The 62,047-nt window shown below is 42.7% G+C and overlaps 1 long non-coding RNA gene across 2 annotated transcripts; it reads left to right on the top strand.

Annotated features, from left to right (window-relative positions):
- The first annotated feature begins 24,773 nt into the window (after positions 1 to 24,773).
- On the top strand, positions 24,774 to 47,394 carry Gm35426. 2 transcript variants are annotated; one of them, XR_373805.1, is made up of 3 exons: positions 24,774 to 24,999; positions 43,813 to 43,898; positions 47,091 to 47,394. It is a non-coding gene; the product is annotated as a predicted gene, 35426 (long non-coding RNA). The 2 variants fall into 2 exon arrangements; XR_373806.2 differs by lacking the exon at positions 24,774 to 24,999 and adding an exon at positions 29,276 to 30,623.
- The last annotated feature ends 14,653 nt before the right edge of the window (positions 47,395 to 62,047 follow it).

Raw genomic sequence — 62,047 nt, 5'->3', positions numbered from 1 at the left:
GCCCTTAGGGCTGCAAAGTTATCCTTGAGACCACCATAAAGCCAAGTATTTAAGCTATTCCCTTAAACAGCACACATTCATATGACAGAGCCATAAAGCTTTCTAGTGTGTAACATGGACCCAATGTTAACAATAGGAGGATATTGTCTAAAAGCACATCAATATTAAATGAAACATCTCAGTTTTCCCATCTGGAGCGGCCCAAGCCCATCACCACTGTGTCAGACTAACCTCAGGGGAAAAGAGCTCTTTTCTCTACAGCACTGGGTGTTTAAGGTAGATGTGCTTGGTCCTTGGAGACAGTGGGCATCCTTTCCAGTTAGTCTGTTCTAATTATGTTTGACTAGGGCAAGTAATGAATTGGTTCTAGACAAGCACATGCAAATGGATGTCAGTCAGAAGGAAGAACTCATGAAGGTCGGTTCAACCTTCATTTTCATTCTTCTAATGCCTGCACAAAGTGGACTAGGAATACCAAAGCTCTTGAAGATTTGCATGAAAATGATCTCCAGCTGCCCTGGCCATTTGTGTGAAGGAAGTGCCCTTGAAGGCCTTGCTATGCGGCTGTGTCTATGTCTATGCAGGAAGCTGCATTGCTGGGGGCTGCATATGCATTCCATCACCCACACAGTTCAGATGGGGGAATCACATGACAGTTCTTTGGCTATTTAAAGTAAGTGTGAGTCTTAATTATCTTCAGAACACTCCAGTGCTATGCAGAGCACTAATCAATAAGACAATAATTGGGTGCTTTCTCACTGCAGATGATGAAGCATGGAGCCTGGGAGACAACTTGACTTCACATGCTACCACTCCAAGAGAATTAATTAAAAAAAAAAAACCAAACCTATTAGGTTCCTAAGAGCTCATCAGAGATACATGATAGTTATAAATATTGATGGTTTCATGTATGGTCAACAGCCATGCACTATACTGGAAAATATCATTTATATAAAAATAAAAACCAAAAAACAACAACGAAAAAATAAACCAAACCAGGGCTAGAGAGATGTTTCATTGGTAACGGTGAATGCTGCCAATCCAGGGAGAGAGAGGGAGGGGGAGAGAGAGAGAGAGAAAGAGAGAGAGAGAGAGAGAGAGAGAGAGAGAGAGAGAGAGAGAGAGAGAGAGAGAGTAAATCAACTTAAGGGGAAAAAAGAATAAATCAAACCAATAAAACAAAGTAATATCAATCTGTATGAGTAGTTATATCAATAAATAAACCAGACTCCTAGGAAGAAAATTCTCAATTTTCAGAGCTTTATAAAGGTTGATCTGAAACAACACCAAGGTATATTATATTTCTCTGTGGGATGGTGACTATCACAAAGAATTGTGTTTTCTAAATTAATTTTTTTGTTGGTGATATCATTCTTATCAAAGTTATATTACAATTTTATGAATAAAATAACTCCAAGGCACAACTACTAGAAGAACCCGAATGACGTAGTCCTGAGTTTGGAATCACACTCAGTGGTTGAGGGCTTGCTGGGAGTGCATGGGCTTTGATATTGTTGTCATAGGAACAGTAGGTGTGAGGGGTGAGGGGTGGAGCAGAGTGGGGGGTTTCGGGAGGGAGGGTGGCGGTTAGGAAACTAGACAGTCCCAGGAGGCGTTTAAAAATATATATTATGTTTAATTTATGTATGTGGGTGTTGTTTTGTTTGTATGTCTGTCTGTGTACTGCATGCATACCTGATGTCCATAGAGGCCAGAAGGGCCAGAAGAGGGCACCAGATCCCTTGGAACTGGAGTTACAGGTGGTCGTGAGCCACCATATGGATGCTGGAAATTAAACCCGGATCCTCTGGAAGACCAGCAGCAGATGCTCTTAACCTGTGAGCCAGCTCTCCAGCCCTGAGGAGAGCTTTGCTTTCATGGCCCTGAATGACTTAAGCCATGAGTTTAGCATCAAACATCTCTGTGTGTTTGTTTTTGTGTCTGAGTGCCTCTGTGCTATGGCTGCATGTGGTGTCTGTATGTGTGATTACCTCTGTGCTGGGGCCGGTATGTGGAATCAAAAGACAACCTGAGAGTCAGTTTTCTGCTTCTACCATGTGAGAGACTTGGGGTTGAGTTCAAGTCATCAGGTTTCACAGCAAGCACCTTTACCTGCTGAGCTATCATGCTGACCTAGAGAACTTTTATTATTTTTAAATTATTATTTACTTTTACTTTATATGTGTGTATCTATAAGTGCTTTGCCTGCATGCATGTATATGGACCACATCCATGCCTGGTGTCTGAGGAAGTTAGGTCACCTCAAACTGCAGTTACAGACAGATGTGAGCTGGGTCCTGGGGATTGAACCTGGGTCCTCTTAAAAAGCAGTAAGTGCTCTGAACCATTGAGCTATCCCTCCAGCTCCCACTATCACCCCAACACACTTGGTAGTAATCTGGTCAGGCCTCTGACAAATGCCACTGCACAGTCTCCATACACTTCTTTCGTAGGCTTCAGTGGATTTCCCAAAACAAAGTTTCCAAGAGACTAGGCATCTTCTGGTCCTTAGTGACAGAGTACATCTGTCGACAGGGTCCCTGCTTCCAAATGTTGCTCTTTTCTGAAAGAAAACAGAAGTGAGTGCAGGAGTAGCAGCCTCAGGCCTGAAGCAGAGAAGTCAAACAATGAGTCTTTTCTATGAGGAAATAGGAAAGTGTTAGGAAAGTTCCCGAGAGTAACGGAAAGTGAGGCCCCACGAGAACGTCCACAGTGAGCCCTGCACAATCAGGAAGTACTGTGAATAAGTCTTTGCTGAGCCGGAGAGACCCTAAAGGGGGAAGAAAAGCTGGAGGGAAGCCTCGTCTGTTTTGCTGTCTGTCTGTTTATATTCTGGTAACTTTCAGATAAAAACTGGTATTTACAGAATGAAGCATGACCCGAGAAAGCCCTCGTGTGCCACCTGGATCAAAACCAACCGCATGGATCGAAACCAGTTGCATTCAAAATCTGTTGGGTAGCAGATACTTAGCCTCAAGTCATCTTCTCACAGACTGCATATTAACAGTTATAAAAGGACCCCGAACCAGAGACCTTTGGCCAGCAGCAACTTATTCAAGTATGCATCCCCAAAATGGGACCAGCTCCATTGCTGTGCCTTTTGATGAAAGACACATGCTGCTCCAGATGTATCCCTGAGAGAGAGTCCATTGCCTGCAACCCACCAGGGAGCAACGACCAGACAGAGTGACTGGAAGGGCAGCAGTGGTGGAGGTAGCAGGAGTAGGGACAGCAGCAGCGGCTGGTCCGCAGCACAATCAGTCTGTGTTCTCCCAGGAACTGTGTTTCCTTCACATCTTTCCCATTCAATAAATCTTCTGGTTCTGCTAATTTCACCTCTTAAATATTACTAAAATCCATCCACTGCCCCTGACTCTGTTACGTCATCTCACCTAATTGCTAAAACACTTGCTGGCCGAGGTCCCTTGAATCCATGCTTCTTTGCAGGTTAGCCTGAGTGATCTGTCTATAACATAAATCCGGTCAGGTCATGCCGCTTTCCCGCGGTAAGGGTCTCTACGGTACTCAGAGTGAGTGCATCTCTGTAGACACAAATCTGTCTGACGAAACCCACCCTGACCTGGCTTCTGCTTTGCTTTCTGTCACCTCCGCCTTGCCTTCTGTGTTCCTCTGCTTCTGTCACCAGTGTATGCTCTTGTGACTTGCTGTCTTTGCCGTCTCTGAGCTGAGGAAAGTTCTGGTTTTGTTGTTGTTTTGGGTTTGTTTTTCGTTTTATGTTCTTTTTTGTTTTAAATAAGATTTCTTGATTTTATTTTTTATTTATCTGCGCATGCATGTGTGCTTGCATGAATTTATGTGCACTATGTACCCGTGGAGGTGTAGCCAGCCCCTGGACTGTAACTGCCCCCTCTCTGTACATGTGTGTGTTTTATACATCTGTATGCATATGGTGTTCATGAAGGACAGAGGAAGAGATCAGATGTCTTCTTTATCACTCTGTACCTTATTCTCTCAAGATAGGGTCTCTTTTTGAATCTGGTCCTAAGATGGCAGCCTGTACGCCCCTGTAATCCCCCTGCCTCTGTGCCCTCACACCGGTTACAGGCACAAACATGCAGATTTTTACCTATATTTGTACATGTGTTTACTGAGGTTCTCAGGGACTCTCAGCCAGCTGAGGCATCACCCCAGCCCTCCATACCTCTTAAAGTTCCCACTGCCCTTCAATCACCCTGCACTCTGCACCAAGAGTAAGACATGGGTTCCTGAGGCAAAACCCAGATCCAAACCTGAGCAACTGGTCCGAAGACACTCAGACGCAAGCACAGCCTGTGTGGCATGCTTGTTAAGAGATACACAGCCTGGGCTCTAATCGTGAGGAGGTATCAGAGCAACCACAACTAACAGGCTGATGGAGACCTTTTGAAAGGGGTGCAGCTGAAAAGAGGGCAAGACAGCATCGTAGCCTACAGGGAAGTAAGAGGACATGACAGCTCTATGAGATTCTGGCCCTGCACTGTGCGCTGGCTCAAGGCATGAGTGGGAAAACTGGCAAACCGCAAACAAGCCTGCCCGCGAGGAGGTTAATTAGAGAGGGAAAAGGGGTCTCCTAGCAACCAGGTTGTTGTGGAAGAAAACAACTGTTTGCAAACACATCAAAGTGCCTTGTAAATGCAACAGATATGAAGTGGAACATGATACGCAAGTGGTTGAAATGCTAAATTTTACCCATAAGTTAAAGCAAGGCCTGCAACATGTCTGCCGTTTGCCAGTGTGTTGGGAGTCTAATAACACCCCTACCCCCCCCCCCCACATGCACACTGCTGTTTTTCTCCTTCTCCCTGGGATACTAGCAGAATCTATGGTGTGTGTGGTCCAGGTTGTCCACCAGCTATGTGCCTTTCTACTTCAGTGTGTTGCTTCCTCAGATTTGGTGAGACCTCACGGATGGGGTCTTACAGTCAGGATTGCATCTGAGGTTGGGCTAGGAGCTTCTGGGTGCATAAATCGTCCAATTCCATGTCTACAGGATTCATGAAGCCATTGTCATCTGAGGTTCTGCTAGGGTTGGGTCCTTGGATACAAATGAGGTTATAAATTATGTAATAAGCAGTGTTCCACCCTTCTCCCTGTTCTCTGGTGTGTCATCACCTCTTAGAAGAGTCCCTGAAGGGCAGGGCCACCACTGCCTCAGCATGGCTTGCAACTTCCCCTCTGTGCCAGGTCTCCTATATGACTGCTTCTTTGTGTGTGTGTGTGTTCACCAGTGTGTATTGTTATGTGTGTTTATGCATGTGTACCTATATGTTTATATATAATATAGAGAGAGATAGATATGTTTGTCCATATATTTATGCATGTATACCTATGTGTTTGGGTGGGTGTGCATTTGTGCATGTGTGTGCACGTGTGTGTGTGTGTGTGTGTGTGTGTGTGTGTGTATGTGTGCATGTGTGGAAGGGCTGTGTATAGGACGGGCTTCACACTAGGAACTCCAACTCCCCATCTCCACAGTCTCCACAGTGCTTCCTGAGCTGAATAATCCTAGATTGTATGTATATTGAGCTGACCTCTTCTGAGGAATATTGATTCCAATTTAACCTAATTTAACATTATGAAGTAGAATCTAATATGGACGTAGGAGAGAAAATAACATAACAGTCACCCATTTAAAACGTTAGTATTCGCTTTAGTAGAAAACTGCCTCATGGTCTCTTTACTAAGGAGCAAGTCACACCGACAAAGTGCAGAGTAATTAAATTACAACGCATCGCTTGGCCAGAGCAGCCTTTCTCTCTGTACACATGATTTCACTTTATTTTGAAGTACTTTCTCAAAACAAATAATACATGCACAAAAGAACTGGATTAAGAAAGACTTTGAAGTTCTTACACTTGTAAGAACTTCAAAGTCATAAATAGCATTTCTTAAAAAAATACTATTAGGTCAGGGTTTTCAAGTTTACCTTCCCACTAATTAATGAGGCTTCCCCCACCCCAAAATCTAGGGCCCCAAATTTTCCTTCTATGACTCACTTCCTGCATCCTAATGATCTGAAGAGGTTATTTGAATTTATAATATTTTACTCATAGAATAATTAGGAGGGCAATTTATTCAGGGGTGGGGTACTTGGCCCACACATCTCTTGCATTTTTGGAAATAGTGTGTCCCCTATGAAGAATTGTCTAAAGGAACCCTCTCCAGCTACCCATGACTAAGCCTGAGCACATTGCACACTTTTTTCCTAAGTGAATAAGCCAAGTGTCTTTACTGACCACCCAACACCTTGTCCTGCTGCCTGCAGTCGATGGCGCTGGTGTGACCAGGCCAGTTGTCCCCTTCTTTCAAATGATGCATGTGTGTGAGGCTGCCGTGTCAACTTCCCCTCAGACACTTGAGGAAATCCTTGCTTGAGGCACCACACTCCAGAAAATTCCCTTGACAGCATCGACGCTGGAAAGAGAACCTTTCTTGGAGGTTGATGAAAATCAGAAGAGCGAGTGCCTAAACTCATCTTGCTTGCATGAGAAATGTATGGAGCAAGCCCTGAGCATGAATTCAGAGCTGCTTCCCATCCATGCCCATACCAGGATGACTGGAAAGCTGACCTCACTGACGGCCATCTTCTCAGTGCTTGTCACGCTTCAGATGATGAAGATCAGAAGACTGCATGCCCTCTCTTCCTGCCATTTCCCCATCTGCTCCATGTATAGAGCCCGTAGTATTAAGCATGGTTGATGTTACATGCTAGCAAGACCCAGCTACGAGGCAGAGATGTTGCCGTGAAGCCGTTCTACACACATGATTAACATTATGATCAACGTTTAGGATCTGTTGACTGTTAGAGATTAGTTGCCCTGGGTAACTGGGTGAGCCTTGTACAATCAGATGATGGCCTTAAGAGTAAAGAGTGGGATTCTCACAAAAGAAACTCTCACAAAACCATGAAACCCTGAAGAGGAGCAAGCAAGAGAGCTTAGAACACGAATGTGCTTGCTACCAAGCTTGGCAAATGGAGTTTCAGCCCCAAGGCCCACAGAGCTAACCTCTGACTTACACACACACACACACACACACACACACACACACACACACACACACACACACCACCACCACCACCACCACTTTCACCCCCTACACCACACAAGCACTCACATATCCACTAAATAAAAATTAAATAGATAAATAAAATGTAAGTAACCTTGAAAAGCTTCCATTTTTCAACTAAACTACAGATTTCAGAAAGCTGACCCACAACTGTGTGAACCATTTCCTTAAATAAATATGAACACGCACACACACATATGTATATATATATATATCAAAAATAACCAACTCCATCATTATATCTATCTATCTATTGGATCAAAAATAACCAACTCCATCATTATATCTATCAACAATCTAACATCTATTTAGTTCCTATATGTAAAGATCTGTCAATCATATATTTAGCTTCTATTTATCATGTATCTATCATATATGTACTATTATCTATATTTATTTTTCATCTATCATCTATCTATCTATCTATCTATCTATCTATCTATCTATCTATCTATTAACTATATGTCTATTATTGATCTATCATCAATTTATCATCTATCTATCTATCTATCTATCTATCTATCTATCTATCTATCTATCTAATCTATTTATCTGTTTATCAATCATATATCTAACATCAACTTATGTCCCTACCTATGCTATTGGTGCTTTCTCTGACTAACATAATTCATTGTAGATCTTCCTCCCTCCTTCCTTCCCTCCCTCCCTCCCTCCCTCCCTCCCTCCCTTCCTCCCTCCCTTTCTCCCTTCCTTCTTTCCTCCCTCCATTCCTTCCTTCCTCCCTCCCTTCCTTCCTCCCTCCCTCCCTTCCTCCCTTCCTCCCTTTCTCCCTCCCTCCCTTCCTTCCTTCCTTCCTTCCTTCCTTCCATTCTCCCACACGGGTCCCAGGAAACTCTTTAAAGCCAAACCATAAATTCCCGAGAGGAGGTGATTATGAGAACAGTGTCCGGACCTTGTTATGTTATGTTATGTTATGTTATGTTATGTTATGTTATGTTATTATGTTATGTTACGAAGGGGCCACACTCTGCCTGGTAGTTAACCTCGGTTAGCTGTTCTGGCGTTGGTTACAGCACAGTGCAAATCACCCTCCCAGATGGGTCCACCCTTTCTTCACACCGCAGAAGCTGCTTATTTTCTCCCAATGGCATCTCCGCACTCAGGCTGATTTTGGAGCGTGCACTTGGATGTGGAACCAGACCTTTAACTTTGTAAGCTTTTGTTATAAACACCGATTGCAGCAGCAAATGGTGACAGTAGGCTTTGACTTGCTCCTTCTTTCCTTTTTCTTTCTTTCTCTCCCCCTGCCCTGTCTTCCTCTCTTTCTTGCCTTTCAGTTTTTGTTTGTTGCTCTTGGCCTTCTGTTAGAATGGAGTGTTTATGGAAGCACAAACTTGATGAGTTCTTCCATGGTGTCTTTGTGAGACAGCTTTTGCAGGGAACAGATAGGTTTGCGATGAAGCCCATAGGTGACCGTTTACCCAATGCCGGCTTAACTACCAAGTCTGTTCATCACTGGTCAGTCTGTAACAGGTACTTCCTGGCTCTAGCGGGTTGTGTTACTGTCATTCAGACCCTGTTAAATTTTTAAACTTCTTAGCTCCAGTGACAGACAAGTTTATTTTCACTGAGAATGAATTTGAACATTTATTATTATTTCTCTGTCTAAAAATAATGAAGTACCTCAAACACCTCCCTTCCCACCAGTGCAACAATAAGCAAGTTAGCATGTGATGCCTGTGACTTAAGCTGTAAAAATTTATGGCGCCTCTATTTATTCTTCTCAATTTTAAGAGTTACTGTAACTTCTTGAAAAATCGTTGAAAGGCAATGTGGTTGAGTGAGGGTTTGTCTCCCTGCTGAAATGTGAGATTTGCTTATACACAAAATCAAAATGGATCATAAAACAGCCACCGACACCTTTTGCCAATTGTCTGTAGGAGACCCCTAGTGACACATGTAGAATCTGACTTTGGCTTATGCCCTAGGGAGGCTTTTGGCTTTAGGATTCTATCTCTTTGCTGCCAGATGCTAAAGCCAAGTGCATAGCTTCGGCTTTAGACACATTTTCATCAATAAAACTTCTTATAAAACAGATCCTGAACATACTAAACTTATCTGCCAAATAGCCAATTAATTATTTTACATCCTTGTTGGACAATGAAATAATTTATGATGGTAAGCATTTTACCATCACACATGAACGCTCTGCAAACCACAAGGTCTGCCTTTCAATTAGGAGGACAGATCACAATTAGGGATGAAAAGAAGCCATGCTGTGTGTTGGAAATTTTCCCCACAAAGAAATAAAACTCCCAGGGAATAATGGCCCAGCTAACTTGAGGGAGTTGGGCTTTTAGAGAAATAGATTCTTCTGAAAAGGCAAGGCTCAAGCCTAGCCCAGAGCCCTGAACTCCAGTGTCTCCCTCCCCAAAGGCCTTCTTCTCATAAATTGTACTCAGTCAGTGTGGATTTTCTCACCCACCAAGCTTTGGAGTGTGCTAACCCCAGCTCAGACATTGTCTGTGATTTCCCTCTGCCATCAACAGTCATAATTTCCGGTGTTGGGTCAGTGGGGGAACAGTGCCTCTCTCTGTTTTTTTCCAGAGAAGAGGAAAATGTGAACAGAGGCGGGTCATGAATTCGATTGGGCTTCTTTAGTGCAGGCCAGGGGAGTGAAGGGGAAGCTGTATAGAACATGCTTCAGGTATGAACCAGGCTCTTTGCATCTTAACATAAGATTACACTGCCAAATTGTGTGGACCATGTCATAACATCCTACCTATTTACCCAGAATGTAACCACTAAGCTGCAGAGAGATGTAAGGAGCAAGCAGCTGAGGCCGAGCAAAAAAAAAAAGCCCCCCAGGTCCAGGGGAGGAGGAAAATGGAACCCTCACTCAAGGATGAGTATTCTGGAATGCTGTTCAAGGGAAAGGCAGGGAAATGTCAATATCTTGAATCTGTCTCAGATGCTACAATGAGATGAAGTTGGGATTTAACATCTCGAATTGCCTTCTTGCCAATTTCAATCTTTGTTGTTGTTGTTGTTGTTTAAAAACTCAGATCATCTTTAATCTCCACTTTCTAAATAATTCAGAAAATAAACTTGCTCAAGAAAATATCCACTCAAGCTGGCTGTCTCAGAGCCTAACTCCCCTGAGTGCTGAGTTCTGTACTTGGAGCCCATGGGTGGCTCTTGTTGGAATTCCTGAATCCACACTTCTGTGCCCAGGGCAAGAATTCCTGAAGCCACATTTCTGTACCCGGGGCAGGACGGTTGGCTTCGCTTCTTCGTTACTCAGTCTCAGATGAAATGAATTTTCTAAGTGCAAAATATTTGTCAAGGTTAAAGATATGCATGTGTTCAGCAGTTGTACCTTTTCTTGTCTCATGAGAATGAATGTTTAGCTCAGCTCTTGGACATATTTCTGTCTCTGACTTGCTGTTAGAATTGTCAGGTGAGGAACTTTCAGATCATTTTCTATTTGGTACCAGCTTGCCATTTTACCTTTGGATGGTCCAATCTACGATACAAGTTTGTCTTTATAAGTACAATTAATTAGAACATAAATTAAGAACTGTTTTTATTGTATCCATGAGATACCAGGGAATCCTTTAATAATGTCCTTCTTTAGTGCTTTATTACAGTGATTCAGAATTCTATGAATCCAATATCAAGAAGAATTTTTAGTTAGATATCTAACTACTCTGGGGAGCATTTTAATGGGATTATTTGCCATGTTCTTTAGGTAATACATTCTCCCCAAACTTCACAACTCTGTATCACACCTAGACATACACACACAGACACAAGCACACACACAGACATACACACACACACACAGACATACACACACACACACACACACACACACACACACACAAATAAAACAAGACTTGTGCATTATGAAGGGCTTATTTTCTTTGGAGAGTAAAAATTTCTATGCATGGTACAACAATTAAAGAAAAAAGAGGCCATGAGTTTGAAAGAAGGAAGAGGGATGCATGGCATGGGTTAGGAAAAGAAATGGAGAAAATGATGTAATTACTTTCAAAAACTGTATTATGAAACATTTTTTAAAGAAAAAAACTGATTTGTTTGGGTGTTACTTTGAATATTTAACTCGTTATAGGCCCCCTTTGGGTTGTGCCATGGTTGATGGTTGATCTTGGTGGTCAACGTAACATACTCGATGAGAAGGAAGCTCAGTTGAGGCTGTCTCATCAGATTAGGTTTTGGTCATGTCTGTGTAGGTGTTGTCTTGACTGTGGATTAATGTAAGAGGGCACTGCCCACTGTTGGGCATGGTATCATGAGGCAAGTAGACCTAGGCTCTAATAGAAAGCAGCTGATCAAGGTAGGAAAGCAAGCAGTATTTGCCCATGGGCACTGTGATGGTTTGTATATGCTTTGCCCAAGGAGTGGCACTGTTGGAAGGCATGGCCTTGTTGGAGTTGTTGTGTCACTTTGGGGAGGGCTTTAAGACCCTAGTCCTAGCTTCCTGGAAGTCAGTAGTCTTCTCTAGCAGCCTTCAGATGAAAGAACTCTCAGCTCCTCCTGTACCATGCCTGCCTGGATGTTGCCATGTTGCTGCCTTGCTGGACTGAACCTCTGAATCTGTAAGCCAGCCCCAATTAGGTGTTGTCCTTATGAGAGCTGCCTTGGTCATGGTGTCTGTTCACAGCAATAAAATCCTAACTAAGACAGATACTACTTCCGTTCCTGCTTCTAGGTTCCTGCCTTGAGTTCTTGCTCTGGCTTCCTGCAATGATGGGCTGAAACCTGTGAGCCAAGTAAATGGCTTATTCCTCACAGTTCATTTTGGTCACAGTGTTTACCACAGAAGCCAAAAGCAAACTAGGACATAACTCGCCTCTAGGAACATGGCAGGCTGGTACAATGGACCTGTCTGTATGCTGTTTGCTTGAACTGTTTTGTGAGAGGAAGGTGGAGGATTTTGGATCTTTGAACTGCAGCATCGAATGAGTACCCAGAGCTAAATGTGCTGTGGTGGGAAACTGCAAGATGATACTGAGAGCAATGCAGACAAGGTCTGCCTTGTGAAAACTACAGGGAAATTTGAGGATTTCTCAATAACTCTATCAGGGTTGCTTGACATCATAGAAGTGAAATCTTTGCTTTACAGAGACAATGGATGCTGGAACTGAAAGAAAATCGAATCAGCTGTGATCAATAAGAGAGATGCAATATTGAGGCGTACTCTTCTGGGAAGTCCTTCCTCAGGGCCAGCACACAGAGCTGTCATCCAGAGCAGCCAAGGCTGCATCTGAAGCTGATAGTAAAGCTTGATAATATGGAAGACTTTACCATGTGGGACTGGTTTTAAACCATGAGAACTTCATGAAGAGGCCATTGGTGTTTATCACAGCAACAGAAACCAAACTAGAATAGGTTGTTATATAATCAGTATTTCATAGACTTGGTAGCTTTAACTCACATTGGATGTCCAGCTCTAGAAGACAAGGAAGATAAGATTAAAGAGGGCCCAGGAGTCTGCTCAGGGCTATTTTCTGGCGTGTGCTAATGAACCATTCATTCTCACAAGGCAGAGGGAATTCACAAGAAACAGAGAGAATTACTTGTATCTCTTTATATGTTTTGAGAAAGAGTCTTCCTATGTAGCCCAGGCTGGCTTGGAACTTAACATTCTGTTGCTTGATAAGGACTGGAATTATAAACTTTGTGCCATTAGATTTCTTGTCTTTTTGTAAGAACAGTAAACCATCCACAAGTGCTCTAACCTCTTATCTAATTACTGGCCAAAGCACTAGTCTGGTGCATCTGGTGTGTGTGTGTGTGTGTGTGTGTGTGTGTGTGTTTGTATATGTGTGTGATGTATTTGTGTATGCATGTGTATATGTGTGTGACAAATTTTCTATCCATAGAATAGAATATTCTATAGATATATCTATAGAATCCTATAGCAACAGTATAGGAAGAACAGGTCTACTGACAGAGGGACTCTTGTACTGGCCAGGTCTAACAATCCAATGAAGGCCTATCTTCACCCCTTATCCTTGGATACTTTAAGTACTTTCATCCACCCTTATCACATGACCAAGGCCACGTGATCAGCTCTTTGGGGCACATGTGACTATTCAGAGGGAGTGCCTAAGTGGCTCTATCAGAGAGTGGGGCTTGGCACTGGAAGGTTGATTGAAATATGAGGCTGAGTCTAGAGAGGGGACATCCCACAGGATTGACAGCACCATTTCTGTGCTGAAATAGCATCACTGCCTTAAGAAATCTGAGTCCTGATTTTGCTAAGTTTTTAATTTTCCTTAAAAAAATAAAACAAACAAACAAATAAAACATATCAATGACTCCAGCATTTTGTAACAGGAAGCTAAAAACCTTGCAGAGCCAGTTATGCAATATCTTCATTTCCTAAAAGATTGTAAATGTCTCATCTTGAAGACTGATGAAAGAGATGCCGTTAAGAGGGAAGGCCGCCATTTATCATTTATAATTTACTAGGTTTTATCATTTACTAGATTTGGTGGCTCTGGGCAAGTATTTTCATATCTGTGAGTCTCTTGTTTCTTTATCCTGACTGTGGGAAAGTCACTCCTACCTCAATAAACTGCTAAGAGATGATGCCTGGAAACCAACCAGACCAGTTCCTGGAGCCTACGGCAGAGTCTGTAAAGTCTGCATTACCAACTGGCCCTTTGCACTGGATGGTTCTCTTTATGCTGCAGTCATTGGTAGACTCAACTGTGCTCTGTACTGTGCTCTCTCTAGCTCTAGAATTCTCCCTTTCCCTATCCTCTCCCTTTCTTTCTCTCTCTCTCCTCCCTCTGTGTGTGTGCTGTGTTTATGTTTGTGTGTGTGCTGTGTTTGTGTATGTATGTTTGTGTGTGTGTGTGTGTTGTGTTTGTGTGTGTTATCCTTTCCTACCGGGCTATTTTTTAAAATTATTTGAACCACTCCACATGCTTTTCTAAGTCACATGTGAGCACTTCACTAGCTTCCCATTTTTTAAAAGATTTATTTATTATGTATATGTATGTATTTATTACATATTATATATGCAAATTCACTGTAGCTGTCTTCAGACACACCAGAAGAAATAATCCTATCTCATTACAGATGGTTGTGAGCCACCATGTGGTTGGTAGGATTTGAACTCAGGACCTCTAGAAGGGCAGTCAGTGCTCATAACTGCTGAGCCATCTCTCCAGACCACTAGCTTCCCATTTTTACATAGTATTATTATCTGTCCTTTAAAAAAAGCCCTTTCTTTTTGTGTATATTATAAATATACATGTATACATATCTAGGTTTGTGTGCTCATGGATGTGAGGATTGACACAGGTATGTGCATGCCACTGCACACATGTGGAGGTCAGAGGACAACCTTTGATGTTGGCCTTCACCTCACACCTAGAGTGAGACAGGGTCTCTTGTTAGTGTTGTGTAGCTCAGCCGAGCTGGCCTGTGGGATTTCAGGGATCCTCCTGTCTCCACTTTCCATTGCAGATTAGAAGCACTGAGATTACAAATGTCTGCCACAACATCTAGCTTTCCATGGGTTCTGGGTATCTCAACTCAGGCACTCATGTTTCTTCAGTAAGCTTGGGCTTTCCCACTGAGCTTCCAGCAGTATCAGGAATTTTAATTAATTAATTAATTAATTAATTATTAATGTTTAACTTCAGCCAGCACAAGGAGGCATGTAGGAACCCACCTGTTGAAGTTTCAATACAGATTTTGCTGTCATGGCTGGTGATAGTTTTTGTCCTACTTAAGAAATAGCTGTATTCCAAGATATCGAAGACTTTTTCCTCCACACATTCTGGAGTTTTGTGAGTTCAGCTTCTAAGCACTGCCTGTGATCAGTTTGACTTACCATATCGCATGGTGTTAAAAAGTCAGACACTTTTGCATATGGATATCCAGTTACCTCAGTGTCTCCCCCACTGAATTATGTTAACAGCTTTGTTGTAAATCAATCTTCTGTGCATGTGTAGGGAGTAATATACTTCTGGAGTCTCCATCTTTTGATGGACATATAATCTTTACAACTGCACCACTGTCTTGCATATTATAGCTTTACAATTAATCCTGAAATTTGAGTTGTGAATCCTTCAGATTAACCCTTATTTTCCAAAACTCCATTTTCCCTATAAATACTAACATCAGCCTTTCATCTTCTTCTAAATGAGTGTGGGAGTTATTGTGAGTTAGCATTAAATTTACAAACATTAAAAAAAAACCTACTATTCTGGCTTTTCTAGTCTTTCTGGTTTGAAATATTAGTGTGCTACAGTTTATTATAACTGAAGGCAAAGCCATATTTGCAACTCCTTGACAATACATATGCAGTAGAAAGATATGCATATAGTACAATTTCCCTTTGTCTTCCATTTAGTAAGAGTTCTGTCATATATGACTTTGTACCACATGGGAGGAATAACTGAAAGCATGGACTAAGACCTTGTATAAACAGATCTGGTCTAATGGGAAAGTTTACCTTGTCAGTTTAATCCCACACACATACATCTTGCTTCCGATAGCCAGCAAGTGCAGTTCACACTCAATGCATAGTTGTTTCTATATTATTAATTTTAGCAATGTTGTGATAGCATAACTGACAAAAGAAACTCAATGACAAGTTTGTTTTGGCTCATAGATTTAAGGGATACAGTCTGTCCACCATGATGGGAACTGCATGTGAGTTGAAGGCCTGAGTGTGAAGACACGAGTGGGAATGCCTGGGTGTGAAGGCATGAGTGTGAAGGCATAAGTGAGGGTGAAGGCCTGAATGAGTGTGAAGGCCTGAGTTTGAAGGCCTGGGTGTGAAGGCATAAGTGAGTGTGAAGGCATGAGTATGAATGCCTGAGTTTGAATGCCTGGGTGTGAAGGTACAAGTGTGAAGGCTTGAATAAGTATGAAGACCTGAGTGTGAAGACACAAGTTTGAATGCTTGGGTGTGAAGGCATAAGTGAGTATGAAGGCCTGAGTTTGAATGCCTGAGTGTGAAGGCCTGATGAGTGTGAAGGCCTAAGTGTGAAGGCCTGAGTGTGAAGGCATGAGTGTGGGACTCTGAGGTAGGGGGTTGTATAGTGTCGATGGTCAGGAAGCAGGGAGAGATGAGTATTGATGGTAGACCCTCTCTCCCCTTCTCTTTCTGTCCATCCCCACCACAACCCGTCTTAGGCTGTTCCAGATCTTGTCAACTTGATAGTCAGTATTCACACTACACTTCAAACTTGCCTCTCACCCTGCTGCGATCTCAGTCTTCAGTTTGTTTGTTTCTTAACTTATGATCTATGTTCCTGTGGAGCTGGTTTAGTTATTCCACTTTAATCCAAGGTATTCTCAGATGATATTGGATTAGAGTCACCCCATGGACCAGGCTGTTAATGTGTTAAATGACTTGTTTAAAAGGAGTTCTTCGAGATTTTGAGTCACAAGTGGTCTAAGATTAAAAATCTATATTTTTATCAAGGACCGTAGCAACCAAAAGATCCTTTGAGGGGTACCCGAGGCTCTTGCTGTGTAGACTGTGCCCGCCCTGTAGCTGCATTCCCTGGCCTGCATAGACTGTGACCTGTAGCTGTATTCCCTGGTATTTGGTGACATCACTGGCTCAGCTCTGCTGTGCCCAGGGCCTCAGAGGAGGCACAGCACTCACTGTGAATTTAGTTTATGTGGTTTTGAGCTATTTGAGGTGATCCTCGCTCTCTGGGGGAAAATAATCAGAGGATTATATAGAATTATCTCCCCCAAAGGCTGTGAAGACATAGGCCATTATCCATCTTAGGTGGCAGTATGGCCGATTATGTGACATTTTCTCTTTGCTACTCTCTGACTCAGACTATTAAGAACGTAAAGTGAAACTTAGAAACACCTGCCATTGATTGGCCGAGCTCTTCCTAGGCAATCTGGAAAAGCCTTACTCATTTAATACATACCGTCTCCCCAACACTTCAAGCTATTATTCGGATCCTTTCTCGTCTTCATTTTATACTTAGGACTGTGATCTGTGCCAAGAAGACATTTTTGTATTCCCCTGTCCCCCTCTCTACCAGCATTGGAGGAATGTCAACATGAAAGAAGACGGGGGATTATTTAGGGTGGCCTGAGGGGTAATAAGTAGGATTAATGGGATGAAATTGAGCAAAGGAAAATTTAAACTGAGCATTGGGAACATTTTCCAAAGATTGAAATCAGTGATTCTGTGGAATTAAGATCCCAGGGGAAACCCGTGGGAGCCCCTTCTCCTTGACAAAGTTCAAACCCGATCAGAACGAAATATTTGAATATAATTCTACCTTGGCAGAGAGTAAAACTTCAATGGCTGCAGGATGGAAAAAGTGACTTCATGGGTCTTTTCCATCCTGGCTCCTATGAGTCATGTGATGTATGCTGTTATGCGTCACGGAGTCAGGCAGACCCAGGTCATTCGCTATGCATTTCAGCCACAAAATCCACAGTTCTGACACCCCCTCTCCCCGCACCCCCCCCCAAAAGGAAAGAAATGAAATCACTACTTCAGCAGATGCTGAAAGCTCCCTTGGGATCTCTGGTTAGTTTATGATTGATTTAAATATCAGAAATGAATAAAGAGATCTCGGGGTGAGGGGTGGGATTGGTAATTGAAAGCTTGTCCTTGAACTCTGGGAGCCTCTCAGCCTTACCCTTTGTAGATAGACAAGAACCTTCCCCAAGTAGGTGATAACCGTAGCTCCATCCATCGGCTTGGCTAGCGTAAGGACTGTGGTGTTGCTCTCTCCCCTCTGCTCTCTTGATCACAGCGCTCCATCTCCTGCTGCCTCTCTTAAGCAATCTTCTGCCTTACAGGAGCCTTCCTGTGAAGCATCAGTCTCCCAGTCTGCCCTTGCTATGGACTGCTTCACTGCAGTCAGCCTATACGGGACTCAGGGCGTATTCTTAAAACATCGTCGGCGCTGGCATCTGCATTGGTGTTGGCATCTGCATCTGCTTCATTGTTATTGCCATCATCATCATCATCTAGGCATGTTTAGAGGGCTGGGAGAGTTGGCTCAGTAAAAAAAAAAGTGTTTTCTGTGCAAAAAACAAGGACCCAAGCCCTATCCCCAATACCTGTGTAACATAGTATGCATGAGTGTGCTCCTGCAACACTAAGACAGGAAGATGGAGATTGAAGAATTTGTAAGTTTTGTTGGCCAGTTAGCCTAGCTGAGCCAGTGGGTTCCAGGTAAGTGAGAGATCCTGACTCAGAAAGAAAGGTAACGAGGAATTGAGAAACACTCCTGGTATTGACCTCTTGGCTCCATACACACGAGTGAACGAACACATTTACATGTGTATATATACCCAACACACACACGCATACACACAGACGCACACATAATCATACAGGACAATTTTTAAATGTCCAAATAGATAAAAAGCATCACTCCATTGGATTAAGCAAAAAGAAAGACCCAGGACCCTAGAGAGCTGTCATCCTGGCCACCAGCCTGGTTTTTCTTTTTTCCTCAAAGCTCCACTGAGGATCAGATAGAAAGCACTGTAAGACACAGATTCAAACTGCTTCTAGGCACTTAGCAATACTTCACAAAAATGGATACAGCAATGTAGCAGAAACAGGGCAAAAGGAGCCTAAGGTCTTATCTGAGTCCCCACACTTAAAATAGACATTAGCTGGCAACTTGAGCCTGATTGCTGTATTAGTGGACCTGAAAAAGCCCAGAACCAGGCACCTTCCTAGACCTTGGTGGTAGATTACTTTCTTCCTTCCCTTCCTTCCCTCCCTCCCTCCCTCCCTCCCTCCCTCCCTCCCTCCCTCCCTGCCTCCCTCCCTCCCTCCCTTCCTCCCTCCCTCCTTCCCTTCCTCCCTCCCTCCTTCCCTTTCATTTTCTGTAACTTCCTATGGGATGGTGTCTTTCCTTGAATGCTGGAAAGTTCTTGGAGGAGAGAACATCATAGGATAATTGGAGGAAAGAAGGAAGGGGGTAAGGAGGAAAAGAGAGAGGCAGGGAGAGAAGGAAGGAGGGAGGAGGGAAAAAGGAAGGAGGGAAGAGGGAAAGAGGGAGAGAGGGAGGGAGGGAGGGAAGAAAAGAAAAGGAGGGCACCTTTAATTCTGTTTTGCCTGTGTAAATCTGTTCTGTATGGAGTTTCCCTGACAGCCAGGTAAATGATGCTCCTGGATTCTAGTTCATTTCCTAAATCCTCACCTGACACTTCTTTCCTGGTGCTTTCCTTTCCATTCCTGTCAAGCAGAGGTTTTGAGCATGCTATGGGCTTGAGCATTGTGCCACAGTTCTCTCCCACAAGTCACCTGGGTAAACTTCCATTCCTTCTTCCCTCCCAAGATCCAGAGATCAGTTCTGCCTTTAGCTAGAACCCAAAGTTTCTTCTTTATTTGGATTTCTTTGGTTGTCTTGTATGTTCATGAAAAGGAAGATTGGGAGCAGCATTAAGTTAGGGAACGAGTTAACAAACGTGGGGGTTAGGAATGTAAGCCACGTGAGACGTCCACTTATGAGACTTAGTCTTAGAAAGGTCACAAGTGATCCTCCACTCCTGAACAAGGCAAAAGGTACCTAAGGTCTTATCCGAGTCCCTACACCTAAAATAGAGAATTAGCTGGAAACTCAGCCCTGATGTCTATGTTCACACCTTTGTTTATTCCTCATTTCTCAGAGAAATGTAGGGCAAAGACTTGGACTATTAGGGACATGTGGTGGCTGTTAGAGAGAAGCTTAGTGAGCCATTTCCTTTGAGGGCGATCTTTTATAAGCCAGCCCACAGAGAGTTCAGTGAGAAGACATGGGGGACGTAGGTCTTACAAATATGCAAAATCCATATGGGTAAGAGAATGGGGAGAATGGAAGAACTCTGGCAGACGCATTTGCTCTTTCAATATAGTGGGTCTGTATACATACACACACACACACACACACACACACACACACACACACACACACACACACATATTCGAATTGAAAACATTTGAGACGCAGTCCCAGGCACTTCCTGCAAACCCACAGGGTAGCTCACACAGCCTGCTAATGAGCTCCAATTCTTCTGTTGTGTGGTCTTTCAACTCCGAGGCTATGCTTCAACCTCAATTCTGCCTGTTTTATACATTTTAAGATCAGTATAAAGAGATGAGATCTTTTTCTGCCATATAGGAACCCAACTCTCAAGAGTCAGCATTTAGCCAAATGGCTTCATTGTATCTTGAAGTTTAGTCCACTTACAAATAAATTAGGCTATACAGTGCCTTTGTAATGTACATCATGAAAAATGAACTGCCAGCTTAAAATAGATTCTCTTTTCCTGCCAAGTGTATTATGGGAAAAATGTACTCCATCTGGCAGGGTGGACCATGTGGTTGTATAGAAGGAGCTTAGGTAAGGGACAGTCCTTTGTGTCAAGAGGCCTCTTGAGACCCTGATCTGTATCAGGACATTTGTCAAGATGGAGGGAGAAGCACAGTATTTAGCAAGCTACTCCCTCTTACACCACCCAGAGATTTTTCCCTTTCTGCCAATAACAGCAGCTGACAATTGAGACCCCAGTGGGAGTTGTCCTCTGCCTTTAAATACAAAGGCCCTAGATTAAGTGCACATATTGGATGAGATACACAGATTCAATGCAATATCTTATCACAATTCGAATAATACTCATCACAGAATGTAGAAAATAATTTAAAAGTCATATGGAAGCAAGACAGACTCCAGATAGCCAAAGAAATCATTAGCAAAAAGAACGATGTATACCACACTATCAGACTTCAATTATATTACAGAGCCACAGTAATCAAAACACATAGACTAGAACATGAAACCCATTAATAAATAATGCAGCTGAACACGTGATTTTTAACAAAGATGTCTAAAATATACATTGCAGAAGTTACAGTCCCTTCTATAAATGATGTTGGCAAAATTGGACATCCCCACATTAAAGAAAGAAACTAGATCCCCATCTCTCACCCTGTATGAAAATAAATTCAAAATGTGTTACAACTTGGGAACACTTGAGATACAGACTTAGGCAAAGACTTCTGAGAAAACAATAATCCAGGAAATAATATCTGGAATTGAGAGGTGGAGTCAGACATAGTGGTGCACACCTTTGATCCCAGCACTTGGGAGGCAGAAGCAGATAAAGTTTGGGATCAAACAGGGGCTACATAATGAGAACTTTAAAAAGTTCAAAAAAGGGTGCGGAGGCAGGATTGAAAGATTGAAGTGTATGAAATTGAAATCTCAGCATGGCTCAGAAAAGAATCACCTTCTGATGGGCAATCATGAGAAGTAGCAAGAGCCTGAGTTGTTTAGGAGAAACTACGGCACCTCCTTGGTCAACAACTCATGGGGAGATTGGTGGTATCCCATTCTAGTCCTTGCGAATTCTATTTCATTACCTATGGCTTTTGGTAGGAACATCACACATCCATACAGAGTATCTCCACTCCAAATCTTTTTTCAAAAACATATTCTTAATAAGTTTACAAAAATAGTAGGTTTCTTTATGGTTTTTTCATACCACCTTAGTTTTGGCTAATCTTTTTCATCTATCCCTATCTGACAACACCCTCATCTCTGGGATTTTCCCACTGAACCTCCAGAAAGAACATGGCCTGCTAGCACTTGAATTTTTAGCTCATTGAGAAGCCACCTTGAACTTTTGGTCTCCAGGACTTGTGGATAATGACATATTGTTGTTTGACACCAGCGGGTGCGATAATTACAGCAGAAATAGGAAACGAATCCAATTGTGCTGGTGTTGCTATCTCTGAAAATAATTTATTAAATGTCTGGTACTCAGGATGAAGTTTTTGAGTCTTTTTTTCCCCCCTCTTAGGAAAAGTCACTGTTTCAAAATGAAATCGAATCCTTTGTGGTCACAATCACTTTCGTATAAAATGATTGACAGGAAGATATATGGAGGCCTTTCTTACTCCTTATTATCTTCAAAGGAATCATTAAACAACTTTTAAAATCGTGTTTTATCCGTGCTGCATTTCATCTGGTTATTGCCCTAGGCATACATAGACACACTCTCTCAACTACTTCTGAACTTTTACCTTAGACTTGAAAGCCCTTGTCTTTTTGAAAGTTTATAAAACCGATCTTCTGACCTGCTAGCAGAAAGTGGATCTCATACTATGTGAAGCCACTGTGCTGGCGTTTCCCAGGTGACCTTTCAGAAGACCCCGGAGAAGACAGTAGGCGATTGTGATCTCTCTTGTCTTCCTACGATCTCTAAGGACCACAGTTATCCTGAGGGTTCCTTCTCCCTTGCCATTTGCCTGTTGATGGGTTCAGTCATGAACTCTCATTCTTTTGCAAGCTTGCTAGTTCATCTAGAGTTTTATAATCTCCAGTAGTTCAAAATTGCACCCCATCTGTGTAAACACATTTCGTTAATCCCCATTTCTCTCCAAACACTTCTGCTTTGTCTCCTCTCTTTACACCAGCCATCTGCTGTTAACCTTTCTTCAATCTTTTCTTCACATTTCAACGCTGCCCGCCTGTACCATACACCAGAACCCTACTGAGCTTGCTTTAGTCAAAGTCATGGCTGGCCACTTGCTTGCTCAGTCCCATGATGTCAAATAATATACTTCAGAACATATCATCACTACTAAAAGGCTCACGACAACTTAGAACAATGTTTCAAAATCTATGATGAGAAGCAGAAAGAACTTTTGTAGAAATAAGAACGAGAACTTGATCTGATGGCCTGCTAGTTCTTGCTTTTCTATTGCTGGGTCGTTTCAGAATCTGTCTGGTTGGCTCAGACAAACCTTTACATCTTTAAAAACCACGTGATTCTTTATATATGAAATCACCTGTTTCATTTTGTTGTGCAGGCTGGCCTAAACAAGCCCCTTCAGTGTGTATCTATATTTGGCCTTTAACTCTTGTTCCTCTTGTCTCTCCCTTCTAAGTGCTGACATTTTAGGCATGCACTAGTGTTGGAGGCTTCCATATGACATTTTATTTGATTTTTCAAAAGAACTCCAAAAGATGAGGAAGACGGTATTCTTGGGATTCCCCTGTGAACAGTAATAAAAGCAGTGCTGAGGAAAGCCACTTGTCTAGTGAGCCATGAGCTGATCTTAAATACTGGATGTTCATTGAGTTCTCTTGTTTGGGACACTTTGCTTCCAGTAGCAGTCATATTATGTAATTTACTGTGAGATAACTGATGTATGGGACCAGGTGATTGTTCTAAAGAAGCCACTGAGATACCTGAAATACTGGATCTACTAGAGTCTATCCAGGAAGTATTTGATTGTCTGTCCATAGACTAAGGTTCTTTGAAGGTTGATGGAATACAAGGTATTTATAAAGCATGGATGCAACATTTCTAGGACAGGCAGGAGACAATGGGATAGAGGTAAGTGTTACATTCCAAAGATCTTTGCTATGGGAATATTTTCCTCCAAGCAAAACAGAAGCTGACCAGAATGGCTGTGCCCTTCATATTTATACATGTAGAACTACTGTTGAGTTTATTAACAGAGCAAACTGGACACCTATGTGCAGAAACACGAAACTGCATCTCTATTCCATATTGTATACAGAACTCAAGTTAAGTAGAATAAATATATGAACGCAATATCTGAAATTGCAAAGCTAGGGAAAAATAATGCGGGGTTCACCCCATGATATAGGTGTAGGAAACAAGATTTGTGGACATGATCCAGAGTTCACACAAAAAAAGAGTATAGCTACATATGATATCCCATCCAACATGGCAGGGTGAAGAACCCACCTCATGCAATGGAGAGGGGTATTTGGAGATCAAAAAGCAGATAAAGGACTAGCATGTGAAATCCACCGGGGGTGCAGGCCATGCCGGGTCTTCCTGTTTAAGCAGCCACAGTGCTGGGCTTACAGATGTACGCTGCTGTGCTGGCCTTTTTATTTTTATTTTTTAACAAGCCTGTGTTCAGCAGCTCTAGCTTGGGTCCTCATGCTTGCTTGGCATGTATTTTGTAGACGAGGCCTTCTTTACATTCTCCAAGATTCATTTGACTGTATACTTTTATTCCTATTGTCCTCTCTCCTCAGTTACAAACTCATTGACATGTTTAATGCCTGTGTTTCTCCATCATATTCATCCATGGCAGATATATATGATATATATATATATATATATATATATACATATATATATATATATATATATGTATATGTATATGTATATGATGATATATATATATATATATATATATATATATATATATATACATGCTCTTTGCTCAGTTAGGGTGTTGTTGTGTCTTATCTTGTGTTTCTCAGTTTTGTGCACCTTCTGGGATGCTGATCTCGATGGTCAACTCTGTACTCCTCCCCCAGTGGGAGAATACTGAGAACACACACACACACACACACACACACACACACACACACACACACACACACGGGGGAGGGGCTGAGAGACAGAGAGACAGAAAGACAGAGAGACAACAATAGACAGAGACAGAGATTAGGAGACAGAGACAGAGAGAGGGAGGGAGAGAGAACAATCTCCACCCGGGTACTTTTGTGAAATGTGTCCCCAACTGCGTATTTACTGCTGCGTTCGTGACAACCAGCTGTCTGATGATATGATTAATTTTCTTTCTCTAGACATACTTGCTGGGTAGACACACACCTGTTAAAGCCTGTTTGACTGGGTAAACCAGAGGAGAGTTTCAGGGGTGGGGAGCCCCTCATGTTCTTACCCCGATCTCCTTCTGGAATTTGGGAAAGCGCCAGTGACCTTTGGAAGAGGCACGACACCTCAGCTCTCTGCTCTGAGAGCCATTCTTTTTATTGTCCCAATCCTGCTCTCCACTGAAGCAAGCCAGACGACTCCAGGTATTTCCCTGAGCCACTGGAGCAGCTGGGCTGTGGCACCTGGACCAGCACTATCACCTTGTTTATTAGAAAAAGCCACCGATCCCTATTAGTCTGAGGAAACCTCCAAATGACTCCAGCCGAGGTACGCTTCATCCCCGTCCAGTACAGCTGGCACTAGTTAAGAAGTTTCCTGTCGGCTCCCTGAGGTGACCTGCTGCCTGGTGACCAGGTCTTGGTTGGAGTTCAGGGCATAGTCATGAAAGGGCACACCCTTCTTCAAGCACCAGAGAGGGGATTCCGAGAATGAAGTCCTCTGGTGCCCTCCCAGCAGCGTGCAGATGCCTTTGCTGTCACTGTGGATTATGAACAGAGCTGGGAATGCCTGTGGACAGGGCATTACAGCTAATTTTCCCTCTGTGATAGGTTGTCAGTACTTTGGAAATAAGTGTCCTCCTTCTTGCTTGGAAGAGTATCCTTGCTTCAGTGGGGGTTTTGGTTGAAGGATCTTATTGGTTGTCTCTTTTACAACCCCATGGCTCCTGATGGAGACAGTGCCATCTGCCAAATGTCCACTTCTGCTGCCTTTTACATCTGCATTTCTCGTCTGAAACTAAGCCCGGAAATTTCCTTCTTCATAATTTTGCCTGCAAAAACTAGAGCTTCACCAGAGACATAAAGATAAATACCACCGACCCCCCTCCCCCCCCCCCCCATTGTAGAGACAGGTCTCACCATAGAGCTTAGGCTGTTTTCAAATCCATGGTAATCTGCCTCGAACTCCTAAGTGCTGGGAAGACAGCCATGAGCCTTCTCCTCACCCCAGACAGACACATTCTTCTAAAACAAAAACTCTTATGGGCCCATTTGCAACTACAGTGCAAGTTCCTTTTAGAGAAATGTTTAGGATCAGATGTGTGTTTCAATTTCAAATTACCTATTTGTGTGTGTGTGTGTGTGTGTGTGTGTGTGTGTGTGTGTGTGTATTGGGGACAGGAATGAAGTTTCATGGTCACCTGATATACATAGCCTGAGGATAATTACTTAAGAATATTTTTGCTTGCCTGTATTTTGACTGTGACCTAACAATTGAGGTCAAGTGTGGAATTTTCCACATGTGATGTCCTGTTAGCATTTTATCAAAATTCAGTTAATTTTGGAATGTTTCAGATTCTGGCTTTTGGGTTAGGGGTTCTCACTTTGTGTGAGTTGCTACATTCTAAATTGGATGAGGGATGCGCTTGCATTGTGTCAGTCCTTGGTACCCTTGGGTACAGATCAAAACTTGACTTGTCTTGATTTACCCTCTTGCTCAGAAATATCAGTGTCGATTACAGAAAGGCAGCATGGCATGGTGGCATGCAGGGGATGGTGGGTAACAGTCTAGTCATTTGATTGGCTTTCATACAATGTGCTATCTCTACTCCAGGCAGATATCCTCAATAAATAGTGTTAGGTCATCTCACTGCCCACATGGAGTGAGTTCTTCATATCTCTCTCCCACCCTGTGAAAATCGTATGTAAATATGTTATTGAATGTGCAGCTGTTTTTAGAAAGGGTCTCTGAATATTATGTTTGGAATCTTAATTCCATTTTTATGTCCTTAATAAAATACCAACCAAAATTAACTAGGGGAGGAAAGAGTTTATTTGAGCTTATAGCTCCTAGATTATAATGCAAAAATGAGAGAAGACAGGGGGACAACTCCAGGCAGGAACCTGGAGGCAGAAGTGGAAGCAGACAGAGACTGTAGAGGAATGCTCCTTACCAACTTGCCATAAAGCTTGCTCGGCATGTTTTTAAAACAACCCAGGACCACTTTACCAGGGTGCAACTACTTACCCATGTCAGTGTTTAATCAAGAAAATGTCCAACAGACTAGCCTACAGGCTAATAGAGTCTTCTCCAACCAGGTTTCTTCTTTTCAGATGACCCTAGATGTGTCAACTTAATGTAAAACTAACCAGAAACTTGGCATTTCATCTATCTATCTATCTATCTATCTATCTATCTATCTATCTATCTATCTATGTCTCTATCTATCTCTCTATCTCTCTATCTCTCTATCTCTCTCTCTATCTATCTATGTCTCTATCTCTCTATCTATCTCTCTATCTCTCTATCTCTCTCTCTATCTCTCTCTATCTCTCTCTATCTCTCTCTCTATGTGTGTGTGAATATATATGAAATATATACATGAAACATATATGCAGCTGTATACAGTGAGTGCAAGCAAAATCCATGAGAAACAACAAGGATTAAGATCAGCATAGAAACATTTTAGAAACCCATCCTGTCCCAGTCTCTTCCTTTACTGCAGAGGGAGCTGGATCTCAGATACCAACACATAGAAAGTGGAAACTGGAGAAAGCAGTAGCCATGGGCAGGAAGGGGTTGGAGGAATGAGAGAGAAAAAAGGGGGACAAATGAGACAAACCCAAATGACAAGGTGTTAGAAAAGATACCATTATTTCTTAGGCTAGCTAAAAAAGAAATTAATAAAATAAATTTGACCCTGGGAAGAATAGTCCATGAGCAGTTAGTCATGAGAAGATCAAAGGATGCTGACCCCATGCATGTCAAAGTGACTCAATGTTTCATTTTGAGCTGAAGGAAAGAACCAAATGGGAAAGGTGCCTTCTTGGAACAGCTCCTGTTGGACTAAAAGTAGAAAGGTCTTCCTAAGAAGTGAGAGCAGCTTTACAGCTATGAAAACTGAAAGTCACCCTGACGGAGTCTCCATAAACCAGCCGTAAAAACACCAGCTCTTCTGTTAGTTCCATTCCCCTTGCGGCTAGCTTCCCACAACTTAGCACTCAAGCAGTCAGAGCCCTCTTCGTTCTATCTTGTCAGCCGCTCTTTCACAATCTGTTGTCCTTACAGTGGTCCACAGGCTTCCACGACTCACATTCCCTGACTTTGCACTTCTTTCCTGAGATGTTCCACGTGTGTAAAGAAATTCATATCACTCAGCAAGATTTATTAATTTGTCTCTTATCAGTTTCATTCGTAGGATACATTCAGAGAACTAGGAGGTTACTGGTGAAATATTTTTCTTAAGTTATATAAGACTGAGACTAAGACATTGATCTTTTGGTTCTTTAACTAAATCAGCAACAACAACAACAACCCCCTAAAGTTATTTTCTGTTTGAGAAAGTCTGTTATTACTACAGCATGGAAGGTGTCACTGTGTCACTGTGTGTCCTTCTTTGTTCCCTTGCTAATTTCATAGACTTTCTTTGGGAATGGATGAGTTAAATAGAATTGGGTCAGCATGGAGTTATTGAAGGTACTGTTCTATGTCAATTGGCTGGAGAATCTTATATATTGATTAATGGCTACGTTGCCACTTGTTTTGTCCCCTGTCACTGATAAGTTCCTAAGGAGGTTGAATGTGCTATGTGGAAGCTCATGGCCTAGAGATTCAGACTTGGGTAAATGCAGTGAGCCATCGGTCATTACCTCTTATACTGTCGACTTAGTCTGGATTTACTAAATGGCCAGCAGATAAGTGGCTTGATGAACTGGAATTCTCATTCCCACGACGACCTTAGTCCCTGCAGAAGCCACGCCATTACTGATGCTTCCTTGATGTGACCACTGACCTTTCAAAAGAAACCAGGTACCCAAAAGACTGGTGCTTTGTTTTCTGCATTTTTAAAGAAAGTGAAGTCTAACGTGCATTTTAGAGCTAGCCCTCATTCTGCATAAGCAGGGGGAGAAGTTGGAGGGATCCTTTTCGTCATAAAGAGCAGACGTGAGCTGCCTGCAGACAGCCCACACGGCTTATTTATGTGTATGGTTTAATGCTAAAAGGTGCCATTAAGGGGGAAGCCCACATCTAGTGTCAAAACAGTTAAAATCTTAAACATCCCTAATGACCGCTTTTAAGTCATTGCTATTTCTTCTAAAAACAAACCGGCCCTTCCCTAAGTGCAGGGCACTCGGATTACAAATGATACCAGTCATCTGGATTTCTCATTACGGAGCTTCTGCCAAGTTTAGACTCTTTGCCAAGGATGATTTAACCATTCAGAGTGTCAGGCTGACCTTGAGCTTGGGGGCTGGGTGTACAGAGCAGCCTAATTGCCTAAGCATCATTTTCTCAAATTCTAAAATATACTGCCGAGGTGAAACCACCAATTTGACTTCTCAACTGCTCTAGGTTAAAATCTCGAGCGCACATCATCACGCCTTCACAACCGAGTGTGCTAGGGGCCCTTGGAACTGTCACATATTAAATCAAATAAATACTTGTAAAGAAAGCTTTTTGAGAACAAGGGAAGGAAAGAGAGATACACGTATATGGATCCCAGAGCTGACACAATTAAATACAATGGTTGTGTAATTGGAGGCATCTGCTGGTATGTTTTCACTGTTCTGAAAAATACTAGGCTAGCTTGTGGTGGGCCTGTGCAACAGGGAATGACATTGTCCAAGTCACAGGATGACCATTCTGAGGACATGTAGAAATACAGGTCTAAGTCCCGCCAGGCATAAGGACCAGTCATTAACTTCGTGCTCTTAGAGGGATGGTTGCAATCCAGGATGGAACGGACTAAACTTTACATCAAAATGAAAGCAAATCAAAAGTGTCAGCTATCAGAGCTCACAGTCATCCACCTTCCTTCACGCCCAACACACTTTGTGTTCTCACTTTCTAGATGCTGTTTCAAATACCCTAGAAATGGCCTAACCTTTACAGTGTGGAGCTATCGCTTTTAAGGTGTCAAGTCTTGTTAAGGGTCCATGTATAAACTGAATCATTATCTTCCCGAAAGCAAGAGAGTGCAGCTTCTGAGGAGACAATGAGTAAAATTCATAAGCAAGCAAGCTAGCAAGCAGGCAGGCAGGCAGGCAGGCAGGCAGGCAGGCAGGCAGGCAGGCAGGCAGGCAGACAAGCAAGCATCTCTCTGCTTAGCATGCATGAGGGCTTAGGTTTGATCCTCAGGGCACAATCTACTCCCCTATCAAACTGGTTTACATTTCAAATGGAAGCAAGCTCCCATCTAGAAGTGAGACTTACTGAGAAGAGCTATATACCCATTTTTGAGGTCCCATGGGTTAGATTACATACGATTTACTATTGATTTTGAACTCCCCTTAAAGCCATTGGAATACCAAGGCAATGTCTGGAGACAGCTCTACAAAATGCTCATACTATTATAACAACACTTCATGAGCGTCTACCAGCTATCATGTCAGATCATCATATTAGGTTTTATTTCTTACCAAATTTAGTGCTATATCTAACCAACTTATAGAGTGAAGGCTTTAATCTCCTTTGTGAACTGGGGCTGAAAAGAGAATTCATATTGCTCACAATTGTACAAATGAGAGCTAGCTGTGGTGACTTAGCCCTATAATCCCTCTTGGGATTAAGACTTCAAGACCACTCTCTGCCACCTGGTACGATCAAGACTAGCCTGGGGCTGCATACACCCTTGTTTCAAATCAACCAATCAATCAATCAAACAAACAAAAACACACAACTGATATTTGGTGTGAGAGGCTTAAGTTCAGTCTTTTGTCTGTCCACACCATTCCAGTCATCCTGACGGTATTCAGTATTTATTAATTTTTTCTTTTCCTTGTAATTTCTTAATTTGAATCCTAGGATATGCACCTAAAAGAGGCTGAAGAGATTTACTTTTCAAACCGAAGTTAATTTGGGAGAATGATATCAACCTAGGCCCGGTCTTTGAACCTGATTCCAGAAACTGCCAGTAAAGTTGACGATCATTCCAAGTTGACGATCATTCCTTGGTGAGATGCTTGCTAGGAAAATGGTTTAAGAACCCAGTCGACAAGTGTCAGTACAGTATGCTCTATTCACTGGGCGATAATCAGTGCCCTGAAGTTCTAAATGTGACTTTCAGGGGACCTTCAAAAGAACAAGTTAAAGAATACTTGGCTCTGCCCTTTTTGAGTGATGGAGAAGAGCTTATACCTTGTTAGATTCTAGATTTTCTGGATCCATAACCCTTTAACATGTTAATTTGGTGTGTGTGTGTGTGTGTGTGTGTGTGTGTGTTCCTCTTAATATACATACTCCAAAACTTTTGTGTTTATTTGGGTGTTGAAAGACTTTGCAATGTGTTGTTTATACTACTAAAACTGTTTCTTTGGATTCTTTCCTCATAGTTAAAGGGCAAAGTTCTGCCTAAGAGCAAAACTGCAGGAAGCAGAAGAGATGACGTTAGGCTCCATGCTCACCTGCCTTCTTGACCCACCACTCCTGGCCTTTCATTTGTCTGATTTATTACTTCTTGTTTGTCCCTGTGACTCTCTGTCTTTCTCTATCTCTGTGTCTCTCTATCTTCATCTCTCTGTGAGTATGTATGCTCTCTCTCTGTCTGTCTCTCTCTCTCTGTCTGTCTCTCTCTCTCTCTCTCTCTCTCTCTCTCTCTCTCTCTCTCTCTCTCTCTGTGTGTGTGTGTTATTTCTCCCTTCAGTAGCAGTGATGTGAATCAGGTAGCTAGCTTTCATAGTCAGGATGAACAATAAGTATCTACCTTCTACACTGCAGAATCTAAATGAAACTTAGACAACTGAATTCCAACTTACACATTAATGTTAGGACTGATGGTATTCTGATGATGACAGGCAATATTCCTGTTAGGCAATTCCTCTTATTCTGTAAATATTAATTTGCAGATAGTTTTGGTTAATTGGCCATGTTGGCATTGAATCTTGTAGTTACTTTTTGCTGAGTAGTTAAGTTGTATATATATTTTTAAAAATATTTGTCGGGCTGGCGAGATGGCTCAGCCGTTAAGAGCACCGACTGCTCTTCCGAAGGTCCTGAGTTCAAATCCCAGCAACCACATGGTGGCTCACAACCATCTGTAATGAGATCTGATGCCCTCTTCCAGAGTGTCTGAAGATAGCTACGGTGTAGTCACATATAATAAATAAATAAATCTTTAAAAAATATTTGTCAGTGGTATCTTTAATAGGATTCAAGTACACTTAATTTCTTTTAATGTGTCTGGACTCAGTGGTCCACAAAGTCCTTTTCTGGAAGATAAGCAAAAAAATCACTTAGATGTAACTTTGTGATCCAACAATCCTTCTACCTCCACGTATTTGGAAATCTGAACCACCACGTCAGATCTGGTGTGACTACCTCTTAGGTTTATAGGACATTGATTAAGACACCAATGACTTGCCTTAGATTTGATTTTGATTCCTTTCAGAGGCCTTCCATGCATGACTCCAACGTGATTGTAAGCTAGTACTTGTTAAGTTCACTGCAAGGTGAAAGGTCATTTGTATGATTTGTAGTGTCAGTGGTCATGCAACTGCCTGTCAACATCTCTGGCAGCTCCGCAGCTCATGGAAAATTATGATACCACACGGAAGCCCTGGCCCTCTGCATCTTGTTTTGAGATTGTATTTATTTCAAGAAGTTTTAATTACATTTATTTATAAATGTGCATGTAAACAAACACACACAATTGAACACAGAGTTTATAAATAGCCACAAAACCATTCTAATTAAATGTCACATGGATTGTAGTGGGAGAGAATCAAGTGGGGCCCTAGGGCTTTTACTGCTTATTTCCGGTTTCCTTCTCTCACAGGACTTTGCTTTTGGCATCTGGATTGTTGACACGGGTGACTAAGCCTTGGCTTGGAGGGCGTTCCAGTCTCCAAGTTGCTGACTTTTGCTTTCCACCTGGGAGCTGGGGTCATTTTTCCAAGTCACGCTGCATCCTGGTTCCCAAGAAGGGATCCTGGGTGGGAAGGAGGCTTGGATCAGGAAACCAGGGCTCCTCAGAGGCAGCTTGCTGCTGTCCTGGGCTTGAAGTCAATGTCCTGAGAATATCCATGGACTCTCTGGGCTGGTCTGAGTAGGAATGGCCCCATTAGACTCATGTGTTCGAATATGCTTGGCATTAGGGAGTAGCATTTTTTAGGAGGTGTGGCTTGACTGGAGGAGGTGTGACTTTATTGTAGGAGGTGTGGCCTTGTTAGAGTATCACTGTGGTGGTGGGGCTTTGAGATCTTAAATGCTTAAGCTATGCCCAGTCTAAAACACATATAGTTCTCTCCTGCTGCCTGGGATCAAGATGTATACCTCTCATCTCCTTCTCCACCACCAAATCTGCCTGCATGCCACCATGGTTTATGCTGTGATGATAATGGACTAAGCCTCTGCAATTGTAAGCCAGCCCCAATTAAATGTTGTGTTTTGTAAGAGTTGCTGTGGTCATGACATCTCTTCACAACAATAAAACCCTAACTAAGACACTCTCAAACTGCCTTTTAAGAGGCATCTTAAGACTGGACCAAGGGTACAATCAGCTAATTAAAAGAAGCATAAATTCAATTAAACACACACATTTTTGCTCATGAGCCAGCAGTTAACCAGTTTGGCTATTATTTCAAACCTTGATTTGAAGCAAGATCTTAGACAACAAAACCCAGTACGCTTGCTTTGATTAGCTTTGAACAAGAAAGTCATGCTGAAAAAAAAAATGAGTAGATTATATGAATTCATTTAAATGACAATTTTATTTTCATTCTTTCTGCCAATGGTTTGGATCAAAATTTAATCCTTATATAATTCGTGACCTGAATGATATTTAAAATATGAATCACTTCAATAGTAAGAGTCTCTAATAGGTTAAAATATGGTTGGTTGTGGCACTGTGGCTAAGGTATCTAAGTTGATAGAGTACTTATTCAGCAAGGCTGAAGTTCTGGGCTCCATCTCCTGCATTGCATTGATGAGTTACAGTGCACCCTGTAATCAGGAGGATAAAAAGCACAGGGTTATCCTTGGCTATTTGGTGAGTTATAGGCCAGCCTGGGACACATAGGTCACTGTCTCCAAAACAAACCCAAAAACAAACAAACAAAAAAACAAAAGGAGGGAAACTATGACTATAGTTTTAGTTAAAGGCTGAGCATGTTACTGGGTGATAGTTTCTTGCTAACAGACTTCCCAGCTTCCCTTGATGCCTGCTAACCAGTTTTGGAAGGGAGGGACTATGGTATGGTAGTCCTTGTAAGGGTGCACATCCTATCTTCTTCTGTAGGCTTTTTGCCATCTGCACATAAGTGTCAAGATACTCCTTACTGTGCATAACCATGGTCCCACCTAAGGTCAGACCAAGCCTTCTGTCCTTCTCCTGATGCCTTAAATAAAGTTACATAATCAAGGCAAGTTGGAGGAGGAAGACAACAGGAATCTGTCTCAATGCCATGCCTTATGGCGTGGGCAGGCAGAAGATACCCAGAGGTCCACCACCACACGGCTTGCCTTCACTGGGAGCTACTACATGTGTGAATGTGTGGTGGATGGATGGGAGAGAAAGAGAAGTAGAACAGTTTGAGCATTATAGAGGTGGAACTGGAGATGTGAGAGTAAAGAGCAACAGCCTGATGTGAGTAACAGGCCCCATCACCGATGCCATGGAGGAATCCCAGCCCATGCAGCCACTGAGGGCCATGTCTGGGATCATGGCGATGCAGCAGCAGTGGTGTAATGTTGATTCACCTGAGGTAGTTGCCATCTCCAAGTCTTACTGCTTCTATCTACTCACCTAGGCCTAGCCTTAGCCCTATGGAAGCTTCCAGCTTCTGTACAATCTAACTTAGGCCTAGAACGTTTTCAGCCTCTGAGACTTGCTGCTGAATAAGCTCACCCTTTCTTGTTCTTTCTGAACTCTGGCTGGCTATTTCAACTTAGCTGTTCTGCCTCAAACTCCTCTCCAAGCTGACTGATTCAACCTGGCCTCTCTTTCTCAGTCTTTGACTGTTTGCTTTGCTGGCCTCAAATTAACTCTGGTAATCTGTTCTCATCTTCTGGCTCTTTCTCATTTTCCGGCTTGTTCTGTCTTCACCTGTGTCTAGTTTGTTGTCTCTCTGCAACCTGTCTCTGTAAAACTCTCCCAGGAAAACTGTCTCCTCCCTCCCTCTATGTACTACCCCTGAAGTAGCCTCCCTTTCCTCTCTCTTTTAATGAGAGTGGGGCAGATCCTATTCTGACCAAACCTTTTTCAGATTGTCTGCCACTCAGTTAGACATCACTTTCCAACATGGGTGCTTTCTTCTACAAACTAACTTAACCTTCATTGTTTGGGATTAAAGGATTTCCTTATTTTCTTCAGTAAATAACACAGTCTCAGGGTTCAAGTGTGATCAAATATCCAGTAACAGGACTGTGTTGATGTTCATGGCTCATATTACCACTAAAGACCATGTGGATGTCCCTGGTTGGGTTGCTGCCTGGGACCATATTGGTGTCCAAGGTCTGTGCTGAGTTGCCCCTGCCCCTCACTGGTTGTAGCACTATGGGGAGCTGGCCCCACCTCTCACTGGCTGAAACATTAAGGAGAGCAGACCCTGCACCTTGCCTGGGTAGCACAGTAGAGCTGGCCTTGATGGCCAAGGCAACCGTGAGCTGGCCCAAGTGCAGGAGTACAGGAGAGCTCACCCTGCTGCCAAGGCCATGCTGGAAAGCTCACCCTGGTTGTGTGCTGTGGTGGAGGAGATCTAGCAGTGCAACCAACTCAGCAACTTCCCAGGCTCAGGTCTAGGGCTTTCAGTTGGCCAACCTCACCTCTCCCCAATCGGTGAACTGCTGAAGCACATGAGATAACCAGTCCTGGAAATCCAGAGCTTCAAGATCTGCAGGAAACAGGGTGACAGCAGGATATCTGAGAGGGTTCCCGTGAGGGTCCAGTATTGATGGTGTAGCAGAAGCCAAACCAATGACTCACTGCAATGACCATTCGCAAGTTAAGATGTGTAGACTGAGGGATGTACTGTGGGACACATGACAACTTCCATGACACTTTTTTTTTTTAATGTTCTGTTTTATTTTTTGGAGGGGAGGTTGCAAGGGCAGATGGCGAAGATATGAAGGGATAGAGAGATGAGTGGGGTTGGTGTGCATGATTTGAAACTCACAAAGAACCAAGAAAAAGTTAAAAAAATAAAGTTGTGAGTTATATTGGTTCTTTTGATTCTAATAATTTGAATATTGATGAGAAAAACCACACTACTTATTAAGCTAAACAGAAGTTGTTTACTTTTCTCCAATTGGTCACTAATTCTACTAAAAAATGGTAACTTTTAAGTGAATTATTTCTAATATAAATATATATTCATAAAATCAATATTTTCTGATTAGGTCAAATGGATGGTGCTTAAGACAAACAATTGACTGTTGAGATGTTGTGTCCTGAAGTCCACAGGAAGGGATTCCCGACAAACCAGAAGCTTCTTCAGCTGCCCTGAAAGTCCTGTGCCACCAGGACTCCATTCTGTCCTTTGCATCTAGTCTCCCAGAAAGAAGCTCCCTGTTTCCATAGCAACTCCCTGTTTCCATAGCAACGTCCTATTGTGAGAAGAGGATGCAGAGTCAGGTTCATGTGCTCTGAGAGACTAAGAGAAAGAGAGAGAAAGACCTCACAAGTGTCTGTCTTGCTGGCTGACACTTTTGGGTGTTGTACATTCTAGAGGTGTAGAAACATCTGTCTATAGGTGGCTATATTTGTCATGTGTACAGTAGTATTCAGGAACTTCATCTCCCTCCAAGTTCAAGGGTACTGGTCAGAGACAAAACAAAACAAAACAGAACAGAACAGAACAGAACAGAACAAATCAAAACATCCTACAACATTGGAGATTGGCTCCATTAGAAACAAAAAAGAGAATGAGTCTCCCAAACACCCCTAGGGGGTTGGCATTGTTTCTCTTATCCTTCATTTGACTCAGAACCCCAGTCTGGTAATGTATCCAGGTAGTTTTCTTTAGGTTGGATTTAATTGCTTGATAGACGTCTTTTGCTAATGGGATTGAGCAATCCTATGTGACTCACTTTCTTGAGATGTGGGCTTATACATTTCAAAACATAACTAAAGATTAAACAGATTTAAAAAATAGACTAAAAAGACTTTCTTTTGCTTTGTCTTTTTTCTTCTCTTTTGCCATTAATCCCTCCTTCTCTTTCTACCTCTTCTCCCCTGCTTTCCCCTTGCCCCTCCTTTCTTTCAGCTTCTGCTCATCTTCCTCTTATTTCTTCTCCTCCCTTTTCTTCTCTCCTTCCTCTTCTTTCTTCTTCTTCTCTTCCCTCTCCTTATTTCCTCATATTTAAACATAAAGTTTTATGTTCAAAACTACTTAGGATGTTCTATGATAAAATGATATTCCTTGTAAATCTCAAAGGTGAAAGATATAGTACACACACTTATACCACTTCAATAGCAACTGAGTAGTTAGAATAGCCATTACTTCACGCATTTATCATGTCTCAGTGCTGAGGCATTTAAAACTCTAATCAGCCCTTTTTATGTTGATGGCACATTATCCTTAAGTACACATTCTTGTTGTGCTCTAGAACAGTACGTATTCCTTTTGTCTAGTGATAGCTTTGCACAGCAACCAATTTCTCTCTATCTGTTCATTCTGGAAAGTCCCACCACCTCCTCTGGTTCTATTCTCTGTTCTACTTCAAGAAATTATAAATTAGTATAGCCATTGTGGAAAAGAACATGAAGATTCCTTTAAAAAGTCAGACGTAGTAATGCCACAAGAGACCCAGGGATAATTGCTTTCCTAGGTAATGAGGTAAGTGTGTGGAAGAGGTAGCTCCACTCCAGCACTCTCAACAACCAAGCAGGAATCCCGACAGTGTTCATCCAGACAGGACACTGAGGAGCGAAGAGCAGTGCAAATACATTCAGCCACAAAAGAGGAAATTCTGGCATGTGCACGCACTTGAAGCTTGTTGAAAAGGCCTGACGTTCATTTAGAACTATCTAAGACAGTGTCTGAAGAAGATTACTAATGCAACCTGTGGCTGTATTAGATCTTTACTACACCGCACATCCCAAGGGCTTGGTCTCTCAGGCAAACCTAGAGATGAAATACACTTGACACAGAACATGTCACGTGACCAGGCAATGCATATATGGAAGCTAAAATAGTATATCTACTCACAGTTAGCATATCCACTCTGACCAGTCTTAGCTCGCCATTCCTTTACAGAGGACCACGTGGTGGTTAAGTAAGGTCCACAGGCAATGATACCCAAGGCCATTAGATGGTAAGAGATTGAAACTTAAAATAATTCATGGCCTGTGAGTGGCTAAGACCCAGAGTGGTGGCAGCACCAGATGCTGGTGAAGACGCAGAAAGAAAGCAGCTGCGCTCACATTCCTGGTGGAAGGCAGAGCGGTGCGGCCTCTCTGCAGCACGGCTTGGCAGACTCTTAAAAGCTTCAGCATGCACTACATACAGTTTCACTCCCGCAGTCTCGGGCATTTGTCCCAGAGCAATGAAAACTTATGTTCACACAAAACCCGTGTATGAACGTTCATGGAAGCTTCAGTCACAGCAGCCCAGAACTGGAGACAACCCAGATGTCCTTCAACAGGTGAACGGTTAAACAAGCTGTGACAGTCCACACCAGGAATGTTATGCAAGAATAAAAACGATTGATACAGGCAAAAACTTGGATCCATTTGAAGGGAATTATGCTGAGTTAAAAAGACTCCGAAACACTACATCATATGACCTCATTCATTCAACATTCTCAAAGTAATGAAATTATAGAAATAGAGATAGAGAAGAGATTGGGGGTCGATATGGCCATGGAAGGGCGCAGAACATCGAGGTGGCTGTAAAGAATTCATATAGGGCTCTTTGGGGACAAAGCAGTTTCCATCTTGAGGGCTAAATGGAACTATGTGTGTAAGACAACACAGAATAAACATGTGTGCACAGGCATACACATGCATGTACACGCATGCACAATCAGTGCATGAATGCATGCAGATTTGGGAAACTCAGAAGTTCCCTCCTTGGCCTTGCTGCCATGTTTCTCATTTTGATGTCTAGCTACATTTCTGAGAAACAACAAGAGGAAACTGGGCTATTGAGGAAAGCTGGGAAACGGATAGGGAAGCACAGGCATAGATGTGGGGGTGAAAGCTCACTCCACAACAAGCGCCTGCTTTACCAGCACTGCAACCCTCCCCCCACCCCACCCCCGCCGCGCTCGAGTTTGATCCCCAGAACCCACAATCAGAAGCCTACGGTGGTGGTGGCATATGTTATATGTTTATAACCCCAGCACTGGGGAGGTGGAGACAGGCGGATTCCTGGAGCTCACTGGCCAGCCAGTTTAGCCTATTTGGTAAATTTCAAGCCTGTAAAAGAACCTGTCTCAAAAAATATAAAAGTGGGCACTGCCTGAGAAAAGACACCCAGGGCTATCTATTCAGTGGCCCTACACCTTAACCACACAAGCACAACCCACACATGCCCATGCACAAACGCACGAACAATCACAGGCACATGCTAAAAGAAAGAAAGACTATTCATGCGTGGGAGGTTCTGATTGTATTTTTTCTTGAACGTATTTATATAATAATATATCATATTTATGTAAAAATGGCAGAAAAACGGAGACACGTGTTGCCAAAACACATTGCAAAGCTCAGAGCCCAGGCACCGATTTCTACTGATCCGGTTCTGGAGCAGCGATTTCTTCAGATCTGAAGCCCAGAAAAGACAGTAAGAACAACTGAAAATATATTAGCAGTAATAAATCTACTCGTTCTCCACAAGGTTTTTAATATTTTTTAAAATCCCGTTTTATTTTGTCTGCGTTCGATTCGGCTTAGGCCTCAATTCAGCTCTTGTTTAAAAAAAAAAAAAAGAAGCAGTGGGGGTGGGGTGGGAAGGGGGAGGGGGGGAAAGGAGGAGGGGGCAAATGGCAGCCATGACACTCAGACATTAGTGTTTTTGCTCCTGTGGAGAGAACCTGCTGCCCTCCTTCAAAGGCGATGGAGCCTAGGCTCAGAGGTGCAGATGGATTTCACCATGTTGGCTGGCCAGAAAATGAAGCAGATTCGAATGTGTGTCTCTGGATATAGAGCCTGACACCTCAGCCTCGATATAGGTTCTGATTGATGCCGTATTCGCTAAAGCAAATGATGACAAAATGTTGCTACTTAAACTAAGTAGGAAACCATATTCACTCATTCATTCATTCACTCAGTCACCCATTCATCTGCTCGGGACTTTCTGTGAGGTTTCTTCTTCTCACAAACTGTCTTATGTAGATTAGGCTGGCCTTGAACCCCTGACCCTCCTGTTTTCAGCTCCCCGGTCCTGGTATTACAGGTGTGTGCCAAGGCACCTAGTTTTATGCTTTGCAGGAAACTGAACTCAGGGCTTCATGTATGCTAATTACATGCTCTACCAACCAGTCATTATTTCTATTCCTTAGGTTTCATTTTTCATCTGAAGATATCAGATGATGGAAGGGTAGCTTAGTGGTAGGATATTTGCCTGTTATACATGGGACCCTGGGTTTCCCAACAATATATGTGTGTGTGTGTGTATAATATTATTTTGTATATAAAATATATATACTACTATACAATATTTATAATATATAATATATTATATCTCTATCTGTCTATCTATCTATCTATCTATCTATCTATCTATCTATCTATCTATCTATCTCAAGCCAAGTCACTGCCATGTTAGACTACATTCCAGGGAAGAAGGAATAAATATAAAAGATTACTGTGGCATGATGATGAGGTAAGTGTGGTACTGAGGCAGAGCTGATCATTCCCATAAACAGATAATTTAATTGAGAAAATAAAGCATTAGTATGTGAAAAGCTGAACAGTTTTGAACAACTTAGTTTTAAAAATATAAGAACATAGGGCTAGAAAGATGATGCAGTCATTCAGAGCACTGACCGCGCTGGGAGAAAACCTGGGTTTGATTCCCAGCACCCACACATAAGTATCTGTAACTCCAGTGCCAGGGGATCTGTGATTTGTATATGCTTGGCCCAGGGAGTGGCACTATTAGGAGGTGTGGTCTTGTTGGAGTAGGTGTATTACTGTGGGTGTGGGTTTAAGACCCTGCCTAGCTGCCTGGGAGCCAATCTTCTCCTAGCGGCCTTCAGATGAAGATGTAGACCTCTCAGATCTGCCTGCACCACGTCTGACTGGATGCTGCCACCTTCCTGCCTAGATGATAATGGACTGAACCTCTCAACCTGTAAACCAGCCCCAATTCAATGTTGTCCTTATAAGAGTTGCCTTGGTCATGGTGTCTGTTCACAGCAATGAAAACCTAACTAAGACATGATCTGACACCCTCTTTTGGCTTCCATGGCACCAGGCATACATGTGATGCCCAGACACATGTATAGGAAAAACACCCACAATTATAACAACAGCAACAACAACAATGATGGCAAAAACATCAGAACTGAAACAACGGACTGTTGATTAATTTCCATCCAACAGTGTAGGAGGCAAAGGACCTGCAGAAGAGAGGACGGTTGCTATTGGCTGCACGTGCTGGGGATGTTTGAGGTACAGAGACTGAAGGGCATACGGACTCTGCCGGTAGGAGGGAGAGAGAAGTAATGCAGCCATGAAAACAAATTGTCTCCGCGAGACAACTCCAAGTTCATTTTTCTGCTGATAGTTGCTAAACATGACAGATTTAAAGAGTGTAAGTTTGGCCCTCAAGGCCCTTAGCACTAAATCTGTAGCTCCATCCAGTTTCATCAGACTGACCTCAAAAGCGCAGCCCAGTGCTAGGGGGTGTGTGCACCCGCGTCTCAGCCCCAACAGATGGATATGCTTTTAAAATCCATGCAAACAAAACACTCCATTTAACGTGCCCCGCAGAGTACGCGAACCTAGCTGACGTTCTCCTGAGCTACCATCCATCTTCTGTAATGACATCCATCATTTTCTCTCATGTCCCTCAAGAGCTTGTGAAAAGTTGGAGCTCAAATGACCAAGCAGCCAGGTGCCTTCTGTTATTTATCTGATGGGAATATGGGAAGAAATCAAGTTTCTTTACAGCAATGGCTGACACAGACAGTGTTGAGGCGTGCTGCCTCTGACCTTGATGTGGAAAGGTAATCCGCTCCTCTCTGGCAGTTCGAGGAGAAGGTGGTGGGAGTCGGTGAAGCCTGGTGTCCTTAGAGGATCTGATGTCTTTTGAAATCCAAAATTCTGTCTATGCTTCAGGGACTTGGATCAGAAGGCCATCAGGACAAAGCCGGCTTCTTTCATAGGCTCCTCTGGGATCCTAAAAGACTTGCTTTAAAATGGCTCTCATTGCCAGTCAAGGTAACTGAAACACCCAGAGAGAAAAGTCAGAATGTGATTCCAAGCAAGGAAGTGGAGGCGTGGCCAATGACTTTCTGTTTAAACCTTTGTTGATAGAGAAGTCGGTGGCAGAACAGCGGCTTATTTTTAAAAACACCAGCAACAATACATCCCATTATTTACAACTTCGCTGAAGCTTTGCCAGTCACAAAAGTGTCAGAAACCTTTCTATAGAGTGAGCAGAGCTGGATTTAACTCCCAGGGTTCAATAACTGCCCACGGAGCCTTGTGACTTCAGTACGCAGTCATTCCTTATTTGGGCATTTTCTCCACTGGTGACACTTCATTGTTTGTTTATTATTGTTATTGTCGTTATTATTATTATTTTCAGGAAATTGTGGAGACTGGGGAGGGTGGAGCCAGACTGAGAGAAAGACAACACTCACACGTGTTTGTAAATGACATGTATGCTTTTAGTTATCTAGAAATATTTGAAATAATCTTGTCAGAGGCAAGGTATTTTACCATCGAAAGCTTTTCAGAACTGAAATCTATTGATATTGTAAGCACCAAATAAGAACATCAGTACAACGAGCTTATACTAAGGGCTTACTGCCTAACAAAATGTAGCCTGTTGTGTGCAATGAGGCACTAAGACACTACTTACAAGGGATCAGTGTCACTTTTGGGCAAACAAAATCTAAAGTAAAATCCCAAGGAGGTGATTCAGCCATCCGGGTCACTCGTTACTCTTATGGAGTACCTGGCTTCACTTCCAGCACCCACATGGTACCTTACAACATCTCCAACTCCAGTCCTGAATGACCCAGCACCCTCTCCTGGACTCCATGGGCACCAGCCACACGCTCAGCACATTTACATACATGCAGAAAAAAAACCACTCCTCCACATAAAATCTTAAAATATCAAAAATAAACAAATAACTACCACCAACAAGAAGAAGTCATCTTCCTTGAGAAGGGAGCCTGTGTACGATGTACAAAGAAAACTTGCCCTGTTTTTAGTCTCATTCACTTTATTATCTACTCTGTAGTACCCCTAACCACAGAGGACTGACAAGCCTAACCCAAGCACATGAACAGGATGTATGACTTCAAGGAAATTCCTTTTTATTTTTATTTTTATTTTTTGTGACACGGGGTCTCACTTTGTAGCCCAGGCTGGCCTTAATTTCAAAATCCTCCCTCCTCAGCCACCAAGGGTTAGGATCACAAGTAGGCATGCACCGGGTAGCTTAGAAGAGAAGGAGATGAACAGGAAGATCATGTCTGCTGAGGGCTTAAGGTGGAGGAATATTGTAGAAGAACATCTCCTATATAACACAGATGGGAAACAGCAGATTATTAGAATCAATAAATACCAGTATAAACTCCCTAAGAACAAAGATGTCATCTTTATAAGTCTTGTCACTATGTCTATGCACACCTACCCACTTCAAAACATGTCAATGTCAAATACAGCCAGATACACTGTTCTATAGGGAAGTCTATCTTAGTATGTTACATTTTTATTTACGTGCATGTGTGTGAGTCTGCTTGAGGCTATGTGTACCACATGTCTGCAGGAGCCCACAGATGCTATTGTGGGATACCCTGCGATTTGAAATACCCTGATTTGAATCAGGTGGGTCTGAGTTTCTGTGTGCGTGCTGAGAACCTAACTAAGATTCTCTGCAAGAGCAGTAAGTGCTCTTAGCTTCTGAGCTCTCTGTCCAGCCCCACCGAGCTCCTTTTAAGAGAGGATTAGATTTGAAGTCAGGGAAAGCATGTGAAGAATAACATTTTGTATCTTTCTTTTTTTTTCCCCTCATAATTAAGACAACACAGTCAAGTTCTGTCCTGCATTGGAGTATGTTGCTTCAAATTACTGTTCAACTTGGACATAAGATGGAAATCTAGACAAGGTGGGTATCAAATATGAAAGTGAATCTTCTCATAGTCAGCTAAGTGATTCTTGAATGCAAGGATTGTAAATAGTTTTTTAATTTAAAAAACAACAACAATTGGTTGTATTTTCAAACTATTTTTTATCTTAATTTCCATATTTTTATTTAGGTTTTAAAGAAATGCTTTTTATTATACCTTTTAATTTTAATGAGTACATTTTAACACTTGGCAGATTAACACATCAGCAGATATAAAAAGGATCATCAACTTTCATTTTTTTTACATTTTATAAACTGTATGCATTTGTATTTGATTTTGAGCGAGAAAACTAAAGTGAAAATTTTGTGCAAATCTCATTTAAAACAATTAGTACAATTAGTGAACAAGTTTTCTAGAGCAGGGAAAAAGCAATACGTTTTAATGGGATGGATACACAATAATTCATGATGTGCGTGTCTTCATTATTCAGCCAGACATCATCAGCCCAAAGACTTGACACTCTTCTATGCCTAATAATGGTCATGTTCAGTTGTCTTTGATGGTTTGCTCGTTTTCAGTAATATAAAATATACTCGCTCTGTCCACATTTCTTCTAAAGGTTGTTATTTAGAAATGGTTAAGAATGTTCAAGTCTGAAAAGATAAAGTTATTTTTTTAAATATGTGTGTGTGTGAGAGCCCATATGAGGTTTTTTGAACTGTATGCATGATGTGAGAACACAATGGTCAGAAGAGGGCATCAGATCCTCTGGAACTAGAGTTAAAGGCACCAGGTGAGTGCTGGGAACCAAAGTCAGATTCTCTGCAAGACTGGTCAACATTCATAACTGCAGAGCCATCTCTCATGTCTCAAGAGAATATGGAGTTTTAAAAATGTAACTGCTTCTTAGCAGGGCTTATAACTGTTAATTGTTTTACACATGGTTTATGGGCCGCCTCCATCTTTCTTTGAGTGTCTAGCACACAGTAAGGCTTATTGACAGCTTTAAAAATATTGTTTCTCAAATTACAAGCATCCCCTTTGATGAGGAAGCTGGCCTTTACAATAAGAGGAAGAGCTGGCAGCAAACATCTCCCAAGCCAGCCTTGCTAAGCTGAGAAGAGCATTGCAGGATTATCTGAGCTGCCCAGGATGCTTCTTGTGTCTTTGACTGAGCACAAGCTTCCAATGTGCAAGGCAGAGTGCACCGGTGTGGCTCTTCCACTCTAACCTAAATGCTGAAGTGAATCAATGCTTCATAGTTTATTCTTCACTTCCTTAAATTGGGCATGTTATCCTTTGACTATTCTTTTTATGTTGTATGTAGTGGGGGAGGGGGGGCCGGTGCTCATTCAATAGAACCTTGGCATGGAAAAACAAAATAAATGTAAAGTGCTAGTGGATATTTACTTTGAGCAAAGGGCTAGGATGAATACGCTTAAATGGCCAATCAACTGCAAAACAGGTAGTTGTATTTTCTAGTTAGTTGCTAGACTTGCAGAAAATAAGAGGAAAATTTGACCACGCTCCTCACTGTGAAGAATATTGACGATTACTCTGTTTCAAGTTGTGAGTCACGTGCCATAGGGACATGGGATCTGAGACACCTGGGTCAGAGGACAGAGCATCCTCAGTCATGACTCAGCTGGCAGAATGGATTTTATGTTCTCATGAGTTCTTCTTGTTCCCAGTGGGTTTATATTACAGTGGAGGAATGCCCAGATTAGGAACACCCAACCTTCAAAAGTGGCTGTTCCAGCTGCTATCAAATCCACTTAAGTCTCTCCGTAAAGGAAGAACGGGCTGAGTTTTCTTATTCTGAACAAAAGTGCTCTCAGCTACTGAGGTAGATATTACCCACAACATCCGAGTTTATCATACTTATCAAAAATAATTGAATTGATCTCCACTAGTTGTTAAGTTCACTGGAGAAAAAAATGAGTACAAGTATCAGTGCAGAAAATATCCTGGGTTGGAATATAAGGCCACTCGGGCTGGCTGTTCACATGATGGCTCTCAAGAATAGGTATGGGCAAGGAAGAACAGAGGCTTGCATAGGACTGGTGGAATGGTGTTTCCATCAGCAGATGGGATAACGTACAGGAGACTAGATGTGCATATGTCACACCTTGCATGCGTATGACAGTGAGCCTTCTGGAGACAACTCGAGCTAGCTTGACTCTCAGTGTGAGATGATTTAGTCCCTGGTTGACTGGTCCTATGCGTCAGGGGAGGTGGGGGAGGCAACCCCTGTGGTCTTCTTCCAGCTAAGACCTTCCTTCTAAAGTTTGCATGGTCTCTGAAAGTAACGTCATCACCTGGGTATCAGGTCCCCAACACATGAGCCTGTGGAGGCGTTTCATAGTCACACCATGAGTTTGCACTTTGCAGGGGACAAAGTGTGACTGTGGAGCAAGTGGTGAGAAGGTTTAGGTAAGGAGATCGATAGCCACATCCTGCGAGGCCTGAGAAACCTGTGAGGGGTGTGTTCACAGAGTGCAGTCAGTCAGAAACCTCTGGAGGCCCTTCCAGCTGATGATTTCTGTTCTGCTTCTTGCTGTTGTGTGGAAGCTTATGTCCTCGGAGGAGAATGGAGCCTAAGTAAAGGGATGATTTCTAAGACTTTTAGGCAGGAGATGATACCGACTCAGGCAGCAGGCAGCTAGACTTGCAGCGTGATCAAACACACAGCAGTGAATTGTGCTGTTGGATTAGGAGACAGAGTTTGTCTCTCATTATAACACATTCAACTTCAAAGTCTCCAAACAGGCACCTTTGCCCTGGTAAGACGGCGATAGTACAGTCCTGCCTTCTCACGTTGGTGTGACTAGACTGTCACTAGGCATTCTGCCTTGTCCCAGAGCTCCCCAGTTTGCTCACTAATAATCCACTTGCTACTCTCACTGCTTTGAGTCTTCAGGTCATCATCACCATGGCTCTCTCACCAGCCCCTCCTCTCTTCTTCCTCCTGTGGGTTATCATAACATTTTTCTATCGATCTGTCCAGTTACCTTTTCTGGTCACAGGAAGTGAGTTCTTTGACAGCTTCCTTGTTCATAATAGCATGCCAAGAGTTTATGGTTCTAGGTCCAGTCCTCAAGAAAAAGTATCTAGTACTCTGGCATACCAAATACATGAGGGATCCTATTCTGAGTTCTTGTTAACACATTGAATCCCTGTAACTGCCCAATGGCGTTGAGACTGAGTCTGTTTTAATTCACTTTTTATAGGTGAAGGACTTACAAATCACCACAAGCATTCCTCTGAACTTCCAAATCCAGTGAAGAGGTGAAGCAAGGACGAGTGTCTCTCCTCCATCTGGGCTTTCCACTATCCCATTCGTTGGCCTAGGTAACGAAGGAACCAAAATGCTGCCGCTGCCCCTTAGTCCTTCCCTGAGCTCTCAGTGACACCTTCAGATTCTTTTCATTTGAATCAAGTGTATTTTTATGAATACGAGAAAAGGCTAAAAGACTATTAGTTCTGTATAAAATCATGGTGTGGAGAAGCTGCCATTTTCTAACTATTTTTTTAATTTAATTTTATTTGTAATTCATTTTTTTACACTCCATATTCCATTCCCCACCCCTCCCTTCCCACCCTCCAACTGCTCCACATCCCACATCTCCTCCCCACCACACTCCGTCTCCACATAGATGCCCCTATCCTCTACCCCATCTGACCTCTAAACTCCCTGGGGCCTCCAGTCTCTTGAGGGTTAGGTGTATCATCTCTGAATAAACATAGGCCTGGAAGTCCTCTACTGTATGTGTGTTGGAAGCCTCATACCAGCTGGTGTATGCTGTCAATAGGAAAAAATGGCAACAAACAGATTGGGAAAAGATCTTTACAAATCTACATCTGATAGAGGGCTAATATCCAATATATACAAAGAACTCAAGAAGTTAAACTCCAGAGAACCAAATAGCCCCATTAAAAATAGAACTAAACAGAGAATTCTCAACTGAGAAAACTTGAATGACTGAGAAGGACCTAAAGAAATGTTCAACACCCTTAGTCATCAGGGAAATGCAAATCAAAATGACCCTGAGATTCCACCTCACACCAGTCAGAATGGCTAAGATCAAAAACTCAGATGACAGCAGATCCTGGCGAGAATGTGGAGAAAGAGGAACACTCTTCCATTGCTGGTGGGATTGCAAGCTGGTATGTCCACTCTGGAAATCAGTCTGGTGGTTCCTCAGAAAATAGGACATATAAGTGAGGACCTAGTTATACCACTCCTGGGCATATACCCAGAACATGTAATAAGAACACATGCTCCACTATGTTCATAGCAGCCTTATTTATAATAGCCAGAAGCTGAAAACAACCCAGATGTCCCTCAACAGAGAAATGGATACAGAAAATGTGGTACATTTACACAATGGAATACTACTCAGCTATTAAAAACAATGAATTTATGAAATTCACAGGAAAATAGATGGAACTTGAAAATATCATCCCGAGTAAGGTAACCCAGTCACAAAAGAACACACATGGTATGCACTCCCTGATAAGTGGATATTAGCTCAAAAGCTTGGCATACCCAAGATACAATTCACAGATGATATGAAGCTCAAGAAGAAGGTAGAACAAAGTGTGGGAGCTTTGGGGAACAAAATACTCACAGGAGAAAATATGGAGACAAAGTGTGGAACAGAGAATAAAGGAAAAGCCATCCAGAGACTGCCTACCTGGGGATCCATGCCATATACAGTTGCCAATTGTGGATGCTGGGAAGTGCTTGTGATGGAAGCTTCATATGGCTGTCTCCAGAGAGGCTCTGCCAGAGCCAGACAAATACAGAGGGGGAGGCTTGCAGCCAACCCTTGGACTGAGTACGTGGTCCCTGATGGAGGAGTTGGAGAAAGAACTGAAGGAGTTGAGGGGTTTTGCAGCCCCATGGAGGGAGCAACAGTGTCCAGCCAGATCCTCAGAGCTCCTGGGGACTGGACTGGACCACCAACCAAAAAGTACACATGGAGGGACCCATGGTCCTGGCTGCATATGTAGCAAAGGATGGCCTTATTGGACATCAGTGAGAGGAGAGGTCCTTGGGCCTGAGGGTGTTCAATGCCCCACTGTAGGGGAATGCAAGGGAGGGAAGGTGGGAGTGGGTGGGTAGATGGGGGAGCACCCTCATAGAGGCAGGGCAAGGGGGATGGGATGGGGGATTCTGGAGAGGAGACCTGGAAATGGGATAACTTGTGAAATGTAGATAAAGAAAATATCCAATGAAAGTAAAAAAGATATCTAAACAAAATTTTAAAAAGTAAAGAAGAGAAAAAGCAACCTATACAACTATGTACAGCAGTTTTCCCCATAGCTTGATGTTTGGTGACTCACTCCTATGCTGTGTCATGGCTAGGCACATCTAAACCAGACATTCTTCCTGTCTGTGGCCTTAGTTGCTCCTCCACCCAACAGAGTACCAACTCAGTACCTTTTTGTTCAATTCGAGTAAATCTGGCATGGATCTCATTTGGTGAATTCATATAAAGTACGTTCAACATGGGCTGTCGAGAGAGCTCAGTAGCAAAGTATTTGCTGTGCAAGCAAGAAGAACTGAGTTCAATGTCCTAGAACCTATATAAAAAGACTGGGTGTTGTGACTTGTGATTGTAATCCTAGTCCTGGAGAGCTGGAGACAGAGCTCCATGACCAGCCAGCCTAATGGGTGAGGTCAAGACCAGTGTGACATCCTGTCTTAAGAACACCAAGTAGAAAGCAGCAGATAAGTTACAGTCTAAGTTGTTTTCTGGAACTTACATGCCCATGTACACATATGTACACATGCCTACACTCACACTCACTCATACACACAGGGACTCATATAGCCAGTAAGCTAGAGAGAAAGAGAGCAAGAGAGAGAGAGGTGGGGTTTGGGGAGAGGGAGAGAGGGAGAGGGAGAGGAAGGGGGAGAGAGAGACAGAAAGAGAAAGACAGAGACAGACAGAGAGACAGACAGACAGAGTGATGGAGGGAGAAAGAGAGGAAGGAAGAGAAGAAGGGAGAGAGAGACACACACAGAGAGGTGCAGACAGAGACAGAGTAAGAGAGACAGAAACAGAGACATGACAGACAGAGAGATGGGGAGAGAGAGAGAGAGAGAGGGAGAGAGAGAGAGAGAGAGAGGGAGAGAGAGAGAGAGAGAGAAGACACAGAGACACATTTACATATAACATCCAACTGCCCTGGCTAGCTGCCGCTTGGACTATCTATGGCTGTCAGAGAAACTGCAGCACAGAGGGCTTGCGGCAGGGAAGGGTATTTTCCAGCACATTCTCCTGCCAGCCCATCAACACCGTGTTTCCACTCTGACTCCCTGGTCTTCCACCTTTGGTCATGCTGTGGCTGGTCTCCTGCTCAGCCCCTCCATAGTGAGTCACTGTGTTGACCTACTTTCTAGGCTCCCGCCTTCCTTCTCAGTTCCCAGACTCTGACAGGCCTTCTCTCTGCTTGGCACCGGGCTTCTGTGGACAGATACCTGGTAACAGCCCCGTCTTGGCACCAGCTGGAGAAATCTCACCCCTGTTCTCCTCTACCCTCGCTCACGTCTCTCCTTTCTCCTGTGCTCACCACTGCCAGCCCCGATGGACGGGGCTCACTTGAGCCTGGAAAGCTCCGCTTTCCCAAAAGCCAAGTTCATCCTGGACTCTAACAACTCCAAGTCGGGTTGCTTTTCAGCAACCATCTTGCCAGTTTTAAGTGTATATCAACTCATCCTGAGGATACTTACGACTTTCTCCCATTTTTCACATATTTTTTATTAGATATTTTCTTTATTTACATTTCAAATGTTATCCCATTTCCCGGTTTCCCCTCTGAAAACCCCCTATCCATCCCTCCTCCTCCTGCTCACCAACCCACCTACTCCCTCTTGTCTGTCCTGGCATTTCCCTACACTGGGGCATCTATCGAGCCTTCAGAGGACCAAGGGCCTCTCCTCCCATTGATGTCCAACAAGGCCATCCTTTGCTACATATGCAGCTGGAGCTATGAGTCCCTCTATGTGTATTCTTTGGTGGGTGCTTGCTGACAGGATCCTGATATAGCTATCTCCTGATAGGCTCTGCCAGAGATGGATGCTCTCAGCCATCCATTGGACTGAGCATAGGGTCCCCAATGGAGGAGCTAAAGAAAGAATTGAAGGAGTTGAAGTGGTTTGCACTCCCATATGAGGAACAGCCATATGAACCATCCAGACCCCCTAGAGCTCCCAGGGACTTTCTCCCATTTTTAAAAATCAACCAAACTATCTGCTTGCGTGTGCCAAGGGTGGTATATACCACTAGGTTTCAGCTTCGGTCAACAATGTCATTTTCACTGGTGCTTTTCCTGTGCAGCCTACTGCAGTTGGGCTTTACAGTGTCTACTAAAGGGCTGTGTGCTACAGGTGACCCTGTGGGGCTATCAGGAATAGATGAAACTTTTAGGAGCTCGATGGCCTTGTAGAAGAAGGGTGTTGGGCATGTGCACTCGAAAGGTACATGGGGACTTGGCCCTCCTTCCTGCTCACCATGGCATAAGCATCTTAGCTTCCACCCCCTAGAGCTCTGCCATAATGTCTGCTTTGTCTTATAAACCCCAAGTCAGTGGCTCAGTAGACCATGGGCTTACCTTTGAGATAATGGTCCAAAATACCTTTTCTTCTTCTGAGTTACTTACCTCAGGGATTTTGTTCCAGGCACAGAAAGCTTGAGTTCCTGCTAGATGAAGGAACAAAGAAAAAAAGAAAAAGAAAAAAAGAAAAAGAAAAAAGCAAAAAACAATGAACCAGGTGGCACACGCCTTTAATCCCAGCATTTCAGAGGCAAGAGGCAGGTGGATTTCTGAGTTCGAGGCCATCTTGGTCTTTAGAGTTCCAGGACAGCCAGAGCTAACAGAGAAAGCCTGTCTTGAAAACAAAACAAAACAAAACAAAACAAAACAAAACAAAACAAAACAAAACAAAACAAAACAAGAATAAGAACTGCACACACAGTAACTGTAGCTTCTACTTCAGACACAGTGACTTTCGGAAGGACTCTCCTTTTTCTACTTCCATAAAAAAAAATCTGTAGCTCCCCTCCACTGCTTCCTCTCTTCAAACAATAATATTTCAGGCACATTGGAAAAAGCTTTAAAAGTTCTCCCTGTATATACCCTCATCAGAATTAATTTTCTTCTGAGAACGGAGACCTTTTAACTGCCTGTTCTCTTGATCTAGACTTCCTCTTTCAAGACCCAACATTTCCATGTGTTACAACATTGTTAGCCCAGTGTTTATTATTTTTTTTTCTTCTAAATGATTGTGAGGAGTAATTGTTAAGAAAAACATAATCAGGTAGGTTGCTTATATAAAAATGAAATCCATAGTACCACACTAGTGAGAGGAAGACTGTCTTCGATCCTTTTCTTTGGTGATGATGCCTGTGATGATGGTGATGGTGATGATGGTGGTTGTGATGGTGATGGTGATGGTGATGATGGTGATGGTGGTGGTGGTGGTGGTGGTGGTGATGGTGATGATGGTGATGGTTTGAAACATGGAATTTTGATGCAGATTCCGTCCTTTAGATTTTTAACCTCCATTTAGACACCATTTTGAGTCCTCTTTTGAATTCATTCAAAGGTCACAACTTTCTCCTCCTGTTGAACAAGCATTTGGAGTGAAGCCAGCTCATAACCTTGCATGGTTGGAAGAAATATTCAAGTTTACTCCATATGACCACAATCAATTGTCCTGGACGCCTCAATTGCATTCCTGCTGAGAGGGTGGTCTGGCTGCTTGGAGAGTGTTTGCTCTCAGAAGCGTTAGGAGGTCCCTGCTTTCATTATCTCTCTCTTCTTTCCTAGAGCAAGTGAACTTTACTGTGGTTGGGTGGCTGAAGGCTGCTGGGAGTGGGGGGTGCTAAGGTAGGGATTGCAGCACAGGCCAGCTAAGTCCAGTTGCATTAAAAGCTATGACTGCTGGGCTGCAGCCAGCCTAGACACTGTTCACAGGGATGTGTGTGAATTTGACTTTTATCAACGTGAGCCAGGGAGAGGCTCTCTTGTCCTTGGGTTGTAAATGAACAGCTTTGCATACTTTAGGAGCAATGAGCCTAAGCAAAAAAGGAATTTTCTTACAGTGGTTTGTGTTGCAGCCAATAGGAGCTGGAGCTCATACCCTGGGCAGAGGGATTTGCTGAATTTTAGCCCAAGTCTGGTGATAATCTTTCTGCTTACTGTGTTAGCCCAAGTCCCTCTGTAGTCCCAAGACCAGCCCTAAGCCAGTGTAGCCACTAGGCTAGCTCTAACCTCTTTCTTTCCTTCCCCAATGGCTCATAACTGACATTTCACACAACAGTTTTGTCGTCATTGCCCCCTTGTGATGATCACTAACTGAAAAGAATAGATAACTTTGTCATATTCTCCTTTAACCCTTTACTGTCTGGGCTACAGATTTGAACCCAGGGCCTCATATAGGCTAGACCACTGAGCTATACTGACCTCTCTCTTTTTCTTTTCTTTTCTTTTCTTTTCTTTTCTTCTCTTCTCTTCTCTTCTCTTCTCTTCTCTTCTCCCCTCCCCTCTCCTTTCTTTCCTTTTCTTTCCTTTTTCTTTGCTTTCTATTTTGAAACAGAGTCTTACTGAGTTGCCCCTGTTGGCATTGAGCTTAATTTCTAGCCTAGGCTAGCTTTGAACTTGTAATCCTCTTGTCTCCTCCTCCTCCTAAGTAGCTAGGATTACAGGCTTGCCTGTGCCATCAGGCCCTGCTTTGTATCTTATACAATTAACTTATTAAAGGCTAACCTCACTGAAGTCACTTGGTGAATAATACGTTGCATAAAATATATCTTAATATGAAACAATCTCTCTCTCTCTCTCTCTCTCTCTCTCTCTCTCTCTCTCTCTCTCCTCCCTCCTTCTCTTTTCTATCTATTACTGGTCAAAATTATAAAGACGAACACCCCAAGTAAGTACACAGGACTAACTCATCCTCAGAAGGACTGTCTGGGAATTCCCGACAGCTCATGGTTCAGGGACTGGTGGTCTCCAAGCTGGACCACAGAACCACACTCGTTACAAAGCCCCAGACGACGGATGGGTGTGAATAGGAGACTACTGACTCATTCAGGGGCGAGCCAAAGTGGCGTGATCCAGAGCAGGTGGGAGGGTTGATTTTGTTATTCCCTGTCTGTGTGCAGCAGGCGATTGGATGACAAAGAGAGCTCCAGGGTCTAAAGAGATGCAGCTTGTTACCCTCAGACACAGAAAAATAAAGCAGGACTGGTTGGGTAGCAGGCTCTAGGCAGTCTATTGATGTGTAGCTCTGGATACGCCAGGAAGATGTGTTAGTGGGTATGTACTCAGTAAGGGTGACATTAAAATACTCGCGGAGTCACTGCATCAAATCTCTCACTTAAGTCGAGACTTCAGCAATCATGGTTCAGGTTTTCATGTGCAAATTTGAAACTACCTAATTATTCACCAAATGTCAGTTCTCCCTGTGGAGATGGAATGTGGCTACTGTAGAAATAACCTGTTTTTTTTCAGAGGCATAAGTTCGAAGCCTTCTAACATAAGCTTTCTCTGGGGGATAGAATAGTTTGTTTTGTGGGATTTCTCACTATACCACAATTGTAGAGGAACAATGATACTGAATTTATATCTCATATCATACTGGTCTATGAGTGAAATAATTTCCTTTGAATAATGTTTTTCTAGGCTGGAGACATGTCTCAGTGCTTAAGAGAACTGGCTACTACTCTTTTTTTAGGATGCAAATTCTATTCCCAGTCCCCAAATGGCTGCCTACCACTGACTGTAACTTCAGTTTCAGTCGATCCAGTGTCTTCTCCCACCTCTGCAGGTACAGTTGGCGTACACATTCAGAATGCCTATACACATAAAAATACTATTTTAATTAACAAATAAGCTACCTAGACTGGCAAGATGGCTCAGCAGTTAGGGACACTTGCTATGCACTCAGATAACTTGAGTTTGGTTCCCAGCACCCAAGTCAGACAGCTCATGGCTACCTGTAACTCCAGCTCCAGGGATCTGATGCCCTCTTGTGGGCTCTGTGAGCACTGCACTCATGCACATCTGAATACATCTAGACCAGTACACATAAATGAAATAATAGAATAAATCTGAAGTTTAAAAAGTGTTCCTAGGACTCCACTGATGACCTTTCTAGAAGATTAAAATACACCAGCTTCATAAATGTAACCATCTCTCGCTCTCGCTCTCTCTTGATATAAATAAAAACATACATGCTAAGTTTATGTGTATCTAAAAATCTGAGAAATTATATGTGTATACTTCTACAAATTATGTGTTCATACATACACATATGTAAGATATGTTTTTGGAAACACACATGCACAGAGGTCAAGCTCTCAGTCCAGACCTACTTTCTGGTTTCAGGAGAGGTACAAAGGGAGCTAACTTAAAGGGGGAAGAACGGTTCTCATATCATTTCACATGAAATCCAGGGATGTCTGAATTTTTATGGTCTTCTCAAAGGATCTTCAGCCAGATTTTGATATCCCAAGACGGTGAAGGAAACATGAGTGTCTGGGCCCCCACCTTACCATCCAACCTTTCTGAGGCTGACCCATCACATGCAGCGGTTACCAACAAAACCAATGGACACCTGGAGCAAACAAGACCTTGAAGACAGGCAGCCTTATGTTTCAGTTCCTGTAAGAAATGAGCAATTCAAAAATATTTTCTTTTAACTGAGTTAAAAATAGTTGAAACTGAAATAGATCATCCTATGAAACACTTACAGGAGTAGAAATGTGTATTTTACCAACTACCCCCACCTCCGCAGCCGCCCCTTTTCTTCCCTTAAAAAAAATGTGTTGTATTAGAGGAATTGGGCCGCGGCAGCCAGGATGGAATGTTCACCATGCCACTGGATGGCAAATTGGAGGGAAACATGCCTTTCATCTTAATTATAGGCTGGAGAGGGCAACGCTCAGAGTTCTCTTCTACCATGAGCAGAGGAACTTTCCCAGGGTATTTTTTGTCTGCATTTCTGACTCCTATTGGATTGCAAGCTTATCCATGTGACCCAGCAGGGTCCACTTGCCATAATAAGTTTAAAAATATGCCAGAAATGTTTTCTTTAGTGCAGCCTCTGAGTGTCAAACATGTAAGTGATGGCACCCCCTCCCCTTGCGACTCTGCTTCACCTTTTCCCAGAAAAACGTCTCTTTGTTAGAGACCTATTCTTTCTCACTGTTATTCTTCTAGAAGGTTCGATAATCTGTGGATATGTTTGTACATGGAATGGTTGTAGAACTCCATTCCTATGTCTCTGTAAAATGTAGCTTTTGACTGATAGAATAATTGAAGAAAGCATTGCATGCCTTTGGAAGACATAGATTTTCTTTTCTTTTCTTTTCTTTTTATTTTTAGATATAGATTTTCTTCTCCCTCTTTGAGTCTATTCCCAGTGACTCACCTCCAGTCAACTAGGCTCTTCCTACAGTGGGAATGTGTTGGCACTGAGTCATCTGTTCTCTGGTCAGATGTTCTCAGAAGTAGTGAGTTGTATCTAGATCTAAGGGTGATGGTCAGCAACTCTCTGAGTCCAGCTAACTTTAGAAAAACATAATTAAGTGATCAAAAGCATGTCTTTGGTGAAGAAAAATTGGACTAAGGTGATTTGATGCTTTGATGATATTTAGTTGACTTTATTTCCTAATATTATGTCACCTGCATGTTGGTTCTATCAGGTTGTTGCAGAAAGGAAATTTAAGACTGTGTTTGATGTATTTGGCAGTGTTGGGGGTTATTTTAATGAGAAAATCTGTAACCACGGGCTTGCAATCGACTGAGCCAAATGGCTTAAGCAGAGCTCGAGTTTCACTTCTGTGACTCTGATAAAGCAGCCTGAGAAAAAGCAGCTTGGGGTGTGTGTGTGTGTGTGTGTGTGTGTGTGTGTGTGTGTGTGTGTGGAGTTCGTTTTAGCTTACTGTTCCAGGTTATAGTCCATCATAGGAGGAAAGTCAAGGCACCAGAGGCTTGAAACAGCTATAGTCATACTATACCCACAGTCAAGAGCAGAGGGGGTGAGGGGAGGAGAGAGGAAGAGGAGAGAGAGAGATAGAGAGAGAGAGAGAGAGAGAGAGAGGGAGAGGGAGGGAGAGAGAGAGGAATACATGCATGCCCACTTGCTTGCGAGTTCTTGGCTTGAATTCTTTCCCCTTATACAATTTAGGATCCCTCTGCTAGGGAGTAGTGCTACCCACAGTGGGATGAGTCTTTCTTTCTTGATTAACTTAAGACAAGCTGTCAAGATATACTTATAGGCCGAGCTGATATAGACAATCCCTCATTGAGTTTCCTTCCCAGGTGATCCTAGGTTGTGCCAAGTTGACAGTAAAAGCTACCCATCCAAGATAGTTTACATAATCCCACTCAGAAATAGGCATTCGATGAGGCAACCTGAACTTAGAGAAACTGACAGCAGCAACTGCATGTTCTCTCTCCTGTGTGGATCCTAGCTTATAATATGTTCATGAGCATATACAAAGAGCTATAAGTATGGGTGTGGGACGACACGAATATAGGTGGTGAGGAAGGATAGAGTGTAGGCACAGGGCACGAGTCCTGGATGAGGATATAAGCCTAATTGTTCTACTGATTTAAACTGTCACAGGTTTTGTTGTTGTTGTTTGTTTGGGTAGCAAATGCTTTACAATGCAATGCATCATGAAAAGTGTAAAACCCTGAGTGAAGCCCATGGCTTCAGAACGGCCATTCTACCTGGACAGAAGTTCACCGAGATACACAGTTTGGGACTGGGCAAGTTTTTGCTTGGATGACTATCTTAATCTAGTTGTATGATATTTTCACTGGTGGGTTCATTACAATCCAGTGATGTTATTAAAATAGATTACCAAATCTACATATGAAAGTGGGAGGGGGTAGGAAAATCTTCCACCCGCTGCCTGAGGGACTACTGTCAATTGTTAACTTAAGAGTATAGTCTCTGAAAAATTGACCATATTCCAGTGGAAGACCACCCATCCAAGAATATTTAGGCTATATACATTGGCCTTGATGAGACTAAAAAACGGGAAGAGGGTGTGTCTCTAGGAGAAGTTGGGAGGAGGGAGTGTAGATATTAAAATACATTGTACAGATTTCTAAACTACTGCTACTACTACTGTTACACCCCCACTCCCACAACACACACACACACACACACACACACACACACACATATATATATATATATATATATAGAGAGAGAGAGAGAGAGAGACAGACAGACAGACAGACAGACAGACAGAGACACAGAGACACAGAGAGAGGCAGACAGACAGATACACACACATACAATGCTTTCATTTTGATAAGGATAGTGTCCCAGTATTCTGATTCCTAGATATCATTATCACTCACTCTGTTTGGACCAGTATTTCTCAAATAGGATCATTGTCAGGGCCACCAAAAGGCATTTCTCAATGCCCAGAGGTGAGTCTTGTTGGAATACCTAACAGTGGTAGGAATAGAGGCTACCACAGTGTTGTTAAATGTTCTATTATACAAAGACTATCCTTCATAACAAAAACTTACCTGGTTTAAAATATCAACTGGTGTAGAGACTGAGAAACTGATTTAGAATGTAAACTCTACTGTGTATTGTTTGGTCTAGAACTCTGTCAGGGTTACTGAGAGAAACATGCCTGCCTACCTATGAAAATCTCATCACTCCTCATTCATTCCAGGTCCGTTTGAATGCTACCCTCCTTTGAACTGAGTGTTATTGGTGCCTGAGTTAGGCTCTTGGGTTTCTGAAGTCAGCGATCTTCCAAAGAGGCTGTGAGGGAGGTGATGTATAAGGAACAGACGAAAGAATTAGCCAAATCTTTCTGATGGGAAATGCATGCATTTGCCCAGAAATAAAGTATAAATCTGAAGCTGAAGGGGGCTTACTGCCACTTCTGAGGCTTAGGGAGAATTTTCCACACTAAATTCGTCCCCAAAGCAAGCTTATATTTTCACCGATTTAAGGAGATTTTACTAGTTTGTGGTAATGTGTAGACTGGCCTGTCTGCAGAAGAGCTGCCTCTTTTGCTCAAGCCAGAAGATGCCAGACACTGGAGATGAAGAGCCAGAACCAAACTTGCAGAAATGATCCTCATTTAAATAAAGATCAAAAGATTTACTCTTGTTTTGGAGTTTAAAGTTTTTAAGATTTCTCTTTTAATTCTGTAAAAGTATCATTCTTCCGAATCGGTCAGAGTTTTAGCCTCTATCTTTAAAGCCCCAAACCTTGACTGTTCTTTCTTTCTTCTTTTTGTTCTGATTTTAACTTTTGATGTTTCTCTCTGTCTAATTGGAAGTCTGTCTTCAATTTAGAGATCCAAATTTACATGTAGACAAATACATGAACCAATATCACTTCTACTCCATTTCCCCATGCCTGTGTAATAACTGTTTTTAAACTTATTCTACTTCTTACTCACCCTGCACCATCCCCTCCACCCCCCATGAGCAATTTGCTCATGGTGGCTTTTTTTCCTGATGTTCCCAGGACTAATAGGTCACTTAGTCACCACACCCAATTAAGTGTGTGTGTGTATGTGTGTGTGTGGGGGGGTATCCTCTCTTGGGGTTGTTAGTCTCATTCATATAAAACAGATTCAAACAGAAGCTCCAGGGTGATTTTATTAGATTATAAAAGAAGAAGGGACAGGCAAGCTCCAGACCTCAGCATGTGGAGGTCAGCCCCATGGAGGACACATGACAAGGAGGTCACCACATGGTGATCACAGGACAGGGAGGCCTTAGAGAAAGATGGGAAGTTCAGGGTACCCAAGAAAGCACACTTAGACTCTGGTCATCATCAGAAAGGAAAGAGAGGTGAGAAGAATCAGATCTCATGAGGTCTGTTAAGCCTCATGATGGCTTATAAGGACTGTGCCGTGGGGCAGGAAGGAAAAGTACATGATCTCACTAAAGGGAGAGGGTGTAAGGTAACCCACTTTCAGGAGAGCTGGTCTCTTGATCAGATGATTGGCTGACCCACCAGGATTAATTTCTTAAGGGAGGAGACAAAAGTGTATCTCTACTGGGAGGTGGAGTGTATTCTTTGAGTGAGAGAAAACAGCTTTTCTTTCATGCTATTGTAACATAAACAAAGCAATAATTTAGTTTACGTCTCACTGGATCTGGATTTCTGGATATTCATGGAACTGGACTCCTGTGATGATTTTGAGGCCTCCCTATGCTGCAGAGCATTTGAGTGTTTGAATATTCTGTCCCTTGCTGCTTTTTCACCAGTAAGATAAGATTCCTGATAACATATTTGCTTGGGTGGGCACTGGAATGATATATATATATGATATATAATACAATAAAGGGTAAAGGGTGTTCGGCAGACAGAGCTTGTCAATGGCATCCACAGAGCCTGAGTTTGCTCCTGGGTATGACCTAGATCAGTTCCCTTAGTACTTGTAAATACCTTGTAACTGTCTTATGACAAGGGAGGGACTGAGTTTCACAGTCTCTTTTCAGTGTCATCATTCCTCCATTCAGTGAAGACAACACATGGTTTCAGGCAATGGAATGCCATAGAAGAGGATGCAATTTGAAGTAGAGCCCCTGAATCTATCTGACTTAACTGTTAACTGAGCTATTTCTTGGTGAGACGTAGTACCAATAGCAACTCTGCACTGTGAATCTCCACTGTGCTCATGATTGAAAGATGCCATTCTTGGTCCCCGCCTTCCATGCCTGCTGATAGGCTGCTCCCTGTGTGAAGTTTATGGCCTTCATCCCAGGTGACTTGAAAAATTGGCTGAGGAAGCACTTGGACAGACAGCCATGTGCACTTTTGCCAGTGTTGCTCTGAGAGAACAGAAACTCTAGGTTAATAAAGACCCAAGGCAAGAATTCCTTAAGTAAGCAACATCCGGGAAGTATCAGTTATCCGTAATAGCAAATCTCTATCCACCAGTGGCCTGTCTAAAGGGAATCACCCTTGGAAATACAAAATTATATGTCAAAATACAAAGCAGACACTTTCAATTGCAAAGTTCACCATGGCTTTATGTCATCCAAAGTCTAGAAGAAAAGAATGTACTTTGAACAAATGCTACCTATGTGTACATGAACAAGCCTGATCCAGTCAGTGTCTCTAGTTGGGTCCACAGAGTGTGTCTTCACTTTGGCTTTTACATGGACTTTAGGCAAGTTTGAATGGTGCTGGTTCAAATGTAGATGCTGGGCTGGAGAAATGGCTCAGCAGTTAAGAGTGCTTCCTGATCTCCAAAAAGACCTTAGTTTAGTTTTCAGAGCTCATAACCCCCAACCCCAACTCCAGTGGACTCTTCACCCTACTGTAGGCACCTGCTCAGATGTGTGCATACCTACATGTAGACACAAATACACATAACTGGAAATTAAAAAAAAAAACTTTAACATGTATTGGATCGTGTCATGAAGAGGGGTGGAGGTGTGTGCTAGAATTCTAAAGGCTTATATGATTTTTTTCTTTCTCTTTTTCCTCCCTTTCTTGCTTGGGTCTTCCCTATGCTTTATATACTGTAAGTATGTAGAAAAGGTAGCCACTCCTTATCTATTTATAATGTACTGAGTATGTGGCTTGTTGCCTCTCCTACTGTAAGCATTCAATAAATATCTTCTTCAGGTAGCAATGTAGCGACAAACAGTGAAAATTCTTCTTCAAACATCTACTTTAGTTTCTGAAATAGTTAACATATTTCTAGATCTTAAAAAAGAGAGAGAGCGAGCGAGAGAGAGCAAATATATGCGGGCTAGACATGTTAAACATTCCCCAAAATACCCTGGCTCTGGTTACCCAAAGTCATCGCTGGGTCAGGCATTCACCAGAGGTCAGAACTTGCAGAGCGCCGCTTTGAAGCCGCTGCATGCGGCTGGAATTTTGAGTTACTAATAATTCAGGAACACTTGATCTCTTTCCTTATTCCTGCCCAGATGAGTCATTTTCTTGGTCGTTTACCTTGAGCTCCTCCTCTTCTTCCACAGCAGACTCGCTGGCATGGAAATTTGTTCCCATCTGTATTTCATTTAGAAATATATGCCTAAATGCATTTTTCTTCCTTGTTATCCTTTTTCTCAGTTTTTCGTTTTTCTGGGCCTGCCGGACAACCCCTTATCCCAACCCAGGGACATTCCTTCCAAAGGGAGTTAGTTAGTTCTGCCTGGA

Source organism: Mus musculus, chromosome 1 (genome assembly GCF_000001635.26).
Source record: "Mus musculus strain C57BL/6J chromosome 1, GRCm38.p6 C57BL/6J".
Lineage (NCBI taxonomy): Eukaryota > Metazoa > Chordata > Mammalia > Rodentia > Muridae > Mus > Mus musculus.
This window is presented reverse-complemented; position numbering and strand designations above follow the sequence as displayed.